General features: G+C 39.1%; 1 protein-coding gene across 1 annotated transcript; it reads right to left on the bottom strand.

Moving 5' to 3' along the window:
• Window positions 1-12,208: 12,208 nt before the first annotated feature.
• Window positions 12,209-50,640, bottom strand: LOC122182198 (chondroitin sulfate proteoglycan 4-like). Its single transcript, XM_042875289.1, is given in 13 exon segments — window positions 12,209-15,615; window positions 16,128-16,311; window positions 18,609-18,781; window positions 24,550-24,681; window positions 28,128-28,326; window positions 33,331-33,507; window positions 34,288-34,758; window positions 35,614-39,198; window positions 39,783-39,946; window positions 50,302-50,394; window positions 50,397-50,478; window positions 50,481-50,562; window positions 50,564-50,640. Coding segments are annotated over 13 exon segments (7,473 nt in total). The 3' UTR covers window positions 12,209-13,561.
• Window positions 50,641-72,089: the final 21,449 nt, after the last annotated feature.

The following is a 72,089-nucleotide window of genomic DNA, read 5'->3' as shown; positions in this document are numbered from 1 at the left end:
CCTCCACTAGTACACCTTATCTAAAGACATGGATGAAATCAGTAACTGTTAGAAGTCAGAATTTCTAACATGTAGATCTTCTGTCTAACTTGCATTTATTACCTATTTCCTACATTTCAGAGCAAGTGTTCACATAGGAACCAACAAGCCAGATATTCCAGCCCTTGTATTTAAACTAAGAAAATGTTTGGCTTTTATGCTGAACTAAAATATGAGGAGTATACCATCAAAATCTGAGTTTCTTCCCTTCTGTTCCTGCATGCTGCTAAGCTTGAGTCCTTGAATAAAAATATTCCTTTTATTTAATAAAGGACATTAGTACATGAACTTCATCTGAAATAAGTGTGAATGAAATAAAAGCTTATGTTTTTCCGTAAAAACAAGTCACCAGTATTTTCTAGGTAACTAAAGGGGTATTTGTCATGATGCAGAGGTCACAGACAGGACTAGCCACAAGCGTGTCATTCAGTATTAGCTGTGATGTTGAGAGAGGAAAGTCAATCTGCCTTTCACATTTTAAAGCTAAAGGTCAGATTTGAAACATTTTCAGTTATTAGTAAAGTTAAGGTTCTTGGCCTCAAAATATAAACACTCTGCTCTGAATATATATGCCAAAGTATACAGTTCTGTGCAATCCAAGCTCTTCAGTATGTTGAAAAATAGCCCAGTTGGGATTGCTTATCTTTATAATTGAACAGCAAACAGGTTCCTTCTGGATAGTATTATTATCAAATGACTCTGAAAAGCAAAGACTACTGAATTACTGAATCTAATTTAAATTCTACTCTTAGAAAATGTAGAAAACTCACTACAAATCTGTTCCTGCTAAATATATTTTTTGCTCTTAATTTGTGATTTAAGCTTTAAAATAATTATCTCATTGTTTTCACCCTGACAGTTCAGCTATCACAGTTAAAAATAGCAGTGAATAGGAATACTTGAACTTTTAAAAAAAATTCTGTTTTCCTTTTATTTTGTCTCTTTTAATATGAAAGTGCATTTATTTCCAGGCAAGGAATCTTAGAACAGGCACACAGCACCTGTTATGTGAGGCTCGATATTAGAAATACAGCAATACCAAAAAGATTAGGGACACTCAAGTCACTTCTGTTTGCAAACAAAATAAATCAAACAGAAATCCTCCATAGTTTAATGGTCTAAAAAAAATTAAATTAACCCCTTTCATTATGGAAAGGTTACTAAGACTGCATGTGCCTCAGAGATTACGGCCTTTTTACCAATTACTCTGGTAATTGTCAATGATATGGACACCTGTTCTCCGGACACACAGCTCAGACCACCATGTTCATTTATCTGGGACACTAAACAGCAACCAGATGGCTGCTGATTTAAGTCTTCTAGGAATTTGAACCTGAAATGGGAAACAACATGTACTGTTCTCAGTTTCCCAAAAAAATGAGCTGCATACATATGGTGAAAATCCAGAACAAAAGAGCTACGTTTTCCTCCTGAGATTTCCTTGCTTCACTCTCTAAGGTAACATAGTAATGACATCAACATCAGTCCTACTAACAATAAATAAGCTCTTTCCAGAATAAATGCAAATGTCCTTATGAAAAGGAGCATAAATTTCTCCTGTATATGTGTGCTGAAACAACTGAAGTGCATCCACACGGGGCAGAAGGAGAAGTATGTCATGTTGGACTTCGGCACAATGCATAGGCTGCACTTGGCTCTTTCAGTGCAAGTATAAGTTAACAAAAGGCTAGCTAGTATTAGGCAACCCTTCCCTTTCTGCTTTTTCCTTCTACACTTTTAATCTTCAAATTAAAGCCTTACTAGATGGAAAAAAAACTTCGGGGATTACAATGACTGGATGCACTGTGGCTGATATTTAAAATCTAAGGCAACTTCGATAGGCACCAAAATCTCGAGAAGAATATGTATATAACTGCTAAATTCAAAGATGTAATGAGCATACTGCTCCTTCAATGACTTCAGGGGAACTTCAGGCAAGAGTTAGCCTGTCAGAGCAAAATGTGAGTTAGGCCAGAGCCCAATGAAAAGCTGCACTTTTGACCTATTGCTTCAGGTACACTTCACCAATACATTCAGATAGGCAGTTCCCATCATCCCTGGACATAGAGGCTGAAGATCATCAGGATGGACGGAAGTGCAGGGTCAGGAAGGAGGGATGTGTTTGCTGTCATCTGCAGTCATTTGCACTTTCTGATCTATGTCACTGCTTTCCAGAAGGCAAACTTTACTCTGACTTACAGTCCTCCTTCATATACCGTTGTGGTTATAGGTTATTCAGAAATGTAGTCTCTCATTACTGCTACAGAAATGTAGTCTCTCATTAGTGCAGCAAAGGATGCCAAAAGAAAAGGAGTAGAAAACAAAATCAGCAAACAAAAACATCCTAAAAGTATATATATATATATCATAAAGAGGATGGTGAGGAGGAACTGCAAAAGCATGCTAACAGAGTTTATTTTTTACAATCACAAAACACATTTTAAAGCTTTATTCCTTACTTTTTAGCTACCTTTTAAACGTAATTTTAGCAGATTGTTTCCATGTGGCTGAGTTACACAACTCAATCTTTCAACATATACAACACCTGAAAACCTCTTTGTATTCCCAAATTGTTCTTTCCTTTTAGCCTGGTTGTGTAAGGGAACAACCCCTGTGCAACTGTACCATCTGCTTGCCTTCTACCCCAAAGTCAGCGATACAGCCAACTACTACATCCAACTTCATAAGGGATGCAAGGTCTATAAGACTTGACATTCTTACAAGTTCTGTGAAAGCTGGCAGCTGGAAAGAGGAAAGAAGCCCAATTCAGTGTCTTCTGATGAGGGAAAGACAGGCACAATCCTGCATCTTCTCTGTTTGAAGAAAGAGCAGCTATCTGAGCAGTGCATACACATTTTTTTGGCTGTTTTGTTAAGGCACACAGTGATGAAACTGCGTAAGATATGTATGAAGGAGCTGAAGGTGAACGTGAGGAAGAAGGGGCTAAAACACAGCTCCATAGGAAATTAGGTCTCATCTGTCGTGCTGATAATCTTATTTCAGTGATTCCCTTTAAGGATAAGACTACCTTTTTCACAAAGACAAGGAAAGGAACATACTGATATTCTTAGCCACAGTGTCAGATTGCCAGTGGTTTTAGCTAGATAACAAACAATAAAAAGGCATATCAACACAGGTGAGAAAATGGAAAACCCCTTGAGATTCCACAAAACTCAATGAAGAGGCGTCGGCATTATAATGATACTGTCACGGTTTCATGATTGTCAGTTATCCCACATCATAACATCATGTAATGCACTGGGGGTTTGACTGCTGATGCTCAAGTTCTGGGTGCCTGCCTGGAGGAGAAGAAGAACTACATTCCCCAGCGGGCTTTGCAGAACTCCCAGCAAGGTCACTTGATGTTCTCTTCTTCGCCTGCGCTTCTTCACCTGCTCTTCTCCGTCTGCTCTTCTCTGTCTCTTTCTCTTCATTGGCTCAACTGGACTGCACTTCTCACCTCAGCCTTGTGGTGAAGCCTATCCACCTTTCTCTCTCTCATTATATTTTGATTTATTAGCTTCAATTCCATTATTTCACATTATTTTGCTGATACTATATTTAGTAAATTAGTTTGTTTCACTCATATCGTTGCTGCTGTTCTCAATTATTTTGGGGTCCCCTGTTCCCTTTTCCGGAGGCGCGGATCTGCGGATCCCTCCGCCCCGCTAGTCATGAACTGGGTCGAACCAGCCCGTGAACTGTTGACAGACACACTTTTTGTGCCACTTTGTCACATCTCACACAATTGTTACCATACACAAAACTGGCTATGTATTGCACATAAAATATTTGAGCCAATGCAATTTCATGCCAGCTTCCTGTTAAATACTGTTCTCAGTATGCTTGAAAAGGGGCCTTTCTTTCCGTCTCTGTGCTTAGCAGTGTTGTTTGCCGTTCATTTGTAGCTTAGATATACAGCTGTTTCTATCACTTTCAGATTAATAAACAGGTTCTGAAATACTGTGACATGAGAAAACTGACAACGAGTCATTAAGGATATTGAAGATAAACCTAGCACCCTTTTAATATTACTTCTGCACTCAGAAAAACAGTCTCTGTTAAGATAGAATTGCAGCAGTGCCAGGCAGTGTCTGAGAAGGCTGTCTCTTCCATTTTTTAAAAACAGGCCAAAATACACTCATATTTTCTTTTAAGGTGGGCCCAGGGCAGCTCAAAACCAGCATGGATTATACAAAACAGTGTGGTTTTTTGCATTGTACACATCTGAGAATCTGCTCGGGTAGATTCACATCTGCTGCCAGCTGAGCAATTTTACTGGGTGTTAGAATAACATTAGGAGCTGGTGCAGCAATGGGAAAACAACATGTCAAGAAAGAAGCAAGCATAGCTGAATGTAACTCATTAAAACTGGAAAACAAAGTAAGCATTGTCACAAAAGCAATGGGAAAACATGTCTGTTGAGTAGCTGCTGGGTAACAGCAAAACATCAGAAGAATGGCTTTACTTGAGACTGTCATGATATGATTTCTGTGAGACTGTTTATCTGAAAACAGAAAACAAAAACATCAAAAGCTGTAAAACAATGGGTAAAAAAGCCCCTGTCGTTAACATCTAAGGGCAGTTCTCTGGAGAGGAAAATTTATGCACAGCCTTTGTCAGAGCAGATTTGAATGCTCAGACACCAGCACTCTGGGAGTCAGTGGCAGTATATTACGTATTAAAAATAAAATCTGCTAGCCAGTCGGTTTGCAGGAGGTGGGGGTCACACCTTTCCCAGTCAGAGATGAAGGCAATTTAAACTCAGATTTCCCTAATAATATATGAGTGCCCCACACAATAAACGTATGGAAAATCATCCTTACCTGGCAGAGCTTTGCAAATACAGTGGCAACTTGGGTTTTTTTTAACCCTGCCAACGTGCTGGCTGGAGCAGAGGTCCAAGATTTTGCTTTCTCTTCAGCTGCTGCATTTATATTGCCACTGGCAGAAATAGGGCTGTTAACAGATTTGGGAACGTGTTATTGTTGCCTAGTCCCATTGTCACTGCTGCACTGGTGGTTAAACTTGGCAGAATTATGCAAAACTCAGGTCACTTTCTATGCTGAATTGCCAGTCCTGGCCCCAGCCCAAGGCATGTCCAAGGGCCAGCAGTGTGAGGATGGCCTCCAGCCATCTGGATGTGGCCCACCTGTGTGCAGCGCTGAGGTCTTCATGTGGGTCACTCTCTGTTGGGTGACAACTAGGCAGGTGTACTGACACCCAAGTCCTTCTTTGTGATTTACCTCCGTATGAAAGCACTTGCTAGATGTTCCTCCTCTCTGTTTCTGTCTGTGGCTAACAGGAAGCAGGTGCCAGTAGCACTCACACCTCACACCCGCTACACCTCTGTGACAGATCTCTCTGAGCTGAGAACCCAGCGAGGTTACTTTCAGCCAGTCAGTCCCAGCTGGCTGTGTAGCTGTGTACCTTTCATATACTCGTGTCATCTCCAAAGCACTCAAGAGTCCTGTGGTTTTGCCCTGAACATGTGAGAAATCAAATATAAATTACCTTCATGAGGTACTTGCTAGATCCACCTTCGGCATTTCTTAGGCATGTCTTTTCAGTGTGGACACCAAAGCCCATTTCCAGCCCCGGTTGCCCTTGATTCCTACAGGAGGGCAGTCAGTCACAGCAGAATTGGCTTTTTGGAAAACACACATACACACACACAAACAAACAAACAAAAAAAAAAAGCCCAAGAGGAAGTTAAATGTCTCACAGGAACTGGGTAAGTCTGCGTTTCACAGAGAACTGCCCTCTGGTCACAGCTGTCAGCCTGAGAATTCCCCAGCAGGGCGAAAGTGGTGGTCTACAAAACCAGAGCAAAGGAGCTCTGCACTACGGCCCATCCAGCACCTCCACAGAAGAGGGCTGCTCCCAGGAGCTGAAGAGAGGCAGAGAGGTGTCCAGGAAGGCTTGACATAGAGCTATTAAATGTCTGAGGTGTGCCAGGACCTAGGTGTGCTGTGGCCATGCTGGGGTTGGGGGAGCACTGCTTCCTGGCAGTGGCAATACAACAGGAACATCCTCAACCCACCATTTTATATTTCGAGCATCTTGGGGAGCCACAGAAATGGACATAGGGTATAGTGTGTCTCTAAATGTAACTTGTAGATTCGGACTAGAGTAGGCCACAGCTCAGGACAGTGGCAACCAGTAGTTACCAACCCACAAATCTCGTGAGGCATGGACAGAAGCACAGGGCTGAGGCCAGATCCTGTATTCAAAAGTGAGGACCAACAAGCAGACCTCCCAGAATCCCAGGAATCAGAATGAAGGGGAAGGACTAAATGATCCTAAAGTCTACAATCAGGGGAAAGGTGATTTAGAATCAGAAAACACTGATACTTAAGTTGCAGCATTCCTAACAGAGTATAGGGCCTTGGTTGCATATTCCTGACTGACTAAGAGGTGCTATGAAGCAAGTAACTCATCTTCCAGCTGATTTATACCACTTCTGCTTACTTTGCCCCTGATCTTAGTTCTAGCACTGATTTTTAATTGTTTTATGAAGCCATGTGTAAATGAGAATGTTCCTCAACCTACTTCCATTGTTTTTCAGAGGCTAAGCTCAGGTCCATCTTTATTTGTGTTAGTTGTGTGCTCTGAGGCAGAACCATGTCACCATTCTTTCACATACCTTTAAGCATTTGCAACTAACTAGAGTTACCATTAATCATTAATTGTGATTACAGTCAGAACCTCAGGCAAGTTCACAGAATCACAGAATGGCCAGGGTTGGAAGGGACCTCAAGGATCATGAATCTCCAACCCTCTGCCACAGGAAGGGCCACCAATCTCCCCATTTAATTCCAGACCAGGCTGCCCAGGGCCCCATCCAATCTGGCCTTGAACACCTCCAGGGATGGGGCATCCACAACCTCTCTGGGCAGCCTGTTCCAGCATCTCACCACTCTCTCTGTAAAGAATTTTCCTGACATCCAACCTAAATCTTCCCTCCCTCAACTTAAAACCATTTCCCCTTATCCTGCCCCTTCACCCTGCTCCCTTCTGCAGTTTGACCAAGAGAGTAAGAACATGGTAGCTCTGTTTTTAAGGCAATATTCATGCCAGCAGGCTTTAACATCTCTGTTATTTCCTGGCTAAATCTGCTCAGCAAGACTGGGGAATGGTTATATAACGAAGAATCTTTGTGATTTGATCTGATTTATCCCCACCACTGGACTTCTTGACAGCCAGCCATCTTCTAAGTCTACATTCAGTATGTTCATGCCATAGCAAGTTTAATTCTACTGAATCTCCTACCAGCTGTGAAGAAATGCACAAAAAAAAAAAGCCAATTGAACTTCTCTCCTTGTATGGCAAGAGAACTTGTCATCTCACTTCTTGTTCTTCTGGCAGAGAGGAGACTTCTTTAAACCATGTGGCATGTCATAATCATGTGGCATTTCCACATCACTTCTGCCTTTCAAAGAAGCAAGTTTGCTTCTAAATGACCTTGTGTGGTTTTCATGTATTTCTATCTACCCCAGTGAACGTGTCTCCATCCTGTCCTCCTGGCTCCCCCCACATTAACCAACATCTTCCCCAGTACTTCCTGATAGCAAAGCAGCTCTCCTGGAGACTTTGCATATCTGAAATCAACTTTGTACATTTATCTGACCTACTTACTTAACCTCATTTATACATATTTGAACCTGTATATGATACGTGCACTTTTGATATCTCTGATTATTTTAAAATTCTGTCTAGAATCTCATTCAGACACATCTTCCTGCACTATACACGAAAATTGCTATGTAACGAGTTTGGTAAGTCACATGCTACAAACTACACCACTGATTTATTCTGAGCTGTTTGCTTGTGCTCTTTCAGAAAGTTCTGACGCTCAGTTATATGCCATAACAATGCTCAGTTTTGATTTTCCCCCATTGTTGGAGATCTGATGCTCTTCCCTCTGCGTGGCCTTGAAAACATGATGCAGCTAAAACTTCAGTCTGCAAACAACTTCATGTTCAGGCAGTGGTTACCAGCATGTACAAAGCATTACTGCAAAAATAACCAAGAAGCAAAACTGGAAATGAGGAATTGAGCATGCAAAGCAAGTATTTCACCATACCACATTTCCCTACAAACAGATGTGAAACTATAGATTGCAATGAAAGAACATTCTGGTCCAGGACTGGATTTGGGGTAGGCAGGCTCTGGCAGAAACAATTGTTTGAAACAAGTGAAGATAAACAGTTTCTGCTGAGTATGTCAGAACAATTATTTTTAGCATCTTTAATAATATTCACAGAAAGTATTTCACTATAACATCAAAAGGGTAGGCTTGAAAAAAAAATGGTGCAGACAGGATGTATGCCTGTAGCTTAGCACACTGCAGTAATTCACTTTTGGATTTGGTCTAGCAGGTCTTAATAGGCTGCTGCAATGAAAGTTGTAGCTGGGGCTTACGGGTTTCTGTGTCAAGATGCTGTGTCATGGCCCAGGGGAAGCTGCTCCCTTGCTGCCACCAGAATTTCTGACATTTCAAGCTACAGAAACAACAACAGACCATCCCAGTTCTGATTAAAGACAGATCAAAATCCGGTTAAAGAAATCATTTAGTGCAATACGGGGTAATATTATCTTAATTTATTATCCTGAAATTGGGAAGCAGTTTTAGCATGCAACAGATAGAATTTTAAACTGCATGGCTCTTCACAGAGCCAGCCAAATGCACACTGCCTTATTCTCTAAGGCAAGCATAAGGTGCTTACATTTTTACCGTATCTGGGGCACACAATTAATACTAAAACAGCTCTGTAATTCAGCATGACTGTTGCACACGGCTGACAGGTATCAAGAGGCTTGTTCTACTGCCTTTTGGAACAGGGACAAAACAGCACTAATATATTAACATTTTAAGAAACTGGTACTTCAAGATATTCTAAGCATGTGTAGTGAAATGACATAAAACTTCTTTAAATACACCCATTGCAGTGTTGTTTCAGAAAACTCAAATCACAGAATCACACAGGTTGGAGAGGAGCTCAAGAGATCAGAGTCCGATCCCCCTGCAATAGCTGGTCCCCTACAGCATGTCACACAGGCAGGCATCCAGATGGGTCTTGAATCATCTCCATAGAATGAAACTTCACAAACTCTCTGGGAAACCTGTTCTAGTGTTCCATCACCCTTATGATAAATTTCTTCTGCATGGTAGTATGGAAATTCCTATGTCCAAGTTTTAGGTCATTACTCCTTGTCCTATTGCTACACATCTCCAAGAAGAACCTGGCCTCACCCATTTGCTTCCCACCTCCCTTTAGATATTTATAAACATTAATCAGATTCCCTTTCAGTCTTCTTATCTCCAAGCTGAACAGACCCAGGTTGCTCAGCCTGTACTCACACGAGAAATGCTCCAGGCCCTCTATCATCTTTGAGGTCCTCTACTGGACTCCTTCTGGGATATCCATCTTTTCTGAACTGGGAAGCCCAGACATGGACAAGGTACTCCAGATGAGTCCTCCCCAAGGCAGAGCAGAGTGAGAGGTTCATTTCCCTTAACTTGTTAGCCACTCTTTTTAATGTACCTCAGGATATCTTCTTGGCCACCAGGACACACTGCTGGATCATGGCCAACCTGTTGTCCATCTGGAAACCCAGGTTCTCCTCTGCAGAGCTCCTCTCCAGCAGCTCAGCCCCTGCCCTTTACTGATGAATTCCTTCCCAGGTGCAAGACTCTACACTTGCTCTGATAAACCTCATCAGGTTCCAATCTGCCCAACTCTGCAGTATGTGCAGGTCTTGTTGAATGGTAGCACTGTCTGCCAGAGTGTCAGTCATTCCTCCCAGCTTTGTATCATCAGCAAACTTGCTGAAGGTGGACTCTACTCATCTCTTCATCCAGGTCACTGGTGAAGATCAGACTTAGCAACGACTGCTGGGGAACACCACTACTTACAGGCCTCCAAACAGACTCTGTACCTCTGATGACCACACTCTGAGCTCTGTCAGTCAGCCAGTTCTCAATCCACCTCACCATACATACATCTATCCCACACTTTCTAAGTTTCATAATAAGAATGCTGTGGGAGACAGTGTCCACACTTTGATGAAGTCAAGATACACAACATCCATTGCTCATCCCCACCTTCTCAGCTGCTGAGGACATCACAGAATGTTTTCTCACAGCACGATTTCTCCTTGGTGTATCTATGTTCACTACTCCTGATAATCTTCTTGTCTTCTGATTGCTTGGCAATGGCATCCAGAACAAGCTGTTCCACTGCCTTATAGGAATGGAGGGGAGACTGACTGGCCTGAAATGAATCAATGTTAATGTTACGTTCATGCCCATGTTGAACACAGCCAAGAGGACACGTGATGAGGTACGATAAGATAAACCATTCTCTGACAGAGGCTATTCTGCCTTGTCCAGTGGAAAAGCTTACATTACATTAAGGCACTCTTTTTTTTTTTTTTTAATAGGACTCTGGTTACGATACTAAAGTAAAATCCACATGTAATTATCAATTATAATATTAAAGAGAGCATTTTATACAAAACCCAGCAATCAGTGATACAATATACTTCTCCACAGAGAGTTCTCATCCAAAAGTTCAATAGTATGGCAAGTATTATGGCACAGTTGTGTAACAGCAGCACTGGGAGAGCAAACTAAATGCTGGTATACATCACAATTAGGCCTTAGGTTTTTACTAAAGAAAAAATTAACACTATAGAAACAGCCCTGTTCTTAAAACACAGCTCATAGTGCTCATTCTACTTGAAGTAAACTTCTGTTGTCAGGCAAAAGCAATTCTGAAAGAAAAAGAAAGCTCAAAAAAAGAAAAAAAAGAGTTTAGTTCATTATGCTTACACAAAAACTCAGCAATCTCCTCTGTATTTTTCTATTATTTCTTGCTCAGAGAATACAAATACAGATATGCAAAGGGTCCATCCAGTTTTCAAGTTCTAATTGCATTACTGTTTTTTTTATTCACTTGATAATATGTTGTGGCTTCATTTTTTACCATTACCACCACTGCAGTAGCCCTATCTTCCATCTCTATGGCACAACAAGCACAGCCACCTCCTTACCTGTCTTTACAATGATACATAGTTTAAAAAGTCTCTTAGGCACATATTTCATCTCTTTTTTTTTTTTTCAGCTTGTCTACACTGTGGACTCCAGTAACAATATTTTGATACTGCACTAAAAGCATGTAACTTCATTCTATGGTAGGTGTAACTTCATTCTGGAGTATGACACTTCTTTTTCTGTTGACAGGAAGGTCTCAACTATAGGGAAATGTGAGACATGCTTCTTTAAGTGTCATGGAACTACTGGATTATAACTCTTAATTATTGTTTTTTATTATTGGAGTGGAGCCTTGGAGTAGATACAAAGGAATTGAGTTCCTGCTACTGGCTAAATGGCACTGGAGGAAGGGTATTGCAAGTGCTCTGCTGACAGCTGGAATCTGGAAGAAGTTGCTGTTTGCTTGGTGATAGCAAATAAGGTCTCAGGAAGTGGCAGGAGACTACAACTGCACCTCCACAAAGATGCTAGGGTGTCCCTGCAATGGCTGACAGCACCACCTCTCTTGCTGAGAGTTTCTAAAATAGTAGCAAAGGTTTTTTGTTTTTGTTTTTAACTAGAAAGGCCTATACTGCATGCTTGTAAAGTCCATCTGGGACATCTCAAATCCCAGGCTTTTACACTGATGGTAGAAGGTGACCTCAAGCCTGCTCACAGTGGCATCAAGGAAAAATGGCAAATTTTCCTTGATGGCAAGTATTGGCAAGTAAAGACAAAAGATGGCAAGTAAAACAAAAACTGCATAATATGCTTCAAATACATTTTAGTTTGAGCATATGAAGGATTCGTATCTCTCCACTAACTGAAACAGTTGAAAATGTTGCCTGCATATTTTCCACTGACACTGACCTGGCAGCAGGTCCAAACAGTGTACTGCTTTAAAATGTTTCTAACTGGGCAAGCTGCTCAAGTATTTAGCTCCTGGGACACAGCAGTAACAGAGATTTAGTCTGGCCCTTCTCACTGGTAAACATTTCCCTCAACTTAAATATGTAAATGCCAGAAACGCAATCAATCAACAGCAGAAAAAGACAACCAAAATGAAGAACTGTGAAATTAATAGCACCAAGGACCTATACATCCATGCTATAAAAGCAAAAACAGCAGTAATTTGGATAAAACAAAATATTATTCCAGTGTTAATAATAATAATGCAGCAGTGAGACATTTACAGACAGTGTTTTTACAGAGAAGCTACCTAAAAGTTCATACAAAAATATATGAGAAGTTCATTGGTGATTTTGTCCTCTGAAGTCAATAAGAATTTAGCTGTTGTTTTCAGTGGAAGAAAGAATGGACCTTAACAGGAGACCGCACACCACTATTCATTTTCATAAATGAAAAAACATTAATCACAAAAACATTATCCTTACAGAGAAATAACTGCACATTTTGCTATGACTAAGTATGTACTATGAGTAAGATAATTAAGAGTACATAGTACCTGTCAGAGAGCATAAGGCACATAAGACTTGCATTCTGGGAGATGAATGGTAAATTGTGAACCTTCAGAAGGGAGTATGTTTTTAGTCACAGTATTCAGTCAGTAGCTCCACCACACAAAGTAGTTTGCAGCAAAGGATTTGATGATACCATCATCTGCTTGGACTCACAAATCACCAAGAGAGCTGCTCTTGCTTCACTGAAGGCAGAATTTAGCCCCTAGTAAGAAACAGGAAATTTGATACGTTCTTCCAGACATAAACTAAGCCTGAAAATAATTTGGCAGGCAGGTTGACTGGCAGAGACACAATTTTTGCCATGTGGATTAGAGGCCATGAATACATTTTACCAGTCTGCAGATATTGAGGCTAGACTCCAGCAACAAATTAGGAAAACACAAAACAAACAATAAAAAAAAAGCCACCTCACAGTAAGCATTTTATCGGAACCTTTACATACTGCTGCTGTCATAGAATTACTGCTGAAATGAATGCTAGATTTCAAGCTCACTGATCCAGATGAATACCCGGCAAAATAATTACAGCTTTGTTTCTTTATTATTGGCCTTTGAACAGCCTTTGGGTCAAAATGACATTATCAAGATTAGCACCTTGATATCTACTTGTAAAAACAGTTTCAAGTTCTTAAAATAGAAGTACCAGTTCAGGAAAGAACACAGGATTTTACCGCAAACTTAGTTCTTCAAAAAATAATAATGTTAAAATAGATATAATCCATGACAGTACATTTTAGTTTACCCCTGTCATGGAAAATAAAAAATACTGCACACACAGACTGCACTAAAAATCTATGAGGACAAGTTCTGCATCTGATCAGGTGGGAAAACTCAATTCATGGCCACTGTAATCAGTAAGACTATTTCACAGCTATGTGGGTTTCACCTAACAAACAATGCACCATTTGACCTATTATAAATTATCATAATAGAGAATTGTGTGTCAGTAAGGTACACTCTCCTTCCAAATTACATCAGTTGGCATGACCAAAGCTGGCCATGAACTACACCCAGTACTGACTGCGCTTCAAAGTTGGGTTTGTTTTTCGACAATACTGGATCATTTCAGGATCTAGGTTTAACCAGCTATTTTGCAAAGGCTGTTCTGCAGTCAGAGGAAGCACGGTAGGAAGCAGCTGTTCATGCCTTACTGCCATCAATGCAGAGGATGTATTTTCCTCAGCTCCCTTCAGGAGAGGGGTCACTGTAACGGTGGGTACAGTCAGACTCCGTTCCAGACAATGACCTGGACTGCTGAGGACTACATCTGTTTGATTTTTGACAGGGGGTTTTGCCTTCTCTTTCTTCTGACACATTAGCAAAATGCATACAGAAATAACAGCAATAATGAGTAACACAGACACCAGGACCAGGGGTATAATGATGTACAAATGATTGCTGCTTTCACCAGCTTGCTCTCTGGAGCTCATGGCATTAACCTGATCTGTGGTCTCAGTCCCTGCAGATCCCCTTGTTCCCACTGCAAGATTTAGCAATGGACCTTCCTCCAGTTGATTTCCCCAGCGTTTCCGACCTACCCACACGTCTGGGACAATCTTCTTTGGTGCTACAGTAGGTACTTCATCATGGGAGTAAACTAGCACCCTGTCATTAGAGGTAGCTGGAATCTTTAAAGTGGTCATACTGGTTATGAAAGGCACTTCAGCTGTGAAATTTTGCACAAGAGGAGGACTGTATGGCACTATGGAATACTCAAAATGTCCAACAGCAGGCTGCACATCATCTGCTCTGAGCACAAATGTGAATGAATCATTTAACAGATCAATGCCTGTCATATTTGTATCTATGTTGAGAAGCACAACACCTCCATCAATATCAGTTTGGGTGAATGTCTGAATATCTTCAAACACTGCATCATTCACAAACCTTTTTTTTACAATCCTCCCATGAGCTGGGGGCACTATAACTTCAAATCTAGGATTACTGTTTGTTAAATTGGCTAGCTCAGAAGCATCCAGGTCATTGCTTTTGAGTTTATAAACTGCTTGATTTGAAATTTGCATGTCAGACACAACTTGCACTAAAGGCTTCATTGTGATGTTCAGCACTTGTTCTGTTAGATTACTTTCTGCGGTGAATATCATAAACATCAGTACTTCTCTAAACACAGTGAAATTTGACAAGTGGTAAGAAAGTCTTCCCGAGTTCAAATCTGTCTGCTCAAATTTAGTAACCTGCTCATTTTCAATCATCAGGTGCCCATACTTGAGGGGTTGAGTTAATTCATACATGACATGAGTGCTTTTTCCATTTGTGACAGCTGAAAGCTGTGTGTTAGTAATAGTGACAGATGTCTGACCCTGTGGAAGTGCAACATCCGTAAGGTTGACCAGAACAAGAGTAATTGGTACAACTTCAAGACTGAAAAGTTTGTATAAGGGACGATGTTTACCATCAGTCACACTGAAATAAAACACCCCAGAAGAAGAACTTCCATCCTGTACAAACCAAACCCCACCACTGTCAATATCAGCTTGTGTGAAATCCTGTATAGAGATACTCAGATTGCTCTTCATTGCTAAATAACCATTATTGGGGTTGCTAACAATGGAATATTTGAGCTCTGCTGGCGTGTTGTCTAAGTCTTCAACTTTCAGATTCTCCGACCCCAGCATTGACACATCTCCCTGCAGGACTTTCAGGTGCAGCCTTTTAGTCTTCAGTTCTGGTGGTTGATCATTCACTGGAATAATAGTGATATTAAACATCTCTTCTAAAACTTCACCATGGGGCTTTGTTGCAGACTTGGTCTTTAGGTTTAACCAAACAGCAAAAGTGAAATTGTCCATAAGTGATTCAGAATTATCATGCACATACACAATTCCAAATTTGTTCAGTATGTATTGTGAGAAATTAGGTTTTTCTTTTGTAACATTTCTTTCTCCAACAATTATTATACCATGGTGGGGTAAAGACACAACTTGGTACCAGACTTCATACGTGGAGCGTTGTACTTCAGGTAGCTTAATCAATAGATTTGAAGCATCTAAATGTGTTTTGTTGATTAATATTCTACCTCCTTCCTGGACTACAGTACCTAGCAGGAAGGAAAAGAGAGTCTTAGAAACTCAGTATTCTGAAGTTGTGGTGTTTCAGAAATTAGATTTGTGTTTCAAAAATTGATAATGCTCAAAAAAGAGAACATGGAAACAAGTATTTTTCTTTCATGGCACCCTTGATTTCCATATGCCATAGCTAGATATATATTATAACTAATCTTAAAAGAGATCTATCCATAACTAACAGAGTTTTCTATAGAGCATCATTAAAGAAATATTAGTATCTCAAAGTTCTAGGTATTGCTTTCCTTATCTCTACCAAAATGGAAAATATCCACTATAGAAGCAGGAAGAACTGAATAAAGGTGGTTAATCACATTTTTAAAGATGCAGAGATGCACCTACTTTCTAGACTATCCCCTGTGATTAAAATATTCTGGTCATTTGATACTGAAGAAAGATTTCCCTTTGATTTTTCATATGTGTTCATTGGAAGCCTAACAGATCTTACTCCATTACTGTGGAGAGCCAAACAGTATGTTATTTTTACCTGTATTTGAAAGAAGACGACTGTTCCAATCATGCCTGGGAATTTCATATGAAATGACAATATGGAATATCTGAGGGTCTAAAGCTGATGGTGGAGAAGAGACAGTAAATGTAAAGAAATCTTCTGCACTCCAGTCAGCTGACTCTACCTTTGAGTGCTCATACATGATCACACCTTCATTCACCTGTTTTTGGGGTAAAGAGAGCCAAAGATAAAAAAGGAGAATGATTTTAAATACAGAGTAAATAAAGAGTAAAGACAAAGCACACAAAAATGATATTAAAATGATAGGTTACTTCAAAACAATTTTTCAAAGCTTGGCGGTATGACTTCAAGATAAAGAAAGCAAATTCATGTAGCAAGAATAGGCACAATATGCTTCTGATAAATTCAGTGGTATTTATCAACTGTTAATCTTCCTAGGGCTACATATTTTTAAATCCAAAACCATGCTAATATCTGCACTACTAAGAAAATGAAACTGGTGAGCACTGCCTTGTTTACTCTGCAATGACTTCAAATATAATAAAGAAATTACGGACTTCTGCAAAATGAAAATACTTGCAAACTATCATAGACAGTACTGATAGAGGAAAAAAAATGCTTCTATTCAAAACTACTGTGCTATTCTAGTGTGTTTAATGCACTAGAATTTTTAATTTTAATTTTTTGTTTAATTTTCTTATTTTCTTTCTGCAAAACAACTATCCTTGAAAAATTCCACTGGAAATGCAATTTTTTTTTCTTTTCCTCTTTTTGGCAAAGAGACAGTAAGCCACAGAGAACATGGCAGAGTTCAGCACCACAACAAAAGTGCTAACTTCTTTTTATAATCTACCTATAATTTTTAGAAGCAAAATTCTAAGTTCCACAAGAAAGAGTTACGTAAATGAAAATGCAAACAAAGAAACTACATCAAAATACTTTTCATTTCAAATCAGATTAACAAGCTTTGAAACAAGAAACTGGAATTCTTATGCTCTGTGCAATGCAAAATGTATAATGCCTGCAGCGTCAATGTCATTTTTTCACTGACATTATGGCTATAGTTTGCTAGACGGTAAGTTTATTTTGGATCTCTTTTCTTCCCCTAATAGCAGGATACCACAGTCTCTGCCAGAATAAATAGCGATCCCATTAAGATACCTTTATTTTACCTGCAATGAATCACTTAGCTCTACTTGTTTGAAGTGAAAACGGCAATACGAAGACCCCCAACAGAAAATAGGGAGAATAGAAGAACACAAATTATTAAGCTCAAATCCTTACATGTCTTACAAAGTTCAAGGCAAAGCTAGCTATACATTAGTAACAACTAAAGTTATAGAGAAGAAGTGGCATGTTCTCCCACGGCACCATCCAATAGACATATGTAGATATTGTTATGTGTAGGGAAAGAGATTAAAATGTCATTCTTAGCTGAAAGATTTTCTGACATGCTTAACTGTTTCACTTAATGCTCATAAGTATCATCCACTTTAGGAACTGAAGAGAATGGTATCATTAGCCAGCTCACCTCTCTCATAATTTAAGAAAAAACTCCTCTCAGTAGTTATTGCGGTAAGAACAACAATGATGAGATTAGAACACAGTTTTAAGAGAAAATATCTTCAATTTGATTTATACAGTTCAGGCGGAGATACATTCCACCACAGTCCTTGGTTAGGTTGTTCCAAAGTTTATTTTATTGAATAAAAGTGCCAGTCTTTTTTCTGTTCTGTTGGTCATGCTTCACTTTCCAACCAATAGATTTTCTCAATCCTTTATTTAATTCTTTTAAAATCTGTGAATGTAGATTAAGACCAAATTGCTTCTTAATTTTTCCCACAGTAAAGTCATACATTGAGGTCCTTTTACCTCCCCAATAAGATTGTCTGAGAAAATCTTACTGTGTGCAGAGCACACAGTTAGACTCTGCAAACAGACATAACCAATTTCTTTTTCAGCTGCAGAATGTTTTCCATCAAGTTACATGAGCTGCCACGTTTTTAATCATTCGAGTATGAGACCCTGTATCACAGTTAACATTCTCTAAACACTTAATATCACAGCCAATCAAGTCAATAAAAGTCTTCTTGGGGACACCCATGAGAACTGTGCACAGCTGAAATGAATCTGATACTTGGAGTTTTCATATGGCACAAGGCTACTCCTGCTGCCAAAAACTAAAGGATTCCAACCTCTCACTGCTGGTTAATGGCACCAGAACAGCTCTTCTTGAAAAATATTGTTACAAGCAAAACAGTGGAAATTGCCAAGACTTTGCTAGTATTCAACGAGAGGGAGGAAAAGGCTCCTCTTGCATTCATTACTACATGCCAGATATTTAATGACACAGCAAATGTGGGCAATCACATTGATGGGTCACATATGTCTGGTTACTAAACAAATACAAATCTACCAGACAAAGAAAAAACAATTGGGATGCCCTTTGAAATAACAATCTACTGCTGAAATACCCATTATAACGTAAATGCTTACCATAGACTGTGTAAAACTGAGGATTTCCTGAGTGGTATTATCAGAGCTTGTTCTGATCAGCCTTCCAAGTTTGGGGGAAACTAGAATCATAAAAGTTATAGTTCTGTTTCCTGCACTGGTCACATCACTGGTTACAGCTTTTAGATCATGTTGTGAAATAGGTTTCCTGGAACCTAAAAACCATCAATTAAAAGTTACTTAGATTTGCAACAGCAGTTTTTCAGAAAGGGTACAAACCACTCTCTCATCTGCTTACTCTGCTTAGCATTTTAATAGTGCTTTGTAAGATCAGCAAGTTTACCCTATTTTTGATTACTTCCAGATAACGCAACTCTTCCATGACATTTTCAATAAAAGCACATCAGTATGAAGTACCTTTGTTTTACAGAAATGAAAGAAAGTACATTTCTCTTCAGCATATGCAATTGCTAAATACTAACTTCTGTAAAAGTGATATGAACAAAGGAGTAGAACTTGTATAAGAAGTGCTGTCTTTGTATTACACATCTAGAAATAAATTCAAACTATAGCTGAAGTCAGTATTGGCAACGTATTTGGTAATTGCAGGTGCCCACAAAAGGGCCAGTAATTTGGCTGAGAAGTCTTAACACAGTGAATCTTCTAGTGAACACAGATAACCAAAACCATGAAGATTAAACCACATTTTAAGAATGTGAAACATGATTTTTATTAGATGAAACTGAAAAATAAATACTGAATGAAACAAATTAGGAAAGACACAGAAATAATGGTCTAAACTGAAATAAACTATTATTCATATGGATGGACAACTGAGGAGTCCTTTCAGTACACAGAACTGCACTAACCAGTACCTTCTGGCTTAAAGATTATAGAGAGCTTCCTGGAATCTAATCAAATCAGGACAATTTCTGACAGATGTGACAAAGCCAAACCTAAAAAAAGAAAAGCCAAACCTTCTAAAAGAAAAGAAAAAAGCCTGTTTCAGCATTTTTATTTTTAATTTAATAATACAGTTTCCTGATGGTATACACTCAGCAAACTGAATCTGATGTTTAGTGATACTTTGGGAAGAGCAATAGATTTTCATAATCCTGCTCCTCCTGCCCCCACTTCTGCCTTTCTTTTTATGTCTTGTTTTTTCTTGAGCATCATGCTCCAAGTAGCAATGCAGCATTTCAAAAGTAGCAACAGAAATCCTTCAGGTTTGCATTAACAATCCATCCCCACCATAAATTTACCTTCCGTTTACAGAGGAATAACACAAAATCTTTCTCCTATTATATTCAGATGGAAAAACATAGTAATCAAACCAAAGAATGGGAATCTTTTGCAAGCTGTTCATAACATCGGGGTTCTACTTGTTTACGCATAGTTGTGCTGTGGTTCAAAATCACATCTACTTTGGAATACAGTTGTTATAACAAAATGAACAAAAAGAGCTTCTGGCTCTTTTGCCCTTTTTACCTTCTCATTTCTCTGTGTACCAGTGTCGCTTAGAAAAGTGAAGCAGTCTCTCAGAACTAGAAAAATTCTCTCACTGTCTAATTGAAGAAAACTCCCTTCTTCTCTCTACTATCCTTCTTCCTCTTTTGCAAAGCAGACTTACAGGGAAGCAGAAGCATGTGTTGAGTCTATGGCAGATGTGATCACGAATGTAGAACAGAGAACAAAAGTTCATCAGACCACGTGTATCTATAAACAGTTATTTCTCAACAACCTCATTAATGTAAATCAGGCCCTGGCACCATAAAAAATTAAGACAGACTAACTTCCAAACATGATTACACTGTGATGTGTTGCGATTATTTCTGTTTTTCACAAAATCTGTGTTCCTTCCCAAAAGACCTGACCTCACTCAGGAGCCAGGACTTGATCACAAGGAGCTTCTTTGCACGGCAGAGGCCGAAATACCATTCAGGGCCACAGACTCTGAGTCTCTCGCACTCTCCTGTGAAATGAGATTCTGCTCAAACACAACCTTCTGAGTGTGGTCAACACACATAATGAAAGTGGATGAATGCTTTTCTTTTGACTTTTTCTGGCAGTTGCGGCAGTTCTGCTGGGGCCCAACCCCTTGACAGGGAGAAGACTGGTTATTTGCCAGCCAACAGACTGGGTAAATGATAGGGAAGTGCAATCACAGCTTGCCTGCTTCCAGCACAAGGGCATGCAGTTTGCAGAATGACCACCACCCAAACTATGCAGAAAGGAGAGACTGGATGCACGATTCAGAGTAGGGCCAAGCTAATCCATACAAGCAGAACATAACAGCATAAAACTGTTGTCACTATCTAGTGATTTTGGTGTCTGTTTTTAATGCCAGTATTTTGAATCAGGAAACTACTCTGTATGATCATTTTCCAGTCACTGCTGAACAGTTATGGATCATTTTGTCTACTGGTTGGCTTATATAGCTATGTTTACAAATACCTACAATACTTCTTCTCTAAAAGCAACTCATCTAATTCCATCTTCAATTAGTTGCTTCCTTGAAGAGAGCAAACATTCATGTTCTAGATACCTAGCACACATAAGAAAAGCTCATGTATCCATCACACCATGTGTTAAGCACACTGAACAAAATGAGCTGCTGTTGGACACAAAAAAATCCATAAACTCAACAAACAATTTTGCTATATTCAATGCAAAAGAAAACAGCAGTACACGTTTTTATGAAACTGCAGAACAATATGCTTGAAAGAATACTTCATACCTAGTCGTTCAGACATGGCAAATTCACAGAATCACAGAATCACAGAATTGTAGGGGTTGGAAGGGACCTCCAGAGATCATCGAGTCCAACCCCCCTGCCAAAGCAGGTTCCCTACAGCAGGTCGCACAGGTAGGCATCCAGGCAGGTCTTGAACATCTCCAGAGAAGGAGACTCCACTACCTCCCTGGGCAGCCTGTTCCAGTGCTCCATCACCTCACTGTAAAGAAGTTCTTGCGCACATTTGTGCAGAACTTCCTATGCTGCAGTTTCCAGCCGTTTCCCCTTGTCCTGTCTCCACTCACCACTGAAAAGAGTCCGGCCTCGCCATTCTGCCCCCCACACCTTGGATATTTATAGACCTGGATCAGGTCCCCTCTCAGTCTCCTTTTCTCAAGGCTGAACAGACCCAGTTCACTCAGCCTTTCCTCATAGCAGAGATGCTCCAGGCCCTTCACCATCTTTGTGGCCCTCCGCTGGACTCTTTCCAAGAGATCCCTGTCTTTTTTGTACTGGGGAGCCCAGAACTGGACGCAGTACTCCAGATGAGGCCTTACCAGGGCAGAGTAGAGGGGGAGGATCACCTCCTTTGACCTGCTGGCCACGCTCTTTTTAATGCACCCCAGTAAGCCATTGGCCTTTTTAGCCACAAGGGCACACTGCTGGCTCATGGCCAACCTGTCGTCCACCAGGACACCCAGGTCCCTTTCCGCAGGGAAATTCTTCACAATATATTGTGAAATTCTTCACAATATATTCCAGATTTAATTTCCTAGAGGGAAGATTCTTCAAGCTGTCTCAACAGTAACACTTCCCTCACTGCTATAAAACATAATAAAGCACGGGCTATTGTTTTTATGTGTGTCGGTTAAATGTCTGGCACCATCACTGATTTAACTATCGTACCACAATGAACAAGTACAGCTGAAACCTGTAAAATTCCAGATTGTTTTTAAAACATATCATGGAGAGAACAGGCAAAAAAGCTAGCAATACTTTTTAGCACCAAACAAGAATCTTTGCTAACTCAAAGCAAGCAACAATTCAGTAGAAGTTGGAAGGTTAGATGAATACAGCTTGCAGTACTGAAAGAAATATTCTACTTTCCAAGGTGCAGAACTGATAGAAAGTCTAGAAACTATTCTACAGAAGTATCAGACATACTTTTGTTATAATTATCTATGGCTTAAGGCAGAATTCCTGTTAAGCCCTGTGCCTAAGGCAACCTTACACCTCAAAATCACAGATTAATAAACCTTTTAAGTGGGTTTATTTGAATTCCATTTATATTGATTGAAGAAGATCATGCTGCTACAATCTCATTTTTGTTGCCCATGTTTAAGCAGCTTTCTTTTCAAGTGTTTGTTTATACAGCTTACATTTATGAAGTCTTAGAAACGGAAGTGCTTCTCTTCTGTAGTGAATTAATAAAACAAAAAGATACAGATAAATATCTACAGTGCTTTCCTAGCTCTCTGTCTCTCTCTGGCCATGTTCAGAGGAAAAAAAAAAAAGGTAGTGCAAACAAGAAGCAGGATGCAACAAAACTCAACAAGCGATTACCCTTTCCAGTGCAAAGGAGGAAATGGCACTGGTGAGACCTTTTTAACTCCTGCACCAGTATACTTTAATTAAAAATAGTCCTCTCCTCAGCTGCTGACCCAGTTAACTGCAAATGCACAAATACAAATCAAAGTTGTTCAGTCCTTCTTATCCATCCTTTATTCTGTGCCGTCCATAACTCTGTTAAAACAGTAAGAAAGTGAACTAGCACTATGATGAGATTAAGCATCCAATGGATATGTACTTCATTGCTTACTTGCCATGCAAAAATCACTATTGTGACCAATGGTTCTATGTCTGAGTGGAGGCTAGTCACAAGTCATGTCCCCCCAGGGTCAGTCTTTGCACCGGTGCTCTTCAGCTTCGTCATCAATGACAAAGAAAATGGAATTGCATGCACCCTCAGCAAGTTTGCTGACGATACCAAGCTGAGTTGTGCAGTCAGTACACTGGAGGGAAGAGAAGCCATCCAGAGGGACCTGAACAGGCGGAGAAGTGGGCCCATGAAAACCTGATGAGGTTCGAGGCCAAGTGCAAAGTATTGCACTTAGGCCAGAGCAATCCTATGTACTTATACAGACTGTGGTGAGATCTCCTTGAGAGCAGCCCTGTGGAGAAGGACTTGGGGGTTCTGGTGGACGAAAAGCTGGACATGAGCCAGCAGTGTGCTTGCAGCCCAGAAGGCCAACTGTGTTCTGGACTGCATTAAAAAAGGGGTGGCCAGCAGGGAGAGGGAGGTGATCGTCCCCTTCTACTCAGCTCTTGTGAGGCCCCATCTGCAGAACTGCATCCAGGCCTGGGGCCCACAGTACAGGAAGGACGTGGAGCTCTTGGAGCGGGTCCAGAGGAGGGCCACTAAGATGATCAGAGGGCTGGAGCACCTCTCCTATGAAGAAAGGTTGAGGGAACTGGGCCTGTTTAGCTTGGAGAAGAGAAGGTACCAGGGAGACCTCATTGTGGCCTTCCAATACTTGAAGGGAGTGTATAACAGGAAGGGGAACAACCATTTACATGGGTAAGACATGGAGAAATAGTTTTAAACTAAAACAAGGGAGATTTAGGGTAGCTATTAGGAAGAAGCTTTTCACTCACAGGGTGGTGATGCATTGGAACAGATTGCCCAAATAGGCTGTGAGTGCCCCACCCGGGATACATTCAAGGCCAGGCTGGATGTGGATCTGGGCAGCCTGGTCTATTGGTTCGCGACCCTGCCCACAGCATGAGATTGAAACTAGATGGTCTTAGAGGTCCTTTTCAACCCAGGCCATTCTATGATGATTCTATGATGATGATGATGAATATTAGTTAAGAAAGCCTGAATGCTCTAATCAGCATGCTGCACCTCTAACTCCTTGAATATATTATAGTGCTTTTAAACTGAACTACTCTCAATGAGGAATGTTCAGAGCTTAGGCTGACAGTGTTATTGTCACCTAGTGCCTTATGTGTTTTACTGCCAAATTACATCACCCCAAGCACTACTCACATCAAAAATTTAAAGACCATACAAACAATAAATGCTGTTGAGACAATGTAGCTGTTCTTTTAAAAAGCAGACAGATGCATGTTTCCAAGTATAGATATCTATATTTTGGTCAGCTGGCAATCTGGCAAATAACAGCATACATTGCTAACTGTGCAATTTTTTTAAGTGCACAAAATAATGATAAGCTGTTAAAAACAGACCTGGAAAGACTCTGAGTCCATTGTTCACTTCAAGGCTAATGACCAGAGACCGAGCTGTGATGCTAAAAATCTGTCGTGGTGAAAAGTTCAAGCCATCTGTTACCTGAAAGTTGAAGCCTCCAGACATTGCCCCTGTAGATAACAAAAACATAAATTTATAATATTTTTCTGTTTTTTGTTAAACATACAAATACATACACTGGACACCTTTCACGGTACTGTATGTATTTCAATGTCACCTACAAAGACATTCTGAAGAAGTTTTTGATTAGTACTTTTGTATCTAAACTAGAATTTTGTTAGTTCATAATGCAGAGAAGAGCATCCCTACGAGGACTACAGGCTAAATATCTCAGAGCTGTAAAATGGAGTTCACCTTTCCCTCTAACTTCACTGAATTCAGCAGATTTGAAACCCAGTCAAGTCTGGAGAGATACTGGCTCCCAAATTTTCTACTTCTATTTCATCTTAGGAGGTACCGGGGCATTTAAGAAGCCATTTTGTCACAAAAGTAATTTTAAGAGAAAAGCTACTAGAATATTCTTTCATTTTTTATTTATATTTAAAGGACTGGACCAAATCACAGATTGCTTTTTTTCTTTGCTCTCCTTCAGTTTTGCTGAAGAGGATATCTTGCCACAGCTTAAATTATTTCAGATTATATGTGTAGTCATAATAAATGCACATCTTTTTCTTTAATCTTAGGACCCATGTGTAGTTTGGCCACAAAGCAAAAATACATCCAGGAGACCAAGTGGATTCATGAAGAAACACAGTTTTCAAAACTGACTTATTAAGGTATACAGTGCTTCCTGAGGCTGGCTTTGACAGTGTCCAGATTGTTTAATTAGGTACAAAAAAGAGAATGAAAAATGAAAACATTAATTGTTCAAAACAGTTAAAATTGCTCTTTTACTTTGCTTAATTTTGCTGTGAGATTGCTACATGAATATATATGGTGAAAGCAGGATGTTGTCATGTACTTCACTTAAAGACCAGTGCTCCTTGCCTAGCAATAAATTAACATATCAAAAGAATCGAATGTGGGTTCTAAGATTATAGCTAACAGTTCCCTTAGGCAATGCTCCCACATCTGGACAGGCACAGAAGCAGCTCTGGAGGTTAACCAGGTTATATTGCTTCTTATTTTAAAAGCTTTTATGCTCTGACATTTCCTTACAATAAATACACACAAGCAGTTGCACGTTTTCAGAGGCACTGAAGAACCAGCCACTTGCTTCAAGTTAGGAGAAAAAGGCTTACTTAGCTTCACTTGATTTTTTGGACAATGCAGAGCAACTCTGTGATTGATATGATCTGACACTTTGACAGCGTCAAGAACAGAACTAAATCCTGAAGTGCTGCTTAGGTATTATTTTATCACAATTTTTAAAGAGATAACTGATCAGAGGTGATAAAAAGGATATCAGAAAGAGAGTTGTAAAAATTGCGCTGAGCAGACACAAAGGCTAACAAAAGGTCACTTCAGTTCTTTCTTAAAGAATAATTAACTGCGGATCCATACTGCAAAAGCTGGGAAGGGTGCACCCTGGAATGAAAAGAGGGCAGAAAAGGGAAGGAATTCTTACACTGAAGGAGGAGTACAGAAAAGGAAAGATCTGATCTGGTTCTGCATTTATAAAACAGACAAAATTTAAAGGGTGGATATAAGAGCAAAGTGGCAGACTTGCAACTCACAGCACAGAATAAGCAGCTTAATGTAATTCACAGGACTGAACAAGGATGAAGGAAAAGCTTTATGAAGACTGATGTTAGAGACATAAAAACAATGCATGGTAGTACTTCATTTGTACTACAAAACACTTCAAGAACAAAGCACTAGTGCTATGTGCAGATGCAAAAGCCCGGTGACAGCTGGAGCAATATGTCTCACTGGGTAGAAGAACTGCCTCAGCTAAGAAGATGCTGCTCTTCCTTCCCCCTGGGAAGGTTCACAGTGAGTGGGAAAAGCAGAAGACAGTATGTGGAGAACATGAAATGAGGTATTTGCCAGGAGGAGCCAAAGCTAGTACGCAGCAGAAAACTGAAGAGAAAGGACAAAGCAGCTGAAGAGGAGAGTAAGAGACATTGTGACAGCAAGAGATGAGAAGGTCCAAGGCAAGGCTGGGAGAAAGATGAGCGCGGCAAGGACATTTCCAGCAACAGTCCAAGATGAAGGAAGAAAATTATTTTCTTCCTAGATGAAGGAGGAAAGCCTGAAGAAATAAAAAAACTGAAATGTCAAGAGTACTTTCTGAAACACTGGAGGTAATGATATAGCCAGAGCAGCTGCAAGAGCTGATGCATGACCTGGGCGAATTTGCATTTCAAATCTACTGCACATCCCACATTCCCATCACTAAAAAAAAAATTGAATTTGCTATTCTTTTTGCTTTTATTAATCAAGATAACTTCCAAAGGCTACAGATGTGCATTTGCCACTTCAGGAACAGAATAAATTAATTTCCTCACGTTCAGACTACCATCTTCTTACCACCATCAGGGTTTTTACATATCAAGTCTCCCTTGGAACAACTTAAACAGCTGGGCTCGCTTTTGCTATGTTCTTGACCTTTCACCTCCTGCCTAAATTATTTGAGTAGGATACCAACAGCTCAACAACAGCTGCTTGTAAAGCAACTTCAGCAACATTTATGTACTCTGCAAGATACTTCTCTGAAAGTCAGAGTGCTTTAACCTGCACCAAGCCTCGTGGAGTCACAGCACAGATCTGGAGTGACTGATGAAAACAAGCAAGCCCCAGAAGGAATTCCAGCTCACTCCAGGGGCTGGTGAGATAATCCTGTACCTCCTCTATTTCCTTCCCCATCATTCAACTGGTTTACCCTTCTTAAGCATCTCCTTTCTTCTCTTTTCAGCTAATGCAATATGATAACAGAGGTGGAGCAGGAGCACAGCAGCTTCTGTCCTATAAAAGCCCCACTCCTTCTTCAGAACCTCACAGAGATGTTCACTCCCAGAGCTTCTTGGTGCTGCTAATTAAGGACCCTGGAGGCTGCCGTGACTCCCTGTTTTACTGTCTACACAATACTTTTTTCTGTAGAAGCAGCAAAAATCTGTGTTTCTCACTACTGGTCAAAAGAGTCAATGGTTATAGCAGAATTTCTTCACAGCCATGTTCATCTCACCCATGTAAGTCACAACTTCATTGCCCAGAGCTTTTTAGGAGCATGACCATACTGTGATAGGTATTTGAGAGACTGCTAGTACATGAATAACCCAGCACTGTCAAAAGGTTTTTAAAAGACTCTCAATGACAATGGTCAAAAACATCAACTACATATCTCTGAAAGCTGCATGGCATTATTACCCTTCTGCAAACCATGCATTCAGTAAGACAGCTGCTAATAGTCTTCTCACAGAACACCAAGCTTTCATGATGAGCACTCATTTAAGTGGTCATAAGGACGGTTTCCTGTCTAGATAGTTAAGACCATTTATCACATAACCAGCACTCTGAGATTTTTGTGACATTACAAAGAGATCCTCATACAGTTACAAATGCAAACACACTGAGCACAAGCAATATATTGGTAACAGGTGGTATGGTAACATACCATTGTGTACAAATACCAGCTGCCCTTCAATTATATGAGCCTGAGTAAAACTAAGGATGCTCTTGTTTGGAGAAGACTTCAGAGCCAAGTACCCATTGCTGGGCGATGTAGTTGAATAAATCAGGTCTGATGGTGAGGAGTCCTTATCTTCTGCACAGAGGTCATCATCAGTTATTTCTGTGACTGAACCCACCCAAACCTAGAAAAACAAATATAAAATTTAAAAAAATTAAAAAGAAAGAAAATACATGCAAATAAACCTCATAAAAAAGAAAGACAAAAAAAAAAAAAAAAAAAGAAAAAGAGAAAAAGAGATTTCTGCTGTACAGCACTAGCAGCTAAAACAGGTTTCCCATCTGTCTAAATTTCTTATAATGGACTCTAATGTTTAAAGCCGGCATGTGGTTTTCAAGAAACAAGACCATGAAATAACACAAACAAAACACACCCAACATGGGTTTGAATTTTAGAGGGCTAAAGCGTAAGATCTCTATTTGTCAGGCCCTACCCAAACTCCTACCAACAGAGCAAACTTGTATTTTGATAACTGAGTCAAGGAGCTCCCTTCCAACACATACACATAAATATTATTGTCATGTAATTCAAAGCAGGCACAGCATTCAATATGCTCTACTTTCAACTAGCAGAAAAGAAAAAAAGAAAATGGCCTGAGGACAGCACAGTCTCTAATATAAATGGAAGACTTGTCGCTGCATTATTTCATTTTAACAAACTCCATTAAAGCCCCGTTTTCAGTGTACCCAACAACCCACAGAGATGCTCAGAGCAGAGACAGAGGAGGGAAACATGCCCTCAGCAGCTGCCTAGCACTTTGCAAGTCACATAAAAACAAAATAAACAATGTATTTGATGCTACAAAACCTACTACTTCTTTCTGAAAAATCTTTTATTTTGTTTTTTGTTTTTTTCAGCTTAATATCTGCACATTCTGCCAGATCCTTTTTTGATTAGAAAGAACTGTTGTCTTGGCTTCATTCACATCTTGGTAGGTAATTTCTTGATTAAGAAATACAGACTTTACTCTTCACCTTTTCTGTAGTCAGAACTACAGACAAAAGTACTAACAAAGAATAATACAAATTTATCTCAACATTAAGAAAAATCTCCAAATATTCAATATATCAGTGTCAGTTCTTTCCATGTAGTCTGTATCACAGAATATAACCTAAAAGCTGTAGACATCAAAAGACTTATCTTGAGATTCAAAACATATTCTGCACCATTCCTTTCTGTTTTCCCAGGGCCCCAGCACACATAAGAAGTGTCTGGTAGCAGCATTATATCAAGTGGTTTAAGAGAAAATGTGATCCCTGAAAAAAATGCATTTTACTTCTGCCAGAAACAAAAATCATCAATCAGATTTTTCTTTAACTATCACTATCAGAAATCTCGAATGTTTTTTTAAAGCCACAGGGAATTTTGCCATGACATTTAAATAACAGAAAGACTGCAGCCTAGGCTTTGTCACAAAATCCATGCCACAGAAAAAAGAGATAAAATTGAATGATATGTGTTTTCTAATGAGGAAAATGAGTTTGAAGTTGTGTTACATTTTGTAATAAAAATTTGCAAATAGGAAATTGCTATTTTCTCTGTTGAAACGTCTATTTCTTTGCATTAGTATCTAAGTTTGATAAAAGATATCACCTATGAACACAAGATGATAACTAAGCAAAGGCTGACCTATGAAGCATCACTAAGTGAGTACATCAGTGCCACTGGTTTCATATCAAAATACTTAATTCCCATCAGTAACACTGTTTCAGATTATTCTGCACAGTAAATAAGAAGTCACATAGAGAATACACAAACACATTAGAAAGAACTGTGCGAAAACTATCATGTGTGACTCAGGCTAAATGTCTGTAAGTTTTAAAAAAATCTCTTAATAAAAGAAAAATTCAGCTTCTTTTCCTATAAAAAGGCAGTATTTATTTCTGTTGTTCCTGTACACTGTCACACAATGCTTTTTAAAGTACTGTAAATGCCGATTCCCCGTGACCTGTAATATGATCCTCAGGGAATGAAAGGAGATACAAAGCTAAACAGGGCTGTAGGAAGTGGACACTCAGAGCACTGCAAATACTATGCAGGTACAGCTTATTTTCCACATCTGGAATCAAGTCTTCCCCAAGGAACGCCATGAAAACTGTATCCAAATTTCCAGGAGGTACGCAAATTTTGCACTTGCCCAACACATTCCAAAAGCATGGTCCAAAAAAAAGTCCAAGACTTTGTCCATTCTGCTCCGCTTAAAAGCACTTAGCTGATCACCTCTTCTTTGTGTGTTGTGTATTCATGTATAAATTCAAAGATATTTTAATACTCTGGTAAATTAATGCTTTAGAGAAAAAAAATATCAGTGTTTCAATTTTGTTTAAATAAAATTAACTGGCCCTCTTGTGGCAATAAGGACGCACTCATTTCAAAGCAACTGATAAACACTCCTAAAGATATATAAAACAAACAAACAAACATACAACCTCCCAAAATTTTAGAAAATTATGTGCTACAGTACAGTTTCCAAGTACATTAATCTCTTCAGCATTTATTTTTCTAATAAAAAAAGTTATAAAGTGCAAGGATCACTAGCATGCATTACTAAAGCTCTCACTGTAATAAAATTTCCCAATCTCATTCGTTATGTTAATGTAAATATCTCAGCAGGTAATAAATTCTCAGTCAAGGGGAAAAAAAAAACAACAAAAAAACAAAACAACAAACTTCCATTACTTTAGCTTCCTGAAGAAAATCGTAAAGCAACCCCAAAAATATTTGGTTGTTCATCTTCCTGAAGCTCCTCCCACTGTGTTCAGAACTTCAATATAAGAAACAGACACTGCTGTTTGAATAATATGTGAAGGATGCTCCAGAAATAAGGGAACTGGTGCTGAAAGACTCATTCAGCTTGTATAAACATGCTCTTTTCATGCATTTAGGCAAGTCCCATCACAAAGGCCAAAACTAGGTAACATCACTGACCATGTCACTCAGCTCTTCACAGAAGCTACCTTCGATAGCAGTTGCTATATGGAAACCTACTTTTTACACTGTTCGATTGTTCTTTCCAGCTCCCTTTATACTACGATCTTCAAAATTTCTGAGATGCTAAACTTCAATTCAAATGGTCCTACTAGATTTTAGTTTTCACTGGTCGCAGATCTTATACTTCTGTACATTTTCAACTTTCAAAATATATACAGTAAAAGAGTTATTGCCTTTTCAAAAGCAACACACAGTTTATTCTTCAACATTCATCACTAGCAATGTCCTTGACGAGCACAGACTGCTTGGCTCAATTGAACATCAGGCCAGCTATACTACATAGGAATGCCTAGCTCATCTCAATATTTAGGCAGCTTATGATAAATCCATTTTCTCCTACTTATTTGGGATGTGCTAAGTTCCTTTGAAGAAGAATCATGTTAGTGTATTTCTCCCAGTATGTAACTTGACTGTACACTGTATGTACCATAATGTATACTGTAATACCACACTGTATGTGTGTATTCATGACAAAATCAAAGCTTAGTTGTCAGCAGCAGTTTAGACATGGTGAGCAGAACCACAGGATACAAAGGCAATATCGTGGCTGTCAGCTTGCAAACTGCCTGCACCGCAAAAAAAGATCAACTCTGGCTAGGTTCAGCTGCATTATCATTGTTCTTGGGAAGCCAGGACTTAACAGCCATTTTTAGAAAAAAGCCATTTGCTGCACTGCAGTGCACTGTGTTGGTTCATTTCTCAGAGCAGAATGCAGCTCTAAGCCTGTACTGCACACAGAGAGCTATCAAACTGGGCACACATCTCTTGTATGCTACTAGCAAACATCACCATATGCTGTGCTGATGTCTGTAGAGTACCTCTGTGATTAATTTAACCATGTAAGGTTTTACTCTATTACTTGAATGCTTGTGAAGACAGTTTTTCCTTCTATTGGCAATATTTGGAAGTGACAGGGTGCTCTGTGCTGTGCATATCTGCAGATTATCACAAACAAGTTGCAACCACTGGGAAGATGCTCAGCATCACTACTATCACTGCTTTAAAAAAACATTTTTTCTTGTGTGAAAAGGCAATATGCACAACCTAAGGCTGTGGTCATCTCCAAGTAATTTATTCTCCCTTGGCAGCACAAATCAGATACATAAAATTAAATGCATTTTTAGATGCCACCAACTTGTAAAGTACATTACACAGCACCAGAAACAACACCCATTATCTACTTTCAAATCTATTCTGAAATGTGTTTTCCGTTGTAACGGCCTCTCCGCAGGTCTACTCTAACCACAAGTTGTTAGCTAAACCTTACTCATTAAATTCTGTTTCTTGTAGCCATATTTGCCGGGTCCCACAGAGGAAGTCTTTAAACACTGAGGGCTTTTTGTGTATATGGGGACATGCAAACTGGTTTTGTTACTGGGTGCAACAATAACACAAATAAATAATAGAAGGAAAAAGAAGGGAAGGACAGACAGGACAGAAGGAAGTGAGAAAGGGAAAAAGGGAGAGAGAGAAAAAGATCTAAAAAGTTCTGAAGTGACAGAAGTGACTTTTTTCAAGAGTGAAATGTTAAAAAGCCAACCATTAAGACAAAAAAAAGGAAGCATCACTCAGTAATTTTAAACTTTCCTTTAGGAATTGACAAGGTGGGAGGGACTACATTTTTTTCATCACAGTAACACAGAGTAATAACTTCTGTGTCTGCAGCAATATCTTGGTGACCTACCAGCCTAGATTTTCACAAACTGTGTTATATTATTCTGTTAGGAACTTTAAAATGCCCAAGAAAGCTTTAGAAGGGGAACATTCTGCTTTTGTATCAGAAATGACACAAGTGATGCACAAGTGAGAATGCTGCTCTTTTCTGTCCTGTCCCAGTGTGGGATCAAGATAAGAACAAGAAGTAGCTTACACATTAGCAGGTCTGACCTCAGTGTATTTAACAGCAAGAACCAAGGCTGCACAAAGGCAACAGTAAGACATTTGCACTCTTAGCATCACTACTCTTGGTATTTTTCTAAGCCATGTTTACTAACAGCCCTGAAGACATCCTAGTGAAGAACACTATGATACAGCAGTGTTACGAGTATGAGCTGTCTACCCCAATCAATCTGTTAATGAAAATATAATAAATGATATCAGGTTAGAAATCAACATTTTAAAATTACGACAAACATACCTGGAGAATTCTGTTAACTTTTATAACAGGAGCTTCATCATTTACTGCGGTAACTGTTACAAACATTGTTTGAGGCAAGCTTTGTTTCTGTAATTCAGTGTTATTTACTATAAAAGTAAAATTGTCCATTAGTTCCTCACTTCCATCGTGAACATAGTAGATTAATTCTTGTTCCACCTGAAAAATATAACAACCTAAAAAACTAAATATGCTGAAAGAAAATGAATGTGACATTAAAAAACATGTAAACCTAGTGAAATCCTCTGGATTACCTTAACTTTTTATGACTCCAAAAGAATTAATTTATGGTCATATCTAATCTGTATCTCTACCTTTGTTCTACCCACAACAGCAAATTTTACAGCTCTGTACCTCTAGCCAGCCACGTTGCCAGTCTTGGCATTCTCCCTTCAGCCTAAAGAGAAAATAGTGGGATTCACTCCCACTGTACTCACAATATTTCCTGGGAGCTACAAATGGAAAAAAAATGAGTATTAGTAGATGGTGACTTAACATACAATTTTCCTTTTTAGAACAAACAAACTGAAGATTAGCTTTTCACACATAAATTTACTCTCTATGAGCAAAAACATAACCTAAAAAAAAAAAAAAAAAAAAAAGTTTCCACATCTCTCCTTGTTCAATTTACACATTATTTCAGCTGGTCAGCTCTTCTCAAGATATCCCTAAGAGTGCAAGGGGCTCGTCAGTCACTTGTGACTATAATACACTGCTTTGTTTGACCAGTGGCACTCAAGAAGTGATGTGGTTGACCATAAAAAGCAGCCACCCTTTCCTGAACACCAAATGACCAGCAGCAATATCTCTGTTACAAAGCCCAAAGCTCAAACTTCTGCATCTCAACTTCTCTCACTAAATCCTCCCACTCCAGACAAAAATTAGCATTCAACAACACGGACAAAGAATTAATCATGATAATGAATCTAAATGCATTACCTGGTTTTTGGTAAATCTGTTTAACTTTATTCCAGGAGCATTAGAATCTTCAAAATATCCATGCTTTGGCTGGTCAACTAAAATAATCTCACAGCTGAGTCCTGCAAAGTGTCTACTAGAAATTTTTAGATCGTCTTCCATGAGGGCTTTTGAGCTACCTTCAACTACTGTGAAGTTCTTTACTTCCAAGGGAATCATTTTGGGAATAATGTCAACTGAGATTTCTATTCCATTCATGGTTTGGACACCATTGGTCACATCCAGAGAAAAATAGTCACTTAATTGGTCAGAAACTGTCTGCACATACTGAACTTTGCCCTCATCAACATCTTGCTGTGTGAAGGTCAGAACTGGCTTTTGTTCAGCACCAAGATAACTCTCATCTGATGAAAACGTCCGAATGTATCCATGTAATGGAAGCTGCCTTACTGTGAACACAATCTCATATGGAGAACTGTTTTCATGGGCAACCTTAAATTGAAAAACACACCGCAGAATTATTAAACAGAAATATGAGAAATTATTTAATTCTCTTGTTCTGAATTTGTCAGTTTTAACCAGAGGATCATCAACCTAATTACTTGGCATTCCTTGTCTGGGGTACAGGTATATCTGCAGATTTTTAGTACACAATAGTTCTTGAAATAGGCATGCATTAGATGGCATGGGATTGTATTGTAACTGTGAATATTCTCTGTAAATTTTGAAAGAACACACTCTGGAATTAACTAATTGAGCAAGAGCTGTAGTGTCCTGCTTGAAACAAGGACTTACAGTCAACACAGCAGCGTGCTGCAGCAGCCCCCTCGTGGTGGTTATCGTAAGGCTACAAGTAGACAATAGGGAGCGTAAATTAGTGTTAACAAATGAGATAACACTCACGTTTGTGACTTGATGCTTTTAAAATATTGGATCAGTATTACCTGAACTAGCTCCCAATTGAATGAAAAGAAATCTTTTCTTCCCTGGGATATACCACTAGCTTAAATCAGGATGATACATGAAAATAAATACAAAAATGTCTCACAACTAAAACAAATACACAAGTGAAGATATTAATCTTTTCAAGCACCAATACCTAACAGTGCCAAAGACTACAGTCAGTCCTTCTGTTTCTTTAACATAACTGGTTTTCTTTCCTAGCAGTGGTAGCCTGCTAGTGTCAGACTCTCTCCAGAATGTGAAAACCGAAAAGAGCTAAAGAAGAGAAAAAAATTTGGTGAAAGAGACTGCAGATTCCGCAATATCTGAAAAAGCAGAGAAGAAAACTTGCTACTAGAGTGGAGAAATGGCCAATACAGTTTACTAGCAATTCAGTTAACTCACTTGCAGTTTTCCTTTACTGATCTTAACTGTTTTTCCTTCTTCAACTAAGAGACTGTTACTGTTCACAATCCTTGGTGGCCACTGATGACCTTCCAAATACATGCGAACATGCACAGCAGAATCAAGATGGATGTTTTTAGCATAGACTGTAAAGTTAAACGTGTCAATAAGGTTGTTGCTGTCATCATGCCTGTAGGTCACGTACCCCCTTATCAGATCAAGCTGTGTGAAGGAGTCCATCACTAAACTATTTACATATATTTTTCCATATTTTGGGAAAGTGGTTATCTGAAATGTAATCTCATGATCATTTCTGATGTCTTGGTTTGTACTAGCACTTAGGTTAGCTGTTGTAACAATTTCCTCTTTTCCTTTTTGAACCAACAGGCCTGTGTTATTTGCCAAGATAAGATAAGGATCAGTGGCATTAACTTCTAGAAGGAAAGATGTGTAATGTTTGCCATCTGTCACAAAGAGCACAAAACGCCCAAAATCTGCACCATGGTGTATAAACAAGACTTGCTTTTGCTCCAGGTCTGCTTGCTTGAATTGATAGAGTCTGTGCAATGAATCATTTGTTAGCACCAAATCCCCATTCGAAATGCCACGTCTTGTGTATAGCAGCTGCCCATCTTCAAAATCAGAATCAGGATCGTGATAACAAAGATCTGACAAAGTCAATAATCGCTGTCCATTTCTCACAATGTTGAATACTTTATCAACAACACGTACTGGTTTTTCATCATTCTTCAGCTGGACAGAAATGTTGAATCTAATTTCTACTGAGGAAGGTCCTACTTCAGGATCAAAGATTGCACTCTCCCTTGATTCTTCATTGGAAACTCTCACAAGAAATTCATCAAACACTGTTTCAGAATCATCATGAACGTATATAAGACGCTTATCAGTTATATCTTTATTAGTGAAAGTGGTGAGATTGCCATTACTCTCAAATGAATCTGAAGAATTAATGAGTTTTAATTTCCCATGTTTAGGAAACTTTAAAACTGTATATTGCAAAGTTTTATTATCCAGTGTTTGCACAAACAATTTTGAGTTTGTTATTAATTCTCCTTCACCTTCAGTAACAGTTAAGCCATTGTTAATTAAAACTATGTTTCTAAAATCTGATTTGATGTAGATTTCAAAGTCAAAGACATTTGATTCCAGATACTTTGTAGAGATGAGGAATTTAAATGAATCATGATTGTCTTCACAATAGTTGCTCATTAACTGATATGCCACTTTTTGATCAGCAATATCTTTCTGGCTAAAGACTGAATATTCTTTCAAAGACTGGTCATTAAGCAGTATATCTCCACTCTTTGGTAAGGACAGCAATTTAAAGTGAAGCTCATCTTCAGGTACTTCTTGACCCATAAGCACAGCAAAAAGATTATCTGAATTCAAGTATTTCTTTTTTGATTTTTCAATTTCTAGAGGAGCATATTTCAATAAACTGTACCTTAACCATTTCACTTGGACTGGAAACACATACTCTTCACTGATTCTGTTTCCTATGCTAACTTTGAATTTAAATTGGTCAGTAATATTTTCACGCTGAACTTCCTTAAAAGTGCTACAGTATCGCACACGGCTGCGCTGAATGGAGCGCTGAGAGAAAGAGCTGACTTGCTTCCATTCCCCCCTTGAATGCTGCCTTTGAACTTCCCCATACTGGGGTGCAACTGTGATCTCATATTGAATCTCCAGCTCCTGTAGGTCGGCATTTGTTTCAACTGTCAGATGCTTGGATGTGATTAGAGCTGTAGCACCCTGGACAAGTTTTATTCCTGAGTTGCTAACAACTCTGTATTCCAAAGGAATTGCCATGACGCGTAACACAACAGTATTGCTCACTTTCTCACCATCGTTTGCTCTCAGAACAATTCTTGAGTTCCTGACACCTGTGTGGACAAAGAAAACATAGCCTTTTCGTAAGTCCTCATTAGAAAAAGTAGTAATAGCCTTTCCAGGATGCTTTGAATTTTCTAAATATCCTGCATTTGCATTAAGATTTCCAAGAACTGAAAGACTGAGGTCCAGAGGATCTGTATCATTATCTAATACTTTTATCAAGTCACTAGTCAAACGTTTCTTTGAGTTTTCTATCAAAAGCAGTAAGTTTCCCTCAGCAAGTGTGATCTCAGGAGCATCATTTACTGGAGTGATGATAATGCTAAACATATACTCATCATTTCTTTGCAAATATGGAGGCGCAGTCTTTCTATTGTTTGCAGAAATTGAGAAATTAAAATAATCATAAGTATCTTCAGAGCCACCATGGATGTACAGAATCTTCCCTTGCCACACATCCTGCAAAGTAAACATATTTACCTCCAGCACTGGTTCAACATCTAGTTTCAAGTTACCACGTGATGGCGGTTCCTTTATTTCGAAAAGAATTTGTGACAGATTAATTCCTAATTTCTGAAAGTCTAAATTAACTTGAATATGTTTAGATTCAAGTGAGGCTTTTCCACCTTCTTGAACAAGCAGGTTACTCAGAACTAAAAAGTGGTTTTCATCTTCCTTTCCCAGAGAGACAAAGTCTTCAGGGGAAAGGGCAAGTGTTGGGGCTGCTTTTACAGTAGGATATTTTACAGCCATCTCCAAAGAAAGATTTGTATTAAAAGCATTTTCCGTTTCACATCCAGCTGAAATATCCTTTGTTACTTGAACATTCTTCAGCGATTTCTTTTCTGAATTGACTTTCAGGTCTCTCAAGCAACCTTTGAAGGACCTTCCTCTGCCATGCTTCCCAGATGCACCAGACATACCAGACATAGAGGTTAGCCCTAACTTAATCACTTCCGATCGTTTACTGTCATCTACGCCACCTACAAAGAGAGACCCGTTCAGAAGCAGCAGCTCATTTTGAGGAGGGAATGATTTTTTAACAGTTTCTTTATCCAATGTCAGTTGTAAATATTCTGCAGTAAATTTCAGCTTAATATAATGCCAATGACTGTCATTGACTGACCTAACAGAGGAAAGGTGGGTTCTACTTTTATGCTTTTCAATATAGGCTTTAATCAATCCATCTTCCACTTCCATTGCAATGAAATCTCCTTCTTGTCCAGGATGATAAAGCAGCAAGCCACGTGCAGCTGATGTTTGCAATGCAAATTCCAAGATTCCCTCACCATCAACATTCCATAATGGGAAAGAAACATAGGATCTGGAACTAAAAAAACTGATGGGTTCATCTTCACCTGCAAAGAATTCATCGCTGCATCCCATTGAAACTTCATGGACTTTTTTAAAGCTGGAAGATCTCAGGGGCATCAGAATGTCTAGCTGATTAAATAACACATCATCAATACATCCTCGAAAGCCGGGCAGTCCCCCAGCAAGGTAAGGAACATCAAGCTCTGTAGTACCACCGAGGTAGAATCCATGATCAATATTTAATTCATAGAGAAATCCAGGCATTTTTGCAGTAGTCCTATCATTTTTATCAATTAACAATGTGACATTATCACGTTCATGATGCAGTTCAACCAAGTGCCAAGCTAAATCATTCAGATGAGATTTTTGCCAAGATCGCAATATTCGTTCTCCCATGCCAAAGTTAATTCTCAACTGCAAGAAAAAATTAAAAATACATCAAAATCCAAAGTAATCTTTTTTACAATCATATATTCATAGAGACTTGCTAGGTTCATTTTCATTAATTTTCATATTAAGCATACCATTCATAAAATATAATTTAAAAAAAAGAAGTCTCATTAAATATTTGTGTAGGTTCACTTGACATCACAAGTCTGACTTGTCTAATTGAAGAAATGGGAATGGACTGCTCTCTAATTTTGCTAGAACCAACAACTGAGAATCCAGGTGACAGCGTTGTTTGAAGAACACGCCTTGCAGAAAAGTTATTATTTGGACCCCAACATTTTTTAAGATGTTAATATCATTAATTCCGAAATTTTACCTCATTGAACCTCATGCGTTGAACAGAGTGATTACGACTTTCTAGAGATCTAGGAGGCTTCTAAATAAGTAGCTTCTTAATAACTATCATTGTAAGAAACATATAATTTAATTGAAAATTTCAAAAAAATGTTATGTGTCATTTCCATTTTTTAAACATAAACTTTGAGAACTGTTACTGACAATAGCTTAAAGAAAAACTCAACAGCAGAGGCTATAGTTACAAATCATACCTGCAGATTTCCTGACTGTAACTCTATCAAACAATAACCTTTCTTCCCAGCTGCAAGAAAGAGCAATCCATGTGGCTTGCTTGTTAGAAACCGTAACTGTAAGGTTGTCTGACAGGACGCTTCTGCCATCTTCAATGCCACAAAACTATCACCATAAAATGACACTAAAAGAAAGAAAACAAGCATGAAATTTAGTTACACACATAAATTCTCTTTTTCTCATTTGTATCTAAACGTATATAAAAAAAACATATATAAATGAGAGTTAATACTTGTCTTGGTTTAAGATGACAGTTTCCTTATAGTATCTGGTATGTAGTGTTTTGGCTTTAAGAGAGAAACAGTGTTGACAGATTTTAGCTTTTGCTGAGCAGCACTGCACAGCGCCAAAAGTTTCAGATTCTCATACTGTCCTGCCAGCAAGGGGTCTGTGGGTGAACAGCGAGTTCAAAGAGGACAGAACTAGGAGAGATGATCTACACTGGCAAAAGGGATATTCCACACTATATGGTGCCATGCTGAACTATAAAAGTGAGGGGAGTTAGCTAGGGTGAGAAATCTCTGCTTGAGGACTGTCTGGGTGCTGGTCAGTGGGTGGTGAGCAAATAGAGAAAATACACTGTGCCTCACTTGTTCTGTATATTCTTTATTATTATTATCATCTCTTCTAATTCAGTCTTATTAAACTGTCTTTATCTCAACCCATGGGTTCTACTTCTTTTTTTTCTGATTCTCTTCTGCATCCCAGTTGGAGGGAGGGAAGAGAGCAGACACTGCTGCCAACTGGCTAAATCACAACATGAACAGAAATATATCTTAGATATCAAATTCATCCTGTCATTGGATAAGAGCTCAGTGGCCGTATCAGTTTGGACAAGAAATGAACATAGCCCATTGGCTATCTCCAATTGTAGTCAAACAATATCATAAGAATGCACAAGTATATTTAACAACTTCCTTCAAATACACTCCTACTCTGCAATTCTTTTTGATTTCAGTCTTCTCTGGAGCTTACCACAGTTGGGCTGTTTTTGAATTGTCAAAGTATTTCTCTCTGAAGTACTTATCTAGTTTCTCTTTGGGTACATGTAAGCATATTCATCTATAATAAGTTCTCCTACATCTCTGCCAGAGACCTCCTATGTCATCTTGGGTAAGAAGACTTGCAGGTCTCTGGCACCCTGCAGAAACATATTCTTTCACATTTTCTTGTCTCTTACTTTTCCAGGCTCAAGAGTCCTACCTATTCTGTTGGTTCCTTTATGCAACCATCAACCAACCCTGATGCCCTGTAGCCCAATAGCTCAGTTTTGTACACATCTCCTTCAGTTCTTTACTCTCTGAAGGAGAAAACAACTGTAACAACAGCAAACTTCTTCATTCAACTGCTCTCTGCCTTTACCACCTTCTCTATTACTATACTGAGCAGCACAAATTGCAAGACAAACTCTGTAGAACTCTTCTGCTAACAATCTCTCTTTCCTCACAAAAATAAAAAGGGATTTCAGCTTGAGAATCTTCCTAGTTAACAGTAAACATCATACTGTTTAGCTTCTCTGCCACAGTCATGCTCTTTCCGAGTGCTTTTTATTAACCACCTCTTATTTATTAACCACTTAACTTAATTAAGTGGATATGTAGATTCTATACAGGATTTTTGTTCTTGATATATACACAAAAATATCTATATATATATAGATATACTATATCTAGTAATAACTTTGATAGCTGACCTTTGACCTGATTTTTTTCAGGCCTGCCCATTTACACATTAGATCTGTGAGGGCCTATGATGTCTTCAGCAGCACTAGGACACAATCACTTTAAAATGCCAGTAGTTATATATTTAGTTTGCATCTTTCAGCCTCATGTAAGACAGCTTTCTCGTTTTAACACAGACCTTTTTAAATTTAAGCATAACTGCAGAGAACATCTTAGCTGAAATCGTTTCTGTTTCCACATTAACTCCCATCCCACTGAATTTGATAACACTTTAGTGACTCTTAGAAAAAACATGCAACTTCAACTCAGATTCCAGACTCAATTCTGTAAGTTTCAGACTATCAAACCAGAGGCCTCATTAATCAGTTGTTTGATGAAAGAATTGCTAACATTAGTATTCTAAAATTTTGCTATAGAAGAAGATTTTAGTGGCTTTCTTAAGAACAAGATTTCTGCAAACCCCAGAGCCAAAAACAACGTAATAGTATGTTATATTCAGTACCCATAGAAACAGAGGGATTTTTACATTATTGAGGTACACACACTTCTTGCAAAGGAAGAGTCACTACTGTGTGTAAAAAAAATGGTTCTAAATTAAAAAAAAAAAAAAAAAAAAAAAGCTTTCATCAAATAGCTCTAGTAAACCTAGCAGGTATTCCACAAAATCCATACAGCATAAAACAAAGGCTGTTTTTTTATATAGAAATGTTGCTATTTTGAGGTTAATAAAGAAAATAGATTAAAAAATAGTACTAGGATACAGAACCACATACAGTATAAATGAGAACCTCTCACTGATGAGACAGAAAATAGCTTAAGTGTTCATAAGTGTTACATTACGGAGAACACATATTGTAGTAATGGCTAGGTATGTTACTCTTCCTACAGACGAAATGTAGGTCGTTGATGGTATCCTGCTGTGCTTTGGAGTCAATGACACAGGTAAGGGAGAGAAGTCCTCAGATGTCTATCTCAGCAAATGAAGCATTCAGATACTGTCTTCCTGAATGTCATAGGAAGTATACCCTAGCTTTCTGAAACAATTTGTGTTAATCAAAAATTGATTAATTTCCTTCAGCTACTGCAGTAACATTAGAATGGAAATATAATAGAATGAGTACAAGAAGGATCCACCCTGAGATGCTGCCACTCACCCTACTGAGGTTCACTTTGTTTCTACTTATATTTTAGCACTCCTATGGATGGGGAAAGAAAAAGATTCACTACAATTTTATCAGTGAGGTTCATCAGAAATTAACAAGTAAAATCCAAAGCTTTTGTGGACTTTATCATCATGAAAGTTTCATTATGATTACTCTAATACAGCCCACAGATTTCATCTAGGAATTTCTGTATCAAAACTAATGACCATGGTTGGAACTTGAAATTAACTTCTCAAGACATCAAATTTTCATTAGACTCAAGTATGCTGGATGAAAAAAATACTGGGTGTCAGGAGAAGAAATTGAGCAGAAAGACAAACTTATCCGTTACTAAATGCAATTTAAAATAACCAGAAATGAAGTTGCAGAGAGACAACATTTTTCAGTGTGCCACTGGGAAACGGTTTGGTGTTTTAAGTGGTTTTCCTATAAAACAAAAAACAAACATAAGTTAACATAAGTTTTTGCCTCCCACAGAACACATCAGAGTCACAATCCACCACTGAAGGTAGGATAAGAAACTCAGTATCAGGCAGTGATCCAGTACTAAATGAGATCTTGTGCCAAAACCACCTACTGCGCTTTGGCATGCTTTCTGCTTCAGTACTCATCAAAATAAGCAGCATGTTATTACAACACAGGAATCAAGTTCCTCTAAAGCTGACTCTTTCAGGATGATTTTAGAATGATTTCTGGCTGAAACCAGATTTTAACTGTCATGCCACCATGTTAGAAAAGGGGACATTTGCTCCCTTGATAATGGAATATGTGAGTTTAACATATCACAGAGTGAACAATTCCTTTGGATTTCCTGAGTAGACGATCAATTTTACAATGTCAATCTATGCCCCAAAGGAAAAAGATGGGTGGAAGGAGACAAGAATAAGATCTAGGTCAATTATAATTTTGTCTTTGTGCACATTTATACATAGAGTAGAAATGAACAGAACAGGTTGGGGCTACAAAGTTCATCACGTCCAACTGCCTGACAACTCCAAGGCTAACCAGAAGTTAAAGCACATTGTTATCCAAATCTTATTTCCCAAGAGGCATTACCCAAATGCCTCATAAACAGTGACAGGCATAGGGCACCAACCTTCTCCCCAGGAAGCCTACTGTTGTGTTTGACCACCCTTCCTACAAAACATTTCTTCCAATGTCCAGGTCTGAACCTCCTCCACTGCAGCCTTGTGCAGCTTTATGCTGTTCCTGCAGTCTTGCCAGGAAATGCTGGCTTCTATCAACATAAATACATAAAGCCAGAAAACGTGGTCATCCATTTAAAGATCTGATTTACCAGTTAATTTGCATTCCTTAACTCTTTTCCTTCTCCACTAGAGCCCACTTCCAACACTGATTAGAAACACCACACTCAGGCTATAAGTCCTTTCTAATATTTTCATCATAACAAATTGCACTTACCTGTAAATTTCAAATCTTGAAAAGTTTGAAGTAATTTTTCTAAATATTCCTGATCACCTCTGCCCACAACAGCTTTCTTAGAAGTAAACACAAGAAACCAGGTGAGAAAGAAGTAGCCTTCAGAATAACAGAGCAAAGAAATCACTCTGTTATCTAGTGGAAGCATTAGGTTAGCATTTTAACTTTTCATCCAGCATCCTTTTCCTTTGCTGTTAAAAAAATAACTGAACACTTTCAATTGTTTACCTCTTAGCTTCTCTACTCAATATGCAAAAAACAAAACAAACAAAAAAAAAAACAACCCAGAAATGCATGAAAAAGAAACCAGCCTCAAACTTGCTACACAGCTATCATAAGCTACACACGTAAATCCAAGAAGAAAATCAAGATTAAAAATTTAATTGAAAAAAAGCATTATTTTTCCACATTTTTGCCAATATTTTTCATTTCAGACTAAAGCACGTTTTCTCAGCAGTGCATAAGGAAGAACTGATATTGGAATGGCAATTCCATTCACTGTAATTAACTGAAGTAGTTTGATGCAAACATCGTATCTGATCAACTTCTTTATTCACCTGTGTTGACAAGAAACAGCGAAAGCTCTGCATATCTCAACCGTTTCCTTCCTAGGATCCATTCCACACTCTTCCTAAAGAAAGTTTTACGAACAGGCTTAGGCTTGGACCTTAACTCAGTAAGGTTTTTGTATTCATTCTATTCCTAATAGATTCTATAGAAGGGGTAAAATAAAAACCACTTTTCACTGTTTTTGAACCTGCTACTTTATCATCTAATTTTGTCACATGCTACAAAGGTAACAAGGAGCTCCAAACACAGAAAAGGTCCTCTCTTGGTAGATGCTCTAACAGATCCCTCTGGTGACACTTGCAACTATACAACAACCCTTCAAGAAAATGAAATTGTGTATCTTTCTCTGTGAAAAACAGAAAGCTAAAACAGAGTGCATTTGTCCAAGCAGGAGACTCAAGACAAAGCACAACAGGAATATTCATTAGTTGTGCCTGGTCAGCTATTGCCTTCAGTGCTTTCAGTAGATCTATGACACCTCTCCAAGTCATGATGAAGGCTTCTTCCTGTCCAGCTGAGATTGCACCTTAAAGAAAGACTAGTTCCCTGCAGCTCATTCACAGAAAGGTAAATGAGACAGAAATGGGCCAGCAGAGGTGGCTCAGATAAATATTGATCTTTCAGAATGGCAGTATTTTCCTTTGCCTCTTTTGTTTCAGTGACCTTTCCATACTAAAGGGAGACTATGAAGCACATTCCACAAGAGTTCACTTAGGGGCTGCTGAGACACTGAAGCAGTGTAACTGCATCCTTCCTGCCTTCAACCCTCCATTCGAAAAGCAAACAAACACTTCTCCATATCAACACACTTCTTCTGAACTTCCACATACTTCAGGGCACTTCAGTGAGAGACAGAGAAGATGTGGTATTTCAACATAAAGGTTTCTATAAGGTAGAATTTCAGCATTCATGAAAGTAAAGCTAGTAGCCCCCAATTATGCAAATGTGGTAAATAATGAAAGATCCCTTTAGAATCCAAAGTGCTTCTGTTGTAACTAAGATGAAATTACTGGAACAACCCAGAGAATTAGCAAAGGAGAGCAACAGTGTGGACAGCTGCAGCATGCACGCAACAGAGCACAGGAGTGCATGACGTATATGTCTTGCAGCTCTTTTTCTTTTCCTTCCTCCTGGTATGGAATTGCAAATTTTAATGACAAGAGGTGATAAATTCCTAATCATCTAGAAACAGTTTGAACTGTTAGTTGTACAATGCGTAGGTTCCAACTCTTTTCTTATAAGCTACAGGAAAAACAGCATGCAACTTCAGATGTGAACATAATAAGTAGACTCTCCCCTGGGACCTGAGGATCTGAGTGATGGAAACAAGTGTTCAGTCTTTTAATACCAAATACAAATAAATCATCATGATATTAATAACTTTTAAAAGTCTTGTTCATTTTGACTGCACAAAAAAAGTGGAGACATTAACAAGTTCTGAGGAATCCAGAGAAATTAAATGTACCTCACACAAGAAGCTTTTTACAGCTGCTCACCCTGAAAAAAAAAAAAAAAAAAAAAAAGGACAGAATGAGGGACTAAAGAATATTTCTGCAACTACTGCACATGTTCTGTGCTATAAATATGCCTAAAGCCGACCCAGAAACAAGCAACTTCTCTAGATGCTTTGAGATAACAGAGCTTTTCATCCACATCCAAGACTTTAATAAAGGTACAAGAAGAGATATCAGTCTTCTCTGAAGTGAATTCTTTAATGTCCACAAATACAGTTTACTTCCTTTTTTTTTTTTTTTTTTTTTTTTTAGCTTGACCATATTTTCCCTGAAGCTGGAACTAGAACTGAGCCAAACCAACTCCTTCACATGCTGCAATTATCTGTTCCAGCTGTTTCCTTTCAATCCGAGGCTGCCACGCATGCATTTAAACCACTGTGACTACAGGAGAACCCTAATATTGAAGTATATAAAAACAGGTCAGAGAAAGAGATACTGGTCTCTATCGGGATTTTATAATTATTTGAAAGTGAATCATTTAAACAAAACCCCCTGAAGTAAACATCTGAGTGGTGGGATATAAATGCTGTGGAAATATGATGAAATGAAATGTTTGTTATATAAAAGTGTCCTAACTGAAAAGTAATTTTTTCAGGCAGAATATTTTTATATGAGTAACATGTCTTTTTGAACTTTTGGAAAGATCATCAACAACACTCTATAGTATACCAGTGATTAAAACTACTGTTTTTTCAAGACATAATACAAATAGTAAAAGCCCTGATCCTGGTGAGCCCACATCTGGAGCTTTATGCACAGTTCTGGGCTCCTCAGTTCAAAGAAGACAGGGAACTTCTAGAGAGGGTCCAGTGCAAAGCCGTAAAGAAGATAAATGGCCTGGAGCATCTCCCTTATGAGGAAAGACTGAGTGACCTGGGTCTGTTCAGCCTTGAGAAAAGAAGACTCAGAAGGGATCTAATCAATGTCTATAAATACCTAAGGTGCAGGAGGTAAAGAGAAAAGGCCAGCCTCTTTTCAGCAGTGCCTGGTGAAAGGACAAGGGGAAATGGCCACAAACTGAAGCATAGGAAGTGCTGCACAAATGTGCAAAAGAACTTCTTCACAGTGAGGACGACAGAGCACTGGAACAGGCTGCCCAGGGTTGACTGTGGAGCATCCTTCTCTGGAGGTATTCAAAACCCAACAGGACACTTTTCTGTGCAACTTACTATAGTGAATCTGCTTAAGCAGGGTGTTGGACTAGATGATCTCCAGAGATCTCGTTCCAATCCCTATGATTCTGTGATTCTGTGAAATTGCCATTATAACAAGACATAGGTTTCATGAGTTCTCATGAGCAATATATTCTAGAAATAAAAACATTCAGCTCAAGTTATTCAAAACTTGTACAAACGAGAAGTTGGAAAAAAACAATATCTGACAGCAATTACTTTCTTAAAATAGTCTCACATTAGCTTTTTCCTTCTGAATAGCAGTGAAGAAGAATCAGTTTGGTAGCTGATTTTTCTGACATTCCGGATTGAAACCTGGCTTCACTTTAAAAAACTCTGGGTTCTGGTCCATTAGGATAGACTGAACTGGTAGACTTAAAAGAACTAACCAGAAAGTCAAGGGCTTGATGAAACGAGCAATACCTTTGTGCAGGTGTAACCTCATGCTGATAACAGCCCTGTTTTCTACAGTGAATCTCAGTGCTTCTCCTCTAGCAGGGAGATGAAAAAGTGCAATTACCAATAATAATCTGGAAAGAAAAAAATAATAATAATAAACAGCAGAAAATGTATTTTCACAATTTAAAATACACTAATGTCTTCTTCATTTTATCTTGCAGCTGGATGGAACCATATTTAAAATATTGTACTTTTAATTTAGTTCTAGCTGCATCATAGATAACATTTAACTGGTGAGATTGATAAACACCATCAGAACCACCGAATATCCCAGCATTACAGTTTGCTTACAAATCTCTGTTGGAAAGCTGGTTAAAATCTGTGTTCTAAAAGGACAGTGAGCATCTAAGTTGCAGTCTCTCAGAATTCAGGTGCATTTCTTCCAAATATCCCCAATGACTAAATTCCACACAGATATCCTTTCCTTCTTTTTCTCCTTAGCAAGGTTTCCTAAATACATTGGTGGTACTATGTCTAAGAAATACAAACACATTTCATTATTAAAATGTTTGTCTTCTGCTCCATTTGAATAGTATGCAAGAATCATATACTCTAGAAGCAGTAGGGAAGTCATCTTCTGTAAAAATTCATCAGAGAAAAACAAAATATCAAACTGCACTTTGGATGACACACCTCCTCAAGACCTGAAAGTAAAAGACATTCTGACAATTAGGAATGCTGTACTACACTGGGGTATGTTGGAAATGTCTCTTCACAGATCACAGAGTCTGAACTAAAGTTACACTCTTCACTGCACCCTTCTGATACTTCACATAACAGGAGTTCGATTAGCTAAGTTTTGATAATGACAACAGAAGATGCAAAGCAGCAAAATGACAAGGAGTGAACACAACCAAAACTACTTACATTTCTAATTCTTATTGAAGCCAGTAGCAGATGCCATCAACAGCACACAAAGGAGTACAGGAAGAATGGACACATTAAACAACTGCCAGATTTGCTAGGAATGCCATTTACAGGTAAGATAGCCCTCATTTGGAAGTGAATTCTCACTGTTGGTTCACGCTTTCTCACTGCTAGATTTACAGTGAGATTATGTGGGCAAATCAAAAGCTAAGTACCTGTAAGTCTCTAACAGATTACAATGCACACAGTGATACGCATTCTTGTGCTACATCCACATATGCTTTACACACCAGATTTCCAGATAACGATAGTCCTATAGTTAATGCACTGGGTATCAAAAACCATAGGTAATATTAAGTTTTGGTTCCATCATCAAATACATCAAAGAGTTGTGCAAACTACTTAACACCTAATTTCAGTTCACCATTTAAAAGAAGTTGTTAGTGCTGGTTTTTTGTTTCAGACTTCTGCAGGTTTTCCACTCCAATCTAAGATGTGTGGGACCGGGATCTGTCTCTCATGGCTATAAACAGCAACTACAATAGGAGACAAGTGCTGGATTTTAACATGCTGATCGGGTACAGATGCCAAACTACATTGGCTGTCAGAACTCAGCATGAAGAGAGCTTAGCTGAAGCATTCCATAATGCTGCACCTAGATTAGCACAAGCAGCAGGCTGCGTTTGACGCCCTACCCTGCAATTTGGAAATGCCTCTTCCAGCTGTGGCTGTGCCTTGCAAAGCCTGGAATTCAAGACACTACTGTAGCAGCAGGCATGAAGTGGTCTGTCAACTTCCATAGCATTGTTTGCAAAACTGTACTAGCTGACCTCACATTACTGCCAGCACAGTAAATGACAAAACTCTCAGATCATGACATTTCTGACAATGCTACATCACTACAGAAATTCCTGTGACAATCAGATCTCCTGGATACTCATGACATTTAAGAGACATTCCTATAAGCAATATTCCCCCTACCATGTGCGTGCAGACCTTTTACCCAGAAGAGCTCATGTCATGTGGGATTAGAGAGCACGCTAAAAAAGACACTTCAATGCTTACTAGCCAATTATTAAGCACAGATATTTAAATAAAAAAACTGGATGACCAGTCCTCAATGCTGTACTCACAGCTCACATGAAGATATCGACAAACATCAAAAGTAAGCATCTGGCTATGCCGGTGCCAGCTCCAGCAGAGCAGCACACGCACCAGCAACAGAGCAGCAGCCCCTGGCAGGTTTGGAAGCCAGACATCATAAGCTCAGATGGCTGCCAAAACCAGGTGCCCGACCTACCGACCACAGGGACTGCTCGTTGGCAGGTAAACCAAGACGAGAAGGAATCACAGGACATTGCACGTGCCTTCGGGCTCTGTTCATGCCATATAATTACAGTCACGCTCACAACTGTTTTAAAAAAATAATAATTTTTTTTTCACGTTCTTGTTCCAGGCCTCCCAGAGCAGCGCTGGGGGCACACGCACAGTTCACCCGCAGCTCCGACCTCACACTCCGCTTCCCGACCCCGGCGGGGCAACCCCGCGAGGGCCGCCCTCCCCCATCCGCCCGCCCGGAGCCCCGCGGCGCCCGCCATGGCGGCAGCCCTACCTGCGAGAGCCGCCCGGTCGGCGGCCAGCAGCAGCGCCAGCACTGCTAACAGCGGGGCGCGGAGCCTGCCCGCCATGCCGCCGCCCAAGAGGGGGGCGAGGCCTTGGGGAGCCGGGGTCCCGCCGCGGAGCTCCCCGCCCTCCCCTCAGCGATCGCCGCTTCCCCCCGTCCCGCCTCCCCGCTCGCAGCGGCGTGAGGGGGGCGGCTCCGCGCCGGCATAGCCCGGCCCGGCCTTCTCGGTGGCTGTGGCCGGGGCCGGAGCTGCCGAGTCGGAGAGCCGGGCCGTACGCCGCGTGTTCCGAAATGGGCCGTGTTTCGGAGCGAGAGGCGCCCTGACATTTATTTCGGTAGTTTTCTTCCCCAGCTCGTGCCTGGGACACATCGCAAGCCTTCCCGTCCTTCGTGCCCGGCCCTCGGCTGGGCCTGGGCTGCCCCGGCTGAGCGCGCACAGAGGCACCACGCAGGTTTTCCCGCCTTCGGCAGCTGCTCACCGTTTTCACAGCCTGCTGTATCGCCGTGTCACTCCAGCTGGAAGAAGCCACAGGGCGGTCTGCACTCCCGAATGCGATGTTGTCTGCAGACGTAAATGACAGAATAGTTAAGGTTGGAAAAGACCTCTAAGATCAAGTCAACCCGTCACCATCATGCCCACAAACTGTGTCCCTCAGTGTCACATCTACACGTTCCCTGAACATCTCCAGGGACGGTGACTCCTCCGCTTCCCTGGGCAGCTTGCTCCAATATGTTACCGCTCTTTCCGAAAAGAGATTTTTCCTAATATCCAACCTGAACCACCGCTGGTGCAGCTTCAGACTGTTACCTGTAGTCCTATCACAAGTTATCTGTGAAAAAAGGCCAATCCCCAGGTTGCCAAACCTCGTTTCAGGTAGTTGTAGAGAGCAATATGGTTTTCCATAAGTCCCCTCCAAGCTAAACAATACCAGTTCCCTCAGCTGCTGCTCGTAAGACTGGTGCTCATCACTTTCTTTGCCCAATAGGATTCTGGAATGGACATACAACAGAAAGTAAACAGCACATTGTAGTGCCTTTAAATTCTCTTTAGAGAGTAGAAGGAGGTTTCAGTACTCTACATATGTTCTACTTCTGACTTTTAAATACCATTGCTGTTTATAGTTGTAAAATAAAATGTCTTTTTATCTATTACTTTCTTGATTATTTTTTTAACCAAATACAGTCTGTATCTATAGTGATAATTCTTGCACAAAAAGTACTTTGCATGAGGATGTAAAACATGTTTTCTTTTAGAATAAATATGTAGTAGATAGAGGAAATATTAGGAGCACACAGTGAGGTGGTCTATAACCTGTACAGAACCTAAACTAAACAAAGGGATTTCTGCTTTTTTGTCTTATCAGTCTCCGTACTTGAAAGCACAAGGTTTTTTTGTGTTTTTTTTTTTAAGAGCATGCTTGAACTACTCATGCATGAACCACTCATCATAGTTCAAATATGCAGACATACCCTCAGTCACATACATTATCCATGCCAAGATTTGCCTTGCAGTCATAAAATTTTCTCTGATATGATCAACTGGCAGACGCTTCTTAATGTGTCTCAACAGGTCAGTTATTTTTTTAACTTGTTACTCCCCTTACACATGGAACTGGAATTCTAGAGCTGTAAATTTACACTAAATAAGCAGAATAAGTAACGTGGATAATATTTGATAGCAGCAGAAATTAAAAAAAATTGTGATGGAATAAGAATCTTTTCTGGGTCAGCTGTCTGGTTCTTCTCTTCCTTTGAGGTTTGTAACCATCATTTAGCCTATTTAGAAAATCATTTAGATTTTCCTTAGCAACTTTTGGCAAGCTTTGCTGTCTTCATAGTTTTGAAATAATGTACGTAGTGTGAAGAGCCATGTCTAGCGCTGAATCACAGGGAGTGATCTTCACTCCGATACTGCTCAACAGCTTTTTTCAGGATCTCAAAGGCAGAGACCTGATAAACTTCATTCTCTTCAGGTCAGCACTCTAAGGAGGCTTATGCAAACCTAGAGAAGGAGTTGTAGAAAAGTATCAGGAGAATCTAGGATGTGAACAAGAGGGGCAAAGAAATGACTCAGTATGGAATAACTTGCCATATAAATCTGAGACTGAAAAAGCAGACCTTCAGGTGGCAGTGAAACTTTGCTGCTGAGGGAAAGCGTTGGAAAAAATTGCCTTTGCACTGACCGTGTGTTGCACAAGTACAACTCAACGTATCCTCAATTAGGAATATTTTCTTTCTCCAACCATGTTAGAAGAAAGGTAGAGTTGAGAAAGATATCTGGTTAAAAGACAGGAGGCAGGCAAATGGGAGTATCTCGTATATACGGAAGTGTAGAACGACATTATTTTTAAACACTTTGTGATTCATGTTGTAGGATGCAGTATGTTATCTTATGTTTATTTTAAGGTATGTAAATCTTAAAATCTATTCTACCTGGCAGCTACACTCATATAGCCAAAAAGATGTAATCAGTCAATATTTTATTTGTAATTATAGTGAGTAACTCAGCAGTCACTGAGTGTTTTCCTTAAGTAAAATATTTTTACTATGCACATTTTGAAATTGCTTCTCAGTCAAAGAAAGGCAATCTACCGTGACATGTGAGAAGTGACTGTCAAGGCTGTGTTATTCAGCCTGGGGAAGAGAGGGCTCAGAGGGAATCTCATCGATGAGTATAAACAAATAATGGGAGTGTCTGCGGAAGAGAGAGCCAATATCCAGAGAAAGGATGAGGCATTGTGAACAAACCAAAATACTGGGAATTCCATTTAAACACAGAAAACTTTCTCACACTGAGGGTGGTCAAGTGCTGGAACAGATTGCGCGGAGAGGCTCTGTCCTTGTTGATATTTAAAATTTGACAGGACACAGCTCTGAACAACCTGCTGCAACCCTCAATTAAGAAGAATAATTTGATAAGGTAATCTCCAGAGATGCCTTCCAATTTCCACTCTCCTGTGATGCTGTGATTCAGATAAGTGTCTTTATGGTCATGCAAAACCAATGTGAATAGACTTCTGACAAGAGAAGATAGATCACATTTTGACAGGAGTCTAAGTAGTCTATATCTTTATGCTACAGTTTCACAATCATCCAGAAATTCCCAAATCTGAGTCCAACTTGCTTTCAGCAAGAGTTAGATTTTTTAAGAAATGTAAAGCTGAATTTTTCTTTGATTTCCAAGGAGATTTGTTTTTTGTTCAGTTTGTTGTGGCTTTTGTTGTTTTTTTAAAATCATCCTTGTCATTTATTACTCAAGGATTTCTTGTGTCCTCAAAGCATGGCAGGACTTGTTCCCTAAACAAAAATGCTGGTTATGTGGTCAGACAGACAGAATTCCAGTCTGTAAAATGTTCTGTTTTCTGTTCTTTCTTTATCCTCTGTAGGATTATTCCTCTAAGCCAGTTGAATACCTAGCAGTCTTGACCTGTTCTGAGTAATTCAGTGAAAATGTGAAAAATTGTCCAGCTGGTTAACAGACTCTTTCCTATTAATAATGAAGATATGCTTACTGACACGTGACAAAGCAAAATGCATGATATTACTGAGCTCTGGAATGCTCTATGCATCAGGTTTTTTGTTTTTGTTTTTGTTTTTGTTTTCTATTGAATTTGGTTGAATAAAGGTTTTAGAAACAAAAAAAGAATTTCATTCTGTACCAGAAACAACTTAAGAACTTAGTTTCTATTCACTTTTCAGACAATCCTCTTTAAAAATTGCTGCTGTATATAGGGTTCCTATATACTTTTAACAAATTTCAAAAGCCAGAACTATCCACATGTTTTCAAAAATCTTGTATCAGACTTTTCAGGGTGGGGTTAAGTTTTAGTGAAATCCCTGTAGAGCGTGAGTAACACTCAGAAGAGATGTATTGATAACTCAGAGGAAAAGACCAAACACTGGCTACAATCAGTCAAGACACTTCATATGCTAATAACATAAAGATCTCCAACTATATAGAAGAAATTGACAGCATTTGGGCAAAGCAGTGGTAAATGAACATTTATTTCATTAAAATGACACATTTCAATTGTAATTTTAAGTTTACCCTACAGCCGATGACAAAGATTTAGCTTGGATCTTCTGAGTGAATAGTTAACATAGTGAGCACGTTTATGCATCTGAGACGTAAATAAGAAATTGTTGATGTATGCTCTGTAGTCATCAAAAACAAACATGAAACTCTCAACAGTCCATGAACGAGATTCCCACAGTGTCTGTCTGTAAGGACACTAGAGGGAGTCCTGAGTCTGCAAAATAATCTTAATTCTGCAACAATTTTTAAAAGTAAATAGTGCCCTACAGATGAAAATATTGTTAAAGTACAGTTTCTGGGAAAAATGAAGAGGTCATTCAGTTCAAGTGGAATCAAAAGGTATTCAAATTCTAAATTCCAGGTTTCCAGTGATTCATTTAGCAACCCAAGTAAATTTTAAAAATACTTAATTAATAAGGACTTTATTTTCTTCAAAATATGATATTCAAAAATGATATTTAATGTCACCATTCAAAATAAAGTATAATATATTTTAGATTTCTGTTCTGTCAATTTAAATAACCAGAGCTCCACTCTACAAAATCAGTGCTCTTCTTGTGATTCATCATTGAATCCTTCAAGGCTAGATCATGTATGTTTTCCAGCTGGACAACTGAATTCTTATTTACCTTGAAGATCAGGTTAATTATTTGCAATAAAGATTTGTTTTGAAGTGGTGCATAGGTGAGTTGGAATCATAAGTTACTGTGGGGTTCTAGTCCATACATGCTCCTAAACCACTTCAGCAATTTTGAAAATTCTGGTTTTGGTATCTGAAAGAGAAATTTCTGTGTGTACCCAGAACAGGCAACACTCAGTATCTCAGAATTAAGGTTTATTTTTTCTAATGGATTGCTTGAAGCAAGGCAAGGCAATCTGCTCTGTACAAAGGTGGAGGCTGATCTTGGTCTTTCTTCACCTTGGTGGTCCTTTTCCTAAGCCATGATTTGCTGGCTTTCTTCATGTATTCTCCTTACGGTCCTTGCCCCTTCAAGGGACATTGCAGAGTGACTGCTCAGCTCTTACTCCTCTCCTTATTTTTTATGAGCTCTATTAGAGAGATTTAAATTTGCATTGAGGAATAGATCATCTAAGAGACAAAAATTTTTCAATTTTTCAATCAGAGTGGCAGTCTGAGGGACTCAGCACAGATGGCTACAGATGCGACGGAGAGAAAGAGGCTTGGCTGTTGGAAGACCTGAAGGAGGAATAAGTAAGATGGCATTGGTAGAAAGTGCCGTTTTCCTACACAGTTTAGGTGTGCCACTGAGAAGGAACTTCTGAATGGTAGTCCTCCCTGTGCTGTTCATGTGGTCAGCCCAAAGCAGATCCCCAGTGTTACCATGGCAGGAGGAAAATCACAGCCATCTAGGGGGCCAGATATTGTGTTTTCTGACTGAAGTTATCCATGGGGTAAAGGCCTAGGCATTCTGCTAGGCACCTTCACAGGGCAGCAGCACAAGGACTCGCTCAGGACTTCTGAGGAAATTAAGTTCTTAGGTTTTAGTGAAAATACAATAACTTCATTTTACAGCATGGCTGATAAGATGTCTACATAGGGATCAAACACTGCAACAGCCCATTTGCAAGTACTGAAATTAAGACATTTTCATACTGCTCATCTTTTGAGTTATATTTTTCTAATACACTTTGCTTCAATGGTTTTATTCATCTTTTTGGCTTTTGCTGGCTTTTTATGCACTTGCCTTTGATCAGTAACTCTTTGCTACTGATTGTTTTTTTGTAACTCAGACACCTGGTAGACTCTTACTGTCTAGGAAAATTGTTTATGCTCATCCATACTCACCTGCTTTTCCCATTTGCTGTTCAAACAATCCTGATTTTTCCAATAATGGTAAGATATCTTTCATTCACCAAGTAAATCCTGCCTTTGTTGTCACTGTCGTTATCCTGGCTGAGCTTCTGATACCTTTGCATGTGCTGCTTTTAACATCATTAAAAGTGAGCAATGTATGTAGAGATATCTTGCTCTTATATTGACTCTCAAAAATATCCTTTTGCCTATTTTAAAAGATGCATTTGCAAATGCATTTTATACAGCTTTTCTTTTGAAATTACCTATCAAATTGCAGCTGTAGTAAGTTCACACCACTGCTATGCAGAAAGCTGTCACTTCCTGTAAATCAATATCCTCTGTTGAAAGTAGCTTTTACATCTGTATTGGATTCCTGTCTAGCATCAATCTTACACAAGTGCTGCTGGGCTTGCTAAATTATCTCTGGCTCATGGTAGGTATTTTCACAGTCCTCATGATTTTGATTGCTTTGCTCTTTTTAAAACATTTGTATTAGAAGAAATGAGAACCACTCTTTTTTTTCTGTTGGCTATGGGTACAGAATAATGTTGGCTGTGGGCTCTTAACAACATGGGATGGAAGGGACCACCTGAATCATTAAATCCCACTCACAGCTACTGCAGACATTACCTCATGTAATAATCTCTGTTTTTCATTTACTGAGCTTTGTCTTAAAAACATTCATACGGCTTCGTCTCATCCTTGTCCCTCCCCAATTCCCCCTTTGAAAAACTGTCCCTAAACATCTTTATCCTAATGATTTGGAAACTTCCGATTTTCAGCTAAAGTTCCTTATGGACTGATAACTCATTTGTGCCAACACTACTTTTTAACAAAAATAATCAACAGCTTCTGGCTGTTGAGCTTTTTCCTCACTGTATTTGTAGAGAGCAGTATTTTCTCTCTCTGCCTGGCTGACCAAGCATAGCTCACCTGGCCTCCTCACAAAAATCAGGCTATCCATACCCTCACTGTTCTTTTCAGCCTTCTCTGCTCCTCTTCTAATTTGAAGATATCTTTCTGAAACATGAGTGAGCAGAATGATACACAACAGACCAGACGTGGTTGCAGAAAGGCTCTATCTCACAACTCCCTCTTTGCCTTTGGAAGGTCTATCTTTGTGTTACTCTATGGACAAGTCTGTCAAATTTAGTGGTGGTTCATTTGCCTCAAACATGGCAAAGGAGGAGACAACTGCAACAGCTGGCACATGAGATGGCTGTCAGCACCCAGAGACTCCACCTTTCCCTCTGTGTGCTGCCTGACAGCTGCCTCTCAATGCCAGAGCCTGATAGAACTGCCAGATTTGTGCCATGCTTCCCACACTGGATGTGTGTAGCACGCTGTGACTGGTGCTGGCCTCCTTCTAAAGTAGGACTTACCAGCTTTGTTCCAGCAACCTGGAGCATACACAATTCATTATGTGTGTTGTTGTGCCTCTTTATTCCTTAACATTTAGGTATAATTTATTTCACATGCATTTCAAAACTGTATTGTTTGAATTCTGCTGTAACATGTTGCCTGGCAGTTTTTTCTTGAGGAATTTTTTGCCAGCTCTCTTCTTTCACTTCATCATCACTTATTTGCCTTAGTTGCTGAAATGCTGGTAGGCAGTTTGGAAACCATTGCAGACCAATGGCATAGGAAATAAGTCTGATGAGATAATGAAGTAGTGAAATAGGCTGAAATGAGGTGTAGTGAGCTGAGTTGTAGCATGGACAATAAAGCTGCATCTGTATTTTGAATATGTTGGGAATATGTTTCTACAGTGATAAAAATGGTTAATTTTTATATATGTTGTGCAGGTTTTGAGCATGGAAGAGAACGCTTGAAGACTGCACATGGTAGTTTGGTGCTGAGGTGCTTGGCAGCACTGCATTGGAAGAGAAGACCTGGGAAAGTACATCAGGGACTTTGGCTGAGAAGGAAAAACAAAAGAAAAAATCAAAAAGAAAATAAAAACTAGCACTCCTGATGAAGTAGATGCTACGAACTCTGTGATGTATAACCAGCATCCAGAAAATTCGAATGTAGTACTCATAAAAACATGGAAATATGGCAAGTCTTGGAGTGACATGCTCACCAGCAAATGCTGCTTTCTCACAGCTGGAGTTTTAGCAGAATGGATGAACAAGTCCTTCTGCAGCCGGCTAGTCATCCAAACATGTTTCCCAGTGTTTCCCAACTAGATCAGTTTCTTATAGAAGGAATAACACAACTGATTTGATTTTTAATCCCCCAGTTTCCTTAAGAAGGAGAACAACTGTTTAAAGCTACCTCTTAACACTTTAGGCATGTTTGACTCATCCTATCTGGCAGATCCCTCACTGCCCTAATAAACCTGGTATGAACACTTTGTTCTGGTGTGTGGTATTTCAACTCTGAGATTGCATTTTGGAACGAGCCTGGTTATTGTATCCCACTCCAATGTCCAAACCCACTGAATTGGAGCCAGTTACTCTGCACTGTTACTACTGAGGAATGTTTTAGTGGTCTGGGTGTCCCTGTGGGAGCTGAAAGAGAGAGAAAATCATACTCTCAAACTAGCTATGAGCTATGAGCTATGCTTTTGGACAAACAAAGATTTTCCAATCTGGTGTCAGTGATACACACTCCATTTTAGTGCTATAGGTAGTATACCTGTAGATTCATATGGGATTTACTGGACTCATTCTCTCTTCCCTAACTTCTGAATAAGCAGTCCACAAACCTAATAGTTGTCCACCCCAGTGTCAGTGCATGTAGTTCTGCAACTACTACATGCCTTCCCTGCTATTCAGACAGGAGCTGCATCTGCTCCCCACATTGATAACTCTGTTGCTCTGTGTGTCATTCAGCTGTGTCTGATCACATGCTATTTCTGTGCATCTGCTTTAGACTGACCACTGATGAAAGCTTGTTCCCTTGCTACTATTCAACTAGAAGAGTAGCTGCCATAGCCAAATTATTCATCTTTGTTCATCAAAGGACTGCTAATGCAAAAAGAAATATGAGTTCAAGTTCTGACTGATCAGAGATGGTTGTAGGACATATTTGCATTACCATTAAGTGGAAAGTACATACCAAATATTATGAGATTTATATTCTCCTTCCATTTTTCATGGTCTTTTCAGATCTATGTGGTCCTGCTATTCTTCAACTAGTCCTTCAGTATTCTATTAAGGTGGGGGTTTCTTTTTTCTTCTGTAGTTTAAGAATTATAGTTCTCATCTGAGAAGACTTTCTCACACTTTCCTACTGCACCCAACTCTCCAGCAGTATTATTACAAGTTTTACTTATGCTCTTGTTTTAAATGAGTAATCTAAATTTGCCATGACACAGTGAGCGCTACAAATGATCTTTCCAGCCAGAGCAGCCTACTGATATGGTAGCAGATGCAGCAGTTAGTCCTGGAGACCCACCATCACTCTGGACTGCAGAGGCCTAGGTCTGGAGTGGACCTGAGTTCCTGGTGAGAGCAGAAACAGGGTCAGAAAAGTTACTGCCAGAATTGCACCCTGATCTGCATTGAGGCAGCTTTAAATTTATGTCCAGTCCCTGAGACACTGCAGGAGTCAGAAGAAACCAGAGATGAGATGTTTCACGAAGGGAGAGAGCCTGGGTGATGGTGGTCAGTCCAACATCTATTAAGAGCCAGGAAGGTCTGGAAAGGATTGTAGAGGACAGATACAAGAACAAAGAGAAGATTGTTGACAGACAGGGAAAAGCAAAATAACTTTTTAAGAAATGCATAAAGTGAAAAAGAGCAAATAGGAAAGAATTCCTTCCTTTCTTGCACCTATGGTCCTGTCTGCCTTGTAGGCACAGGGCATATGTGTGGCCGAGATACACACACCAAAAAGAAGAAAGAAGAGAATGAATTACAGAAGAGACTTCACCAATCATTTATTTCTACTGTCCCTTAGTATTTTCTGTAAAGCTTAGGTGATCCAGAGAGCTTATAATTGCTTCATAGCCAGGCCCCAGAGTTCCTAGCAGCAGCTTTTTCCCTCTTCGAAAGCAGGGATAGTGTCCTTTATAATCTCCATAAAATATTGTTTTCTGAGGATCTATAGTGGTATTCTTTGTGTAGGAGAATACTTTTTACTGTAACTTATTCCAGTTATACTTCTTCTTCAAATACTTTAATTTTTAGGCACAGCATGTCTGGTTTATTTTGGCTTCGTTACTTTTTTTACCCAGAATACTAGGAAAATAGACATGCATCTCCATTGCATTCTGCTCAGGTCTGTGTTCAGAGCACACAGCTGTGCAATTTTCTGGAGATAATGTTGCTTCTTCTGGCAGGGTTAATTTTGTGCTGTCAGTGAGACTTCTTTGAGGCAGACATCAACCAGAATGTCTCAAAACTAGAAAAGAGTTTGCTTTCCCAGTATTAGTCCCTGTTTTCCCATTAACGGTGGCAGAGTTCAGCCAAATCTAACACGATCCCTGCAAGGACATCTCAAGTCTGCCTTGTTGTGTGGGTGTTTCCAAAGGAACAGCTGGCCCATGGAGACTTCCTGACTCCCTCCTCACTCATTCTCGTGTGGCACCACTGAATCCAGTCAAATTCCAGCCTTTGAAAACCGCTGACAGTGAGAGCAGTATCTCCCCTCTCCTCCATCCTCCCACCACTGCTCTGTATTTTACCGGTCTGCATAATTTTTTCCTACCCGCTTCTGACTCCACATCAGGACTATAAAATTGATGCTCAGAAAAAAAAATGCTTGATAGACCCAGAGAGAGATCTTTGTAGCTCTTAAAGATTGGAGGATTTTGAAAAAAGCAACTAGTTCCATTCCTTTGTATGAATGCAGTTTTTCATATTCAAAAAAAAACAAACAGAATTAGTCATTTGTAGGTGACATTTGAATTGTGTTTTGTTGCAGACAGTCATTTTTTCCTCAAATATAATGTGGGGGATTTAAAAAACAAACAAACAAACAAACATGTGATTCAATGAAAATAATTAGAATTAGGAAAGGGAATTCTATTGGATAGTAGTGATCCAAGGCTTTTTGACTTCACAGATATCTGCTGCTTAGACCAGAATCCATCAGTTGTAAAAATGTACTTATCATTTCGTTTTACTCACTAAGGTAGTTTTAGTCCTCCATTTGATAGCCAAAAAGGGCTTTTGCTAGCATTTGGGGGCTGTATTTTGCAACAGTTCTCCAAGTGTGCTGTGATTTCAAAAATAGACCCACTGAGAGCATTTATTTCTCTGATATATAATCCTCCTTATAAGATAGTTCCACATCTGTGTAGTATTTCTCAAGAGAAAAGAGAAATAAAGGGGGAAATGTACTTACTCTATTGTTCATCTCCTCTGTCAGCACCACCACCTAGGACCTGATGGTGATTTCCTTAGCATTTCCAGTACTTTTTCCCCTAAGTGTTGAGCATCTTGCATATCCTTCCAGCTCCAAAACGAACTGCTGTGTGGTGAGTTGTTTTCAAAACCCAGGCAGCCTGTTCACCTGCTGAGAGAATGGAGTTATGAGTGCACACATCTAAACCAATGGGCTTGACGTCTTGAAACTTAATATCCCCTTGCTGCTGATGGTTTGGATGGCCAGACTAAGCAATTATGGTATTTTGGCTGTTCAACATTTCTCTCATATGTTAATTTTCAGTGGAAAAAACTTGTAGTGAAAGGTCATAATTTGCCAAAGAAATCACAAAGTCATCTGTTGTTTCTGCCTGTAAAATCAAAGGGTAACTGGTAATCAGCTAGTAAGGACAGGCACGTGCCAGCTCTGATGTGGCAGCCACCAAAGCAATATCCGGCAAATAAGACTTTGGAGGATTGAATGGGGATGCTCTGGAGACCATTAAGGCTCATGAGTAAGAGTGAATAAATTAATCATTAAAATCTGAACACAACAGTCATTTGTTTTTCCATGGAGAACTTGTGCATCAGACTAAGAGTATGCCAAACCCAGCTGAGATAGAAATTGCATTTGTTCTGCTTCACTGAATGCAGCATTGCTGATTTATGCCATCCAAGCATCTGAGTTGGTGTTGCCACATGTTACCATGGTGAGAAAGATTTTATCCAAGGAGCTAATTGGAAAATATAGTGTGCTGGGGTTATTATTATTTTTTCTTGTACTACTAAATCATGTTAAAAACAACAGTAAGGGTAATGTAAAGAAGAGGTACCAAAATACAATATTTTGTCAGTAATTTTTACAAATTTGCATATTGTTGAGATACAGCCACAGCAAGTTGGTGCGTTTCACCACATTTGTCTGAAAATATTTTGGTATGTTCCAAAGTTCCAGTTGGTATGTTTTGGTATGTTCCAGTTACTTGAAGTTACATAGCACACTTGGTAAAAGATCAAAATCTTAAGGTATTATATACCATTAATTTGCCAACATCTACATGATTAATTTCTAATTTTTCTGATGACTCATTCCCTCTTCTACTCATCTTGGCTTCTACAGATGTAAATCATAAAATATATGGAGACCTTTCTATTCTCAGGACCTTTTCAATACCAAGGTGATGTTCATTAAGTGTATTAGGAAATTCATGGGAAGCATGCAAGACAGTCATATTGTTCTTACAATGCTGGAGAATAAAGCTTAGGATGAAATAGTCTTCCTTTGTTACTGATTTTCTGAAAAATTCTATAAACAGTCAGTGAAGTAGTTGGCATTAATATATTTGTCCCTTCAAAAAATGCTTGTGGAATAGAATCACAGATCAATGAATCATAGAGTCAAACAACCATGGGATGGCTTGGGTTGAAAAGGACCACAATGATCATCTAGTGAGGTCTACCTGCAACCTTCTTTTCTCCAAGCTAAACACACCCATATAGCATGAACTATCTCACATTACATTTAGGGGGATAAATTTAAAAAAAAAAAAAAAAAGGCAAAATATTTTGAGTCTGCCTTGAAAAAAAGAAGTGCAAGCATGGTGAAAAAAAACTTCACCTGCTTATGGGCATAAGGTTGTTGAAAGATTTCACTTAGACACTGAGCAGAAAAGTGTGCCCATTTCATTTTCCACAGCAGTGCTGATTTTTTTTTTTCTCTCAAAGACAGGAAGGATAAGAGTCAGTTTCAACACTCTTCTAATTGCATTTAGGTGAACTTGACATTAAGCATGCCTTTTAGCTTTGGGTTTTGATCACAACCAATAATCAACTGGAAGAATACCTTTAAAAATTCAAAAACCAAAAATAACAACTCTGTAGCTGGCACCACCTCCCCTTTCCATCCAGCAATGGAAAGCACTTCCCTTCCTCTCTTTCTCCTCTTATCCAGCCGTGTCCTCTACCAAACCCCACGACTGGGTCTGGAAGCACACAGGAAGGCAGCTGGGGAGGGAGAAGATAAAAGCATCTGAGCTTTGGAGATGATAGAGATGTTTTTTGTTGACCCTACAATACTTTCTAAGCATCCTGCTTTCATTAGAGAGAAAGGCAGCTCATCTGCCATCCAGGTTTAATTTCTTTTAAACCAATATCCTTTTCTAAGTCCAGTATTTGGAAAATGCAGATGTGGCTCGAAGTGTCATTTCCAAGAACATTTGAAAATGAAAAGAACATTTGAAATGTTTAATTTGGAAACTTTTTAAATTGTATGTCTCAAATTTTCTAAAAATAAAGAAATTATCTCCTTATTTTCACTCTGAAGCTGCTTAAAGCCAACTTAAAGCATACAGATAGCTCCATCCAGCCCTGGCAGCGTCTTTTTTAAACAAATGGTGCATCTACAGCCCACTCCAGTGCTATATCAAATCCCCAAACTCATCTGCAGCCTAGCAGCCACCAATGTGCATCTTGATGACAGTGTGAGCTGCCCTTGTTTATCTCAACAGAATAAAACAGCTCCTATTGTTCATTCTTCCCTTATGCACTTTCAGAAAAATCTGGTTGTTGCTGGCAGTGTCCTCTCAGAGAAGTGCAAGGCAGAGCAAAGATAAAAACGTAAGCATCTGTGAAGATGACTGGCGTTATTCTGACAACAGTATAAAAATTGTCTGTTTGGGATGGCAAGCAGGCACAAGCCAAACAAAATCAACATTAGCTTCAATCTGCAGTGAGAACGATTAAGAAAATGCTGCAACTCAGGGCAGCTGCACAGAGCCTGCTGCTTGTTTCCTAGCATCCTACTCTTCGCAGTTGTGCATACATACACAGATTCATTTAGGAGGAGCTGACGCTTACATAGGTGCTAAGAGGCAAAGCACTTTTGAAGATAATAGCATGGATATAGACAAAATATATAACTACATTATCATTTTGGTCCTTTTTAGCCCAGGCTGTTCTATATACATTCGTAGAATTTTTCAAATGTTAGTTCTTAGGGCTTTTACAGAATGTCTGTAAATCCAAGAAGCTGGTGCTTGGCTATTGATCCTTTATTTCACTCCTGAATGTTGGAGGACAGACCTTCCCCTGTCACTTGTGCTATTTCAGACAGCACCAAAAAAAATTATTGGTGTTTTCGCATACAGATTTTGACCTGACCTGACCCTGCTTAACTTTAAAATCTAACAGTCATAGTCTGGTATTAGTTGTCTGTTGCTAAGGACTGAATGAATTGTAAATGCTTTATGTTTTCAACTATAAATCTTGGTCCTCTGCTCAAGATATATTATTCTGTTTGGCTTTTACATAGCTGATTTTTCTTATCATTCCTAAGAAATGTTTATATGGGGGGAAATCGCTGCAAACTAACATACTATGCATTCTTTATATTTCTCATTAAAATGTGTTTTAATGAGGCACTTATCTGCTTCAGTATTCTCTGTTGAAGTTCACTGCAATATTCCTGCAAGGAGATTTTCTTTTATTACTACTGATTTCCTGGCTAGATGCAACAACATTATCTTCCTGAAAGAGAGCAGCTGTTACTGTTCCTTCCTTTCTTTCCTCCCCCAGTGTTTTATTTTCAGTTTTGTAATGCAAAATACCAGAAATCCTTTCAGATACTTTCAACAAATGCAAGTGTCAAATTCCCTAAACATCAGGAAATGGCTATAGAGACTCTTCTGCAAGAACTCAGACCTTTGCATTTCCATAATTTGATCGAAGTGGCATGGCTGGCATGCAGAAGAGGGAAGACAATCTCGTATCACTGATGTTTCTCTGTGGGCTGCACAGAGATATCAGGTTGATACTTTGATAGATTGCAATCTGTTTTCAGCAGCTGACCCAGACATAACATCATCATTTCCTGATTATATTGATATGTGTTTCTATTATTTGCTTATTTTGCGCCTTGAGAAACAATTCCTTTTTGTTGTTCAACTGTAAACAGCATTGCAAGGCCTCATATTAAATCATAATTATTTACCATGCTGTTCACGCACCTTTGTCCCTGGGGAATGTGGTGACGTGAATTTACAGGAAGATCGGGGTATTTCTCACCAACAGTTTCCTGTTATTGATATGCTTTTGTTTAGTTGTGATCTTTTTTTTACCCTTTCAGGTTCTCAAGGGAAAAATAAACAGGCACACGACATTAATCACACTCCTTGGGTATCGTATTGGAGGTCTCACAAATACTCACTGGGTTTGAACTGGGTTTGGTTCTTTCCGAAGCACCAATGACAGGTTGTTGTTCCTTCTTACTGAATCTGCTACTCTGATAAATGATTCCAAAAATTCTTAAAAACTGTTTTTAATCACAATGTGATTGTGTTCCTTTTTAGCCAAGGAGGTTCAAAAGTTTATGAAGACAACATTGAACATTTTGTGTCAGTGTCTTTTTAAGAGAAGATGGAATATGTGGAGATACAGGAGTAATTACAAAAAATCTTGAATGCTTTCAACAAATACTCACAAGCATGGCCAAATTTTTTTCTCAGGATGCTGTGCCAATTTCTTCTATTCATATATTAATGAAGTTGTGGAGAGCCTGTAGTCTCTTTGCAGAAACACGATGTATATATTACACTCATTAACAAGTTGGGAGCCATCAGCATAGTTACCAGGGCAGCTTCACACTTCTAAGATATCAATCCTTAATCTATTCCACTGTTTTCAGCTATTCTACTTTTATTTTTGTCTCTGTGGACGTGTGGTACACTCCTAAACCAGTGACCCTTGCATAATATCTTAATTTTGCAAAAATGGACTACAGAAGGGCAACAAAGAAATTCAAGGTCAAATCAGTGTTTGGAAGGTTTAGGTTGTTTTTCCTTCAAGCGACTGTAGGAATAACGTGATAAAAGGCAAAATTGGAGTATCTCCCACAGAACCCACACAAGGAAGATCACTAATGGATAGTTAGATCTGCTGGTCAAGAGATGGCTTTCAAGTAATGCAATAGTTATTTAAGCTCGTTACAAAAATTCTCGAAGCTGAATATTTTTGGTTTGTATCTCATAAAGTAATATCTTTCTGAAAAATTTGCTGTAATATTTAGAGCGGAATCTCACAATTAAGGCTGCATGTCCAAATCCTGTTAGCATCTGAAGATTTATTCTATTTGGTGCTTAGTATTTTGCTTTGAATGAGGGACATGATTACTTTCCTTCAGTACTTCTGCTAGCACAAAATACTGCGTAGAATATACCAACAGAAGTTACATGTGATACAGTATGAAGGACAAACTATGTTATACAACATCATACTGGGTCTTAAATAACATTCTGTTCTACTTTGGGAGTATTTAACTTCTGGATTACATGTAGATTTTTATTTTTTTTAATTCTTAAAATGCTCATTTGTACATTTTCCAGTAGTCTAAAAATTGCAAAAGGCTCTGTAAAATTTTCTCTATGGTCATGTTTACAACCTCTCTGAGTTCCTGTTAATTTGTCCTCATCTGTAAACTCAGCCAAGAGTGATCTGGGGACTTTTCACAGGAGGAAATTCTGAGAAATTTCAGATTAAAAGGTTATTCTGGTTATGATATTTCATCTTCTGGACTTCCAGGTCTTGAAAGCAATCTATTGCTTCTGTTACTGATTCAGACATATTCGCTCCCAAATGCCTCAATATTCCACAGCCTGAGCAAGAAAAAAGCTTTTCCTTTCTGGAAATTCTCACTGCAGACAAAAATGTTAAAAAGCCCCACAGATGTTTTATTAAGAAAACTACAATGCTTCCTATCCAATTTTGTTCTCTAAGCATATTCACCCTCAAACCATAAAAACATACTTTCCCTCTTCTCACTCTAAAACTCAGTGCTAACAGATTAATGCCCCTGTACAAGCAGCAAGCTCATCTCCCACTCTTTGAAATCAACAATGGAGACTGCTTGCTGGAAGAGAAGCACTGAGACTTCTTGATGGGGTCTTTTTTTAGTTTTTCCAATACACTGACATCTGATTAGCATTTGTTCAGATGCCTTCTTGGCCGCCCATCCCAGCTGTGGTGGAACAGCAGTGTGGTCTGAATGAAGCAGTGGCTTAGCATTTGCTTCATGCAGTTGAAGTGTCCTTTGACCTGCCATAGGAATTGACTGATCTGTTGAAGATCGATTCAGTTAAAACATTTCACAAATGAATGAAATTCCAATTTCAGTTGTCATATCCGCAATTACTCACGCTCTGAATGCACAGAGTTTTAACACAGTTCTTCCTTCCTCAGTAAGGGTTTAAGATAGGAATCTGGATCTTTTATTTAAGTTCCAGACAGGACGGAAGGAAGTCGGAACTGCATATCATCCAAGAACTTTCAGACTCTTCATTCCTCCTGGGATGAATATCTGGTCTCAGTCCTCAGCGGAGAGGAAGGGATAGGTTGCATCGTTTCTCTGAGTCACTGGCCGTTTTGTTGTTACTGATCATTTCGTTGTTGTTGTGACTCCGTGGTTCTTGTTCTTTGCCAACTACCTCAGGAACCACGGCCACCAAGATGGAGTAACTAGCTTGCAGTTTGCCATATCTTTTCTAAAACATGTGCACTGATTTTGGTATTTTTAGTGTCCCTCTAGATATTCTTTGTTATCATTCATTCATACTAGGGTAAAAAGATACTCCTATTATTGCTAAGTGTTTTCAGAAAGCAGACATCAGTCTTCAGACATCAGCCATAATCATGAAAGAATCATTACACCAGAGTGGGATATCTCCTCCCTGTTTCGATGCTCAGAGTCACTTTGGTTTAAAGTTTGACCAAATTATTACTTTCATATTTGTCACACTTAGGAGAACAAAGGATGGAGGTAATACATGAAGGGCTAGAAGGTATTTGGAGAACAATGTAAGATAAAACCAAAATTACTTTCACAAACCCTGTCCAAGATCCAGATACATCCAAGTTTTAGAAAACTAAAAAATTCACAAATTCTCTTGTTTCCAAAGTTCCTTATCATGTGGGAAAAGATTAATTGCATTCAAGATATGTGTTTATCTATTAAATCAGATTATTAAATCAGCGTTACCTTCATAATATTTGTTCTCTGTTTCCAATCTCTTCATAGCTACTAATACTATTTTTACACAGAAATATAAAGAACATAGGGGTATATGTATCAGTTAAAAGCATTGGGTGGTATTTACTTGGTTTATCTAAGACAACTGAAACATACACAACCACAAGTGATCTCGTTAGTTCTCCTTGAAATCTAAAATTCTGAGCTGCAGTTCCTCTTGCCCTCCAGTGGGCACCAAAATGAATTAGATGAGCGTGTCTAGATGTTTTCCAACTGATGCAGGTTTAGAATCAGAGAGATCTAGCAAGAAAGTGATATTGTGGTTGCAGCTGTATGGATATTATGCATGTGTTTACAGTTACAAGTTCTACAGCGTTCAGCAGAGAGGATGCCTGCAGAGCTCTAGTCCCAGCTGCCCCTCCAGACAAGGCTCAGTGCCACTAGATCAGATCAGCCATAGCTTTGTTAAGTTGTATATTGCCCTGGGACTAATGCACACAAGCTGGTCATGCCATTGACCTCATTTAGCCTGACCCCTTGGTCTCTGTAGCATCTCTCTGTTCAGTATTAGAATCATAAAATCATAGAATCACCAAGGTTGGAAAAGACCTAAAAGATCACCCAGTCCAACCGTTCACCTATTCCCAATAGCTCCTACTAAACCATGTCCCTCAACACAACATCCAGCCTTTCCTTGAACACCCCCAGGGTCGGTGATTCCACCACCTCCCTGGGCAGTCCATTCCAGTGCCTGACAACCCTTTCTGAAAAGTAATACTTCCTCATGTCCAGCCTGAATCTCCCCTGCCGTAGCTTGAAACCATTCCCCCTGGTCCTATCACTAATGACACGAGAGAAGAGGCCGACCCCCAGCTCACTACAACCTCCCTTCAGGAAGTTATAGAGAGCGTTCCTACCAGTGTATGTGTTTTTCCTTCATCTTACTTAGGCAGATTTTCATTGTTGCGGGGTTTCTTTGGCATTATTTATCACTGTTCATTTTGCTGTGAATTCAAGCACACTGAGATACCCAGCATGCAGTAGGCAGTGAAAATGGAGTGCTCTCTCAACAAGTAACTTCACTAAGTTGTGAAATAATAACTAGGAGTCTTGCCCACATCTATAAGAAATGGCAAATATGTCATCCACTGCTTCTGAAGCACAGGGAACAAAGAGTAGGCCAGCTTTATGTGGACTTGTATGCTGACTTAAATTCCTAAATAAGATCTCAGTTTTACCCTTAAAAAATTAAAAATTTACTCTCTATCTGAAAGGGCAATAACACAGGTGGGATCTTAAATCTGTAGATGAGCAAGTTTACCTTGTGCAACTCTGCTATCTATTGCATTGTTGGCAAAGAGAAATGCTGAAGGCAATGTCCCTTACCGTACTGCTCTGAATGATTTGAAAGTAAACACAGGCTGCACTCTGTGCTGAAAGCAAAGTGCAAAGCCAAGAGTTAATCATTGGCTAGATTGAGGTCCTCAGAGCCACTGGTAAATATTTCCATATGAAACTCAGTCAGTTCGAATGCTCAAATATAGCATTTCCAAACAGCTTTAGTTTTAGCTGAGAAAGGGGAAAACTATTCCAGACCAAGAGCTGAAGACATTTCAGCTATGGTGATGTCTTCTGCTGATTTACTTAGCTAATGAGAGCTGAGTCACAGCAGTCAGGAGATTGACACAGAAATGAGAGCATTTTCATGCAGACACACTCTCCACTAATTCCAGAGATGCTTATGTTGTCTCATGCCTGTAGGATGTAGAGCAATCTCATCATGGAAGAAATACCCAAATGCCTTTAAAGGTTCACACTTGAGTAAAATTTACAATATATATGCTTAAGCCTAAATCAGGGAGTTGGTCCTACTGGAGAACAGTGCTCTCAAACACTTGTGTCTACAACTGAGAAATCATTTATAAAATGTAAAAACTACTGTATCTTCTCTTGCAAAATGTTTATTCTTGCTTTTCCTAAGCTTTGTTTTTCTCCAACAATCTCCAGATATCGATGCCAATGTCATTTTACAATGAAACTGGTTCTGAGTACAATATAATAAACTCCTCTTCTCCACACAAAACAAACAAATGAAAAGAGAAACAGAAAATCCTTTATCTGTTTATTATTTTTTCAAAAGTAAATAGTTACTCACTGCTATTATAACCACAAATCACTCATGAAAACCTGGGAAAAATGAAGAACAATATCTGTGCCACTAAACAGCTCTTATTTTAAAAAGATGTACATCATCACAGCAATGCATCTTGGTTTTATTTATAGAACTTCCATTTAAAGCACAAAATACCTATTTGTACTCATAGCAAATCGTTATATGATATGAAGATGTATGCTTTTCATTTTTTCTCTGAATTTCACATAAAATTTAGGAAGGTGTGTTTGAAAGAAGACATTAAGGTGAATCCAAACCTGCAATATTCCCAGAGAACTGTGCTGCCATTTTTAAGATAAAATAACTCACTAGTTATTTAACATATCCAAGTTGCATGTCTTGTTGGTTCTTTCTTTGATCCCACTTGCTTTCTTCCATTGCACTTTGGTCATTTGTTTCCACCCAGCAGAAATTCTTTATAAAGAGCAGATTTAAATCAGCATGAGATAAGCAACACGTTTTCAGTGGAGGTGGTACGGTACAGTCCCAGAAAGTTTACATACGTAGAGAAATTATTTCATTCTTAATGACAAGAAGAGAGCCGAACAGTTGGCTCTTCCCCTTGGAAAACAGGCTCTTTGGCATTATAATTTGATTGAATTGCCACTTCACAGCGGGATGGTGCATCATGGTAACACTGGCTGTGAGCCTGAAGAAAGTTGCCAACAAAAGCCTTAATGAGTATGTAGTTATTCCGGAAAAAAAGTCTCCTGTCGGCAGAGCTTATTTGACTCTTGAACTGATTTGAGCTGTGCCAAGAAAAGCACTCTTGCTCAGGTGCAGAGACACTGCCAGTATTGCTGAAACAAAAAACTTTTCTAGTGTAGGCAGAGCTGTAGCATATATATATTACAGAAGCATGGTCCCTCCTGTGCTGACCTGGCCACAGCCTGACTCTGAGATCCTCACTTGGTTTATCAGTCTGGTTTTGCATTAAGAAATGGTTCCATGTGGACTTCAGAAAACCTACCAGTCATGTACTATCCAGGCTGCTTGGATGGGTCCTCCATCTCTCAACACACACATGCAAGAGTGCTGCTCACTTCAGTCCACAGAGGTGGCCCAGCTGCTGCAGAAGTGATATCTCAAACCCAGGAAGGCCAAAACTGCAAGTTCACAGCACATACAGACCATATGCTAGGCCTGCATTGTGATCCCCACGCAGTTCCTGGAGCTCCAAGCACCATCTACATAATGAACTTTCAGGAGGGCAGTGAAGGAGGTGCAAAGGAGAGCCTGGATGCAGATTTGGGCATCAGATTTTCTTGTTTCTATTTCTCCACAGAAGTTAAAGGATGAGCTTGAGTTAAATGGAAATCCCTTTTCCGCCAAACTTGGAAATATTCTGCAGAATCTCAGATTTTCCAAACTTTCAGCTTGCAAGAAACAAAGAAAGTACTTTTCACAAAATGATGTCA

Source organism: Lagopus leucura, unplaced genomic scaffold (genome assembly GCF_019238085.1).
Source record: "Lagopus leucura isolate 7727_CA_CO unplaced genomic scaffold, USGS_WTPT01 Super-Scaffold_100014, whole genome shotgun sequence".
Lineage (NCBI taxonomy): Eukaryota > Metazoa > Chordata > Aves > Galliformes > Phasianidae > Lagopus > Lagopus leucura.
The sequence above is the reverse complement of the archived record's forward strand: the minus strand, read 5'-3'. Positions and strand labels throughout refer to the sequence as shown.